The sequence below is a fragment of the Simochromis diagramma genome, unplaced genomic scaffold (assembly GCF_900408965.1).
Source record: "Simochromis diagramma unplaced genomic scaffold, fSimDia1.1 OVJJ01000208.1, whole genome shotgun sequence".
NCBI lineage: Eukaryota > Metazoa > Chordata > Actinopteri > Cichliformes > Cichlidae > Simochromis > Simochromis diagramma.
In genome coordinates this window covers 3,964,246-4,035,716 of record NW_024386789.1, presented here as the reverse complement: position 1 = coordinate 4,035,716, position 71,471 = coordinate 3,964,246, and the positions used below count along the sequence as shown (strand labels likewise).

General features: G+C 39.0%; 4 protein-coding genes across 8 annotated transcripts in view; 1 reads left to right on the top strand and 3 right to left on the bottom strand.

Annotated features, from left to right (window-relative positions):
- LOC120728537 (tenascin-X-like) overlaps positions 1-3,168 on the bottom strand; it is a 13,087-nt gene extending 9,919 nt beyond the window's left edge. The window contains exons 1-6 of the mRNA XM_040023524.1: positions 2,819-3,168; positions 1,794-1,968; positions 1,301-1,555; positions 946-1,191; positions 550-813; positions 6-257 (exon numbers count right to left, since the gene is read on the bottom strand). Coding sequence (XP_039879458.1) covers positions 6-257; positions 550-813; positions 946-1,191; positions 1,301-1,555; positions 1,794-1,968; positions 2,819-2,881 — 1,255 coding nt within the window. The 5' untranslated portion in view covers positions 2,882-3,168. The remainder of the gene's footprint in view (positions 1-5; positions 258-549; positions 814-945; positions 1,192-1,300; positions 1,556-1,793; positions 1,969-2,818) is intronic.
- Positions 3,169-16,952: 13,784 nt separating this feature from the next.
- Positions 16,953-42,954, top strand: mybpc2b (myosin binding protein Cb). 4 transcript variants are annotated; one of them, XM_040023516.1, is made up of 30 exons: positions 17,009-17,066; positions 22,271-22,285; positions 24,070-24,090; positions 25,285-25,308; positions 31,783-31,851; positions 31,959-32,107; positions 32,208-32,325; positions 32,437-32,485; positions 32,676-32,732; positions 32,845-33,017; positions 33,198-33,330; positions 33,863-33,987; positions 34,129-34,234; positions 36,041-36,207; positions 36,553-36,718; positions 36,831-36,937; positions 37,034-37,063; positions 37,169-37,311; positions 38,558-38,717; positions 38,854-38,958; positions 39,044-39,232; positions 39,344-39,478; positions 39,596-39,763; positions 39,918-40,006; positions 40,300-40,495; positions 40,602-40,741; positions 41,640-41,799; positions 42,196-42,332; positions 42,420-42,606; positions 42,801-42,954. In XM_040023516.1, the coding sequence occupies exons 1-30, from the start codon at positions 17,045-17,047 to the stop codon at positions 42,821-42,823; spliced, it is 3,363 nt and encodes a 1,120-aa protein (XP_039879450.1). In that variant the 5' UTR covers positions 17,009-17,044; the 3' UTR covers positions 42,824-42,954. The 4 variants fall into 4 exon arrangements, with proteins under 4 accessions (XP_039879453.1, XP_039879452.1, XP_039879450.1 ...); XM_040023517.1 differs by having other exon boundaries at positions 17,027-17,066; positions 25,288-25,308; XM_040023518.1 differs by lacking the exon at positions 25,285-25,308 and having other exon boundaries at positions 16,971-17,066.
- On the bottom strand, positions 39,844-50,413 carry LOC120728535 (testicular acid phosphatase homolog). Of its 2 annotated transcripts, XM_040023522.1 has the most exons (13): positions 50,271-50,413; positions 49,664-49,797; positions 48,512-48,607; positions 47,478-47,564; positions 46,370-46,516; positions 46,033-46,131; positions 45,021-45,116; positions 44,447-44,579; positions 44,132-44,214; positions 43,911-44,017; positions 43,465-43,646; positions 43,145-43,259; positions 39,844-39,946 (listed from the first exon to the last, which is right to left on the bottom strand). In XM_040023522.1, the coding sequence occupies exons 2-12, from the start codon at positions 49,751-49,753 to the stop codon at positions 43,150-43,152; spliced, it is 1,230 nt and encodes a 409-aa protein (XP_039879456.1). In that variant the 5' UTR covers positions 49,754-49,797; positions 50,271-50,413; the 3' UTR covers positions 39,844-39,946; positions 43,145-43,149. The 2 variants fall into 2 exon arrangements, with proteins under 2 accessions (XP_039879456.1, XP_039879455.1); XM_040023521.1 differs by lacking the exon at positions 39,844-39,946 and having other exon boundaries at positions 42,166-43,259.
- An 11,047-nt stretch (positions 50,414-61,460) lies between these two features.
- lrrc4bb (leucine rich repeat containing 4Bb) overlaps positions 61,461-71,471 on the bottom strand; it is an 11,311-nt gene continuing 1,300 nt past the window's right edge. The window contains exons 2-3 of the mRNA XM_040023520.1: positions 67,573-68,173; positions 61,461-67,455 (exon numbers count right to left, since the gene is read on the bottom strand). Coding sequence (XP_039879454.1) covers positions 65,479-67,455; positions 67,573-67,815 — 2,220 coding nt within the window. The 5' untranslated portion in view covers positions 67,816-68,173 and the 3' untranslated portion in view covers positions 61,461-65,478. The remainder of the gene's footprint in view (positions 67,456-67,572; positions 68,174-71,471) is intronic.

Here is a 71,471-nt window from a genome sequence, read left to right as displayed (position 1 = left end):
CTAACCTGTCACAGCACTGAATCTGTATCCACTGCTGTTGAGTCCATCAGGTGCGGTGAAGAGAGTGAATGTGTAGTTTGTTCCAGCAATCAGAGAATTGACCACATGTACTATGGGTCCTTCTTCAGTTTTATTAATACCTTCTGTTATATTACCATATTGCAGGATGTATGTTGGGATGTTGTTAACCTTGTTCCAGGTCAGAGTTATACTACTCTCATTTTGTGTCACATTCACTCTGTCAACATTATCTGGAGCTGGAAAAGAAAAGACACACAGTGGTTGTAGTTAAAAAACAAAAAAAGAACAAGAACTGAAGCACTGACTATACTGCTTTCACTCCTTTGTACCACTGTGCCTTTTGTTACATCATCAGGAGCTGTGATGACTTGAGAGTAGCGTTCACCTTTTACCACAATAAAAACCCAGAATGACATTCACTTCAGTTTCACCAACAAAAGTCGAAGTATAGTGTTTCATTCTTACGGGCTTTTGTTGTTGTAGATGAGTAAAACATCCAGTAACACACAAGTCTTCATGATCACCCACCTGTCACAGCAGCAAAAGAGTATCCAGTGCTGCTGACTCCCTCAAACACAGTGATGAGAGTGAAGTTGTACTTTGTCATAGCAGTCAGAGGAGACACCTCATATATAATGGGTCCCTTTTCAGAAACACTGATATTCTTCTCCATGTCAGTGCTGTTATTATACTGTAGGATGTATTCTGGGATGTTTTTAACCTTTTCCCACTGCAGTGTTATGCTGGTCTCATTTTGATGCACCACAGTCACATTATTAACACGTTGTGGAGCTAAAGATAACAAAGTGTCTTTGATTAAAAACACACAAAAAAAACAACAACTCTCCATCAGCTAAAGTTTCAAGTACTAATGAGCCGGTCCATCCTGGTTTATCTATCTATGTTAGAGAAAATATATCTTACCAGTGACTGCGATGCAGTTTACTCCACTGCTTCTGACATTTCCAAACACAGTGAAGAGAGTGAAATTGTATCTGGTTCCACTGGTCAAATCTGACACTCTGTATTCTTCTGTAGAATTACTAATGTTGATCTCTCTTTCATTAAATAAAAGAATATAACTGTCACTGTTGGAGACTGTTTTCCATTGCAGCTTTATACTGGTCTCATTTTGACCAACGGCCTTAAATTCATCAGCATTACGAGGAGCTAGAATAGAAAAACACACAAAGAAGAAACTGTAACAGTGTTCCCAACAACATCTTGTATTTTGTTTATGTTTTAATTAGACTGAACATTTTGTTCAGTGCTCACTAACCTGTCACAGCACTGAATCTGTATCCACTGCTGTTGAGTCCATCAGATATGGTGAAGAGAGTGAATGTGTAGTTTGTCCCAGCAATCAGAGACCTGACCACATGTACTATGGGTCCTTCTTCAGTTTTATTAATACCTTCTGTTATATTACCATATTGCAGGATGTATGTTGGGATGTTGTTAACCTTGTTCCAGGTCAGAGTTATACTGTTCTCATTTTGTGTGGTCACATCCACTCTGGCAACATTATCTGGAGCTGAAAAAGAAAAGAGGACACACAGTGGTTGTAGTCACAAAAAAAGTTTAAAAAAGAACAAGAACTGAAGCACTGACTATACTGCTTCCACTCCTTTGTACCACTGTGCCTTTTGTTACATCGTCAGGAGCTGTGATGAGTTGAGAGTGGTGTTCACCTTTTACCACAATAAAAACCCCAGAATGACATTCACTTCAGTTTCACCAACAAAAGTCGAAGTATAGTGTTTCATTCTTACGGGCTTTTGCTGTTGTAGATGTAGATGTAGTTGTTTGTTCTGTTGAAGTCTGTGGAGTGGGATTTGTTTGAGCCAGTGGAGTAAATGTTTGTGTTGTTTTTGCTGTACTTCGCTGTCCTGCTGTCACTGTCGTCGTCACTGTTGATGTGATTGTTGTAGTGGAGTCAGTTGTGCCCTAAAAGCAGAAAAAGAGTGAAAACTATAGAATTTAAAATCTGTGAAAAAAAATCACCATTGAATACCCAGTTAACACGAGGCTGTGGCAGTCTCACAGAGCGATGTTTGCTGCTTTTAATTTCACATCTACATTATATCATAAACATTATGTGAACAGTAATACTTCGAGATATTCTCTGAGCATTCTGCTTTATAAGAACAAAATCTTTCACTAAAAATAAAAAAAATGATGTGCAGGAAACAATTAAGTCAGTGTCAAATTATTTTAGCATTTTGTGTGTCAGCTTCTACAACTAGCAACATCTACTGTATAACATAAAAATCACAGAGCTGGCAAAAAATCTATTAATTAAGTGTTTGCTTTTACTAAAAATGCAAATCATATGTATTATTATATTGTATATTATAGCTACAGTTAATCATTGTTCTATAAAATATCTAACACATTTCTCCTCGGACACACTCTTTAAAATTCCACATCTGATTTGATTAAATCATGAACACTGCACCATGTAAGTGTTTAAGATATTGTTGAATTTTCTTCTTTCGTGCTCTTTTTGTTCTCAGAGGAAACAGATCGGTGTCGCAAAGAAGGAATAAATTCATGTTTCAAAATCTGGAAAAGTCCAGAATTTTCATGCCGTTTAACAAGATTTTGTTGTTCCTGTATTTCTGTACAAACCAGTATTTCACAAAACATAACTATAGTGTTTCAAATACATAATGAAACATGTCGTGCATTTAGGCTTCACTGTGGTTTTGACTGCACTGTTTCCTTTTGTCGAGGGTAACCTACACTGAGCTTCACTATCTTATCCCCATCAAAGTGAATGGTAAAAAACACTTACCCAAAGTAGACTCAGGAAGACACAGAGCAACAAGTGGTCTGAGATAAGAGATAAAAGCTTCATCGTCTTCAGGACTCCTAACTGGCACACATACTACACATTCACCTCTGTTGGTATTTTGACAAAAACACAAATGATTTCTCAGCACCTGGGTGGTTACTGTCCAACACAGACTGTAATTCTTAACTATGCTCCTCTTGTAACCATATTAGCAAGTGGTGAAGTAAATAGCTGCTTCTCCTTTAGGGCCTTGCATAAATACAGAGACCTTTGCCCCGCCCATTTCTTCATTATTAACTGTCTGCTGCTTGTCAAGGGTACATTAATCAAGTTGTCTGTTTTATGTGTTTATTAAAGGTAATCACTTTACATTTTCTGTAACTGCTAGTTCATGCTGATTGTGTATTTAGATATAAATAAAAATGGGTTTTTATTGGGTGTTATTTTACATATTCTTTGATTTAGTGTTATTCATGTCATAGTCTTGTTCCTCAGTTATTCTTTGTAGTTTCTAGAATTTAGGTTGTGTTTCTGTGCCTCTCCCCTGTGTTCTTTCTTTCATACCTAGTCGTCCTCGGTCCCAGTGTCAAGTCCACATTTCAGTCTGTGTCTCATGTTTTCTGTTTTATTTTGATAGTTCCTTGTCTGGTGTTTAGCATGTTCAGTTCTGAACATGAACATGTTACACACCAGCAGTATATGTTTGTTGTCATGAGCAGTGTTGGGTAAGTTACTTTAAATTAGTAACTCAGTTACATTACTAGTTACTTCTATCAAAAGTAACTCAGTTACTTCAAGTTACTCGTTACTTTCAGAGTAACTAGTTACTAGGGAAAGTAACTTTGGTTTTACTCAGAATTCTCTTGTTAATGTGTTGCTTCCGTAACTGGATACCCAGCAAGATTGCCAGTCTTCTAGCTTGCTTACTTGCCACAAGTGCACTGTGCCACCTACCAATAGAAAGGAAAAAATAATGTGCATATTTCCACGAGAGAAATCCCACGCCTGATTCTATCCTAGCCTGCTTTTTACATCCAACACAAAAACTGCAGTCGTGGTGCTTTCGATTGTACTCAGAACTCGGAAATTCTGCCTTCTGAATAGGAAGATGTAGGTAACACCAGACTGCAGATGAGCTGCATACAGGGCTGGACTGGGACAAAAAAATCGTCCCGGGCATTTTGACTAGAGACTGGCCCACCATTATAGGAAAAATCATAAAGCCTTTGAATGAAAATAAACACTGTTGTGACAGTGATGTACACAGTTTTGATGGTATATATGTATCAATCTATCAATTGTTTGTTGTAAGACTCAGATAATTATTTTTTTTTAAAAGTGAGACATTTTAAATGAGAATAAGAAAGTATTTCCTTGTGCCCCCCTTTCCCTTTTAATTCCCTACATGGACCCCTGGCAACACTTTGCTAGATCCGCCCCTGCCGCCCCTGCACAGTTACCAGCTGTCAGCTGCTTAGAAAAGGATCCTGGTGTTATTTGTCTCTCAGAAATAGTTCATAACTTCCCTTCAACTCATTCATGTCACCTAAAAGGTAAACCCGTTCCTCCATCACAGCTCTGATGATTCAGTAAGGACATCTCCTGGTTTCATCTTCATGTTTCCCTCTCACCACATATTCAAACCGATATTATGACCAGCAGCTTTACAGCTGTGACTCCAGCCAACATCAGCTGATACTAGAAATTAATATTAAATAAATTCTAACAACAGCTGATCAAGCTTAAAAGTGCTGCTGTTGTTTATCGCGACATCCGCTGGTTTCCTCTTTCTGGCGCAAAGTGGGTGATAAATAAACAAGAGAGAAAAGCCGATCAGCTGATCATTGATCAGTTTCATGATTGAAGTAGAAACAGGAGAGGGGGGAGAGAATGAAAGGAGAAGAGGCAGCTGACAGCGTAAAGACGCAGAAAAACTCCAGCTTTGTGTCTTTTTCCATTGTAGCTGAAGTCCAGGACAAAATGTTCCTTTTCACCTCAATAAGAAACGCGTAATATTTTCTCTGAATACGAGACGATTCCATTTTTTACGGGACGGTTGGCAACTCTAATAATTAACCGTATGAACAAAATAAAGTTCAACATCAGTAACATAGCACCCACCCAGCTGTAAACTCCGTCATGCTAGCTAGCACGCAGTACCAAAAAGTCAGCACAACGAAAATAAACTCCACCTAAACTTGGTTCATATCTGACCCAGATGGACTGCAGGTTATAACTTCTTACCTGAAGTTCAGTTCACCTGACACTCGGACCAGCGCCGCTTCGGGTCTCTCCTCTTGCCTCCCTTTTCCTTCATCCACCTGCTGGCCTCCACCACTTGCTAATGTTATTGAATCTGTGGAAGCTCCGCGATAGCCACCACACGAAGTAACGAATAACGAGCCTATCTAAATCCCAGTAACGAGTAACGCGTTCCTGGTTTTGGCATAATAACTAGTTACCGTGCTCGTTACCACAATAATAACGTAGTTACTGTAACACGTTACTTAATAACGCGTTAGTCCCAACACTGCTCATGAGTTTGTTTTGGAGTTTGTTTCTACAGCAGTGAAGCTGCCTCCTTTGTTGCGTTTGGGTCCCCATCCTGCCTGCTACAGCACTGGACATGACACAAACAGACATTATGCATTATTTTGATGCCATTGCCATTATATTATATATTTGGATCACATTTGTTATGCAGAGAGGTGTGGAATGGAAAACAGCAGACATCACTCTGACTTGATGGAACAGAGTTTATTGGCCAGTCTTTTACACCCACACACAGAAACTTCCAAAATGGCAACCTATCCATTTCTTCTTCTTCTTTTAAATTTTATTGGCAGTTGGCAAACAACAAAATGGTGTATTACCACCACCAACTGGAGTGTGGACTAAAAGAGGTGTTGACTCCCAAACAATTTTCTCTCTTTTCTCTAAGTCCACCTTTATACCCTTTCAGACCACGCCTTCTCAGTTCAAAACGCCCCATGACATAATCCTTCCAGAGAGGGACAAACAAAGAAGATTAGTTTTCACAAATAATCCTAACATTATCAATCACTTGTCAAAAATGAAAGCAGACGTGTCATGTATGAAAATACATATTTTAAAGGTCATTTTACACTTCTCTAATGACTTTAAATTTCTGCAAATGGTTGACCAACCAAACTCCTACTCTTGCCAGCCCATTTCCTATAAAAGAGCTGCATTTGAGGCGGTTTTCCTCTTTACCACCAAGACAAGATGGCCTCCAAGGACAAACAAGGTCTTAAATAATCAGGCCCAATCTTATCTTAATGACCTTGTAGTACCATATCACCCTATTAGAGCACTTCGCTCTGGCACTGCAGGCCTACTTGTTCCTATATTATTTAAAAGTAGAATGGGAGGCAGAGCCCTCAGTTTTCAGGCCCCTCTTCTGTGGAACCAGCTTCCAGTTTGGATTCGGGAGACAGACACTATCTCTATTTTCAAGATTAGGCTTAAAACTGCACGGTGGCACAGTGGTTAGCACTGTTGCCGCACAGCAAGAGGGTCCTGAGTTCAATTCCACCATCAGGCCGGGGTCTTTCTGTGTGGAGTTTGCATGTTCTCCCCGTGTCTGCGTGGGTTCCCTCTGGGTACTCTGGCTTCCTCCCACCGTCCAAAGACATGCAGCTTGTGGGGATAGGTTAATTGGATAATCCAAATTGTCACTAGGTGTGAATGTGCGAATGAATGTGAGTGTGAATGGTTGTCTGTCCCTGTGTGTTGGCCCTGCAACAGACTGGCGACCTGTCCAGGGTGTACCCCGCCTCTCGCCCTATGACAGCTGGGATAGGCTCCAGCGCCCCCCGCGACCCTGAAAAGGATAAGCGAATGGATGGATGGCTTAAAACTTTCCTTTTTGCTAAAGCATATAGTTATGGCTGGACCCAGTGACCCTGAATCCTCCCTTAGTTATGCTGCAATAGACGTAGGCTGCCGGGGGATTCCTGTCATGCATTGAGTTTTTCCTTTCCAGTCACCTTTCTCACTCACTATGTGTTAATAGACCTCTTTGCATTGAATCATATCTGTTATTAATCTCTGGCTCTCTTCCACAGCATGTCTTTTATCCTGTCTTTCTTCTCTCACCCCAACCAGTCGCAGCAGATGGCCGCCCCTCCCTGAGCCCCTTCCTGTTTTTCCTTCCTACTGTCGCCAAAGTGCTTGCTCATAGGGGGTCATGTGATTGTTCTGTTTTTCTCTGTAGCTACTTTACAATATAAAGCACCTTGAGGCAACTTTTGTTGTGATTTGGCGCTATATAAATAAAATTGAATTGAATTGACCTGAATTTATTGAGCTGAGTAACTTACAAACATTTTGCTTTTATCTTGGTGCACAGAGGTGTGTTTAAACATTTAAAACAAAAGCCACCATAGGTGAGATGGGGCAGGACTTGGTGCCTCCTAGCAATGTTATCCTGAGAGTTATGCTACTAAAAACGAGAAAAAAAAAGTCAACACCACATTTGAAGCATTGATTATGCTGCTTTCATTGTTTGTTTCGCTGATCACTTTCTTACATTACAAAGTCCAGTAGATTTCACTATTGGTGTATTTGCTGCAGTGGGGTCAGAGGCACCCTAAGAGCAGAAAAGGGGTGACATATGTATACGTTTTCCTGTAATATCCAAATTAAAACTCCATGCTGATTAATTCTGCATAGACTACAACATGTAAGTAGTCTTTAAGCTATCGCTGCATTTAGATTTGACATCATTTCCATGTTCATGCTCTTTTTCTTCTCAGAAGAAAGGATAGTAGATTAGTGACACTGAGACAAATTTTTTGCACTGTGTAACACTTCTTTGTAAATTGTTGATGCATTTTAAACACCAACTAATATTTAAGAGATCATCATTTTGACTGCATAAGTTCCTCTTAGCAGGGTAACTGACAGTGAGCTTTATCTGATCATCACGATGTGTAAAAACAAAGTAGATTCAGGAAGTTACACAGCATCAATTGGTCACAACTGAAAGATAAAAGCTTCATATGAATCTCAAATGACACCACATATTTTGAACTGTACAAATTCCTTTGTTTTCCTAAGATAACCTTGAACAAGCTACATGATATTCTAACAATAATAATTTCTCTGATCCTGGGATATTACAGCTCAATTGTTAACTTTATAACTTTTGGTCTCTTTTATTGGCAAGTGACTAACTAAATAGTTACTTCTCCTTCCGCACCTTGAGATCTTTCACCTCCATCTGCTCATTTCATGTTTATTAGTGCTAGTTAAATTTGGTGCCAATATTAACTTATTTTCATATTACATATCTTTCATATTTTTAAACAATTTTAAAAATGATTTGGGTCTAATGGCTTCTTAGGAAAGTAGAATGTGGTGGAAACTAAACTGTCTGGTTTACTCTCTGTGGCTGGTTTCTCTGACGCTACGGTGAAACGTGTTAACTTTTTTTTTGTACAGTCTCAGCAAGCAGCAATATTTATAGCACCCTTATCTTGACATCGGTAAGCTTTTTTTCAGTTCCTCCTTTTTGTTTATGCCATGCATAATAGCCAGCTCACTACCATCTTGTAAACTTTTCCTTTTACTCTTTCTAATCCCTTTCTGTCACAAATCACTCCACCTTGCCTGTACCTGTCATCTGTACTGTCCATTGCTTTGAATGATCACCCCCAGATATTTTAACGTATCTTAGATCAAACATATGGGTAATGTTTGAGGTCTTCCAACAGTGATATGGACTAACTTTGGAGAAGACTGAATGCAATATAAAGGACAGGCAGTGTGTTCTGAAATGTAGCTGTGTGGCTGACCACGTGGTAGTGTTATTGTGAGAGAAGCTGAGCTGACTGAGCCTTTTAAAAGTGGTTTCTAGGAGATGTTTCAAGAGTCAAACTTGTTTGGAACAGGATAGAGCATTTCAAAAGTTTTTTAGTTAACCATAGGAAAATAATACAAAATATCAACAAATCACACAAACGTGCAAATTGGGACAAGAAAACAGGGTATCTGTTGATATGCTTTGTCAGCATTGGATGGAATATGTTAAATGGAGAGTCAAAAGTATGTTTTGTCCAAAAGGTTACACTGTTAAAAGTGGGAACCCCACTTTTTCTCTTGTATTGGAGTAAATGTTTTCTTGTCTTAATGAATCGAAGTGATGCTAAACAAGACTAGAAAAAGTTCCTGTGAAAATGCAGCGTGAATGCAGTGTAGCGGAAATTATCTGCCGAAAAAAGCTGAAAAAGGAGAAATATCTGCTGAGAAGAGGTGTAGAAGCTGAACTGTTTGCTGAAGACAGCTTTATTTGAAAGGGTAAAGTGAAGAGTGTCAAGAATGCAGAACGAGCACTAGCAAGGAAGCTGTGCAGCAACTGCCACGAGCAGTGGCGGTCCTAGCCTGTTTGGCGTCCTAGGCGAACACTCCCTCTGGTGCCCCGATACCCTCCACCCCACCCCCCAACCACACATAAAACATATTAAGGATTGTACATTAACATATTTTATTGTAAAAAACTGTTGTCAGAACCATACTGAATTTAACCAGAGAAACACACACACACACACACATATGTATGAAGAGAGAGAGAGTATGCATAGTATGCAAACGGCTAACAAACAGCCGTCATAATTCGTTATACAATGAGAATAGGACAAATCAACAACTGACAATCACTAATTAATATTGTGCTGAACACAGTCCGAAAGATTCAGTAAGCTACATCAGTGTCTACTGTTTACTTTCATAGCCAAGTGGCTAACAAATGTAAACAGAAGTTTTCACTATCCCTACTATTTAATGTTCTATCTCGGTTGTGGTCAGTGCTATCCTCTATGCTGTTACCTGCTGGGTCAGCAGGTTGAGGGTCACAGATGCCAACAAACTAAATAAACTGATCCGAAAGCCCAGTAATGTTGTGGGGATGGAGCTGGACTCTGTTAGGGTGGTGTCTGAGAGGTAGATGTTGTCCAAGATAAGGACAATCATGGATAATACCTCCCACCCACTCCATGACATGCTGGCTACTCACAGGAACATGCTCATGAGAGACTGAGATTACCAAAAAGCACCACGGAACAACACAGGAAATCATTCCTGCCTGTGGCCATCTCCCTGTACAACTCCTCCATCTAATACACTGTAAACACTGCAGTAGTTACACCCTTTTTACACACGCTCTTTTCTACTCTGTAATATTCTTGGCAATTTTCTTGATATTTATTTATAATCACAGCTGTCAATCCTGGATTTTTATAATTGAGTAATCTGTATATATTATTGATATTTCTTAAATGTCTAAGACCTGTAACATAATGTATTGTTTGGAGTTTTATCTGTTACTGTTACTATTTTTACCATTTCTTCTTGGAGCAACTGTGACCCACATAATTTCCTTAGGGATTAATAAAGTATTCTGATTGTGATTCTGATTGTTTTGGGATACATAACTGGAGCCTCATCGTCTCGTCTCTCTATGTACTGTACTATATGTAGCGGACATGACAATACAGTTTACTTTGACTTCAGCAGCAAGCAGGCGCACCGAAGGCTCTCGCGCTCACTTTTCGCTTATAGAATTTCGAAAAAAACATCAATTCAAATTATAAATCTGTATCATTATGTCTCGTGTTTGTTGGGTTTTATTTTATTTTGTTTTATTTTGCGGGTAGGCTATTAGATGCTGCGAATCCCCCGGCGCCCCGCCCTCTCCTCTCTGTGCCGCAAGCAGCAGGCGCACGTCGCAAACGGAGGGCGCCCTTACTCCCCGCAAATGGGTGATAGAAAACTGATCCGTGCCTATGCCATCCCCAAAATTCGCTGGCATGATTTCAGGGCAGCATGAATACGAGCAACTTTTTTTGCCCATGCCCTTGATGCCACCCCCACCACGATGCTGCCCTGGGCAACCGCCAATATCAAAAACCGCTACTGACCACGGGTAGGACTCGAACCTGTGTCGACCAGAATCAGGGCAGCTGCTCATCTCAGTGAGCCAAATCAGTTCACATTTCAAAAAGAGATATGATGACACAAAAAATGTGCAGGGTGCAGAACAACCTGAACTGTCTGCTGAAAACAGTTGAAGAAGCTGAAATCATAAAAACTTTGCAGAATTTTAATAAAATAGCAGAAATATTAAACAACCAAAACAGTCCGCTAAAACAAGCTGAACAAGCTGAAGTTCCATTCAAAGTAGTAGCTGCTGAAAGGTGAAAAATTGGCACAACATGAAGAAGCTGAACTGTCTGCTGAAGACAGGTGTAGAAGCTGAAGTCCATATTAGAAAAGTTGCTGAAATCATAAAAACTTTGCAAATTGCAAAATCCTTACCAAGCAAAACAATTCGCTGAAACAAACTGCACGGGTTGAAGTTCCGTCAGCTTGAAGAGTCCGCTGAAAACATGCTGCCATGGGCAAGATTTGAACCCAGGCCTCACGCTCTTAGAAGGGCTGCTCAAGTCTAGGTAACATTGATGAGACCTCATCCACACCCTTCTTCCTGGGCAACTCTAACTGTAGGCTGCCTCCATGGGTGCCGGATAGGTTTAGATATTTAGCATCTAATGTCGGAAATATTGTATTAAAGCCTTTTGTGGGTGTGACTTCAACAAAACACTATTTTAACCCTATGTAATAGTACTTGCATTTTCATCTTGGATTTTAAACATCTTTTCTTCCCTGGCAGCTCCAGGACCATTGCATTTCATGTATTAAATCATTTTTAATAAACTGTGCTTCATCAGCATGAATGTCCCATATTTGTCAATCTGTAATAAAACTGGTTTGTTACTGCAGATGAGTAATTCCCCAGAGAGCTGCAGATCATTCTTACTATCTTACTATTTTAATAAGATAGATAAGATAAGATAAGATGCCTTTATTAGTCCCACAAGGGGAAATTTCATGTTAAGGCTGCCGACCTATTGCACGCAATGGCGGCACCATTTTACCCTCCGACCATACATGCATTACACAAAAACATCACATGGGGAAGACAGGTCAGAGAGGTATAACAATGGAAAATGCACCACATGAGGAAAGATAAGGAGAAAAAATAACTCCCCCAGACTGAGCTCCAACAGGGGGTTCAGTTTGAGAACAGAAAAAAACCCACCTCTGCACATAGCACATGAAAAAACTCTTAATACACCAAAGAAACACATGACAAGCAACAGGGGTGGGTAAAGGGTGAGAGACAGCCAGTGTAGACAGTGCATCCGGGCCTGCAGCATAAGCGCTGGTCTCCTTGATCCACCGTCAGCATCGGAGGGGATTTCTCTCTCTTCACCGTGTGTCAGATTCGGTAACTTTCTGAGATCTCTGGCTCTGCTGTACGACTCTTTTCAGGTATTTGGGTTTAAACATCAAAATAATATTGGGATAGTATATTCTTTAAAAAATAATCCAAATTGTTTTTTGCTACTGTTGGAAGGCTTCAGGACCTTTGGTGCTCATGCATTGAGTGAAGACACTCTATAGCAGCTTGCAGGTGCTGTGGAGGCACCTGTCTGTGATATACAACATGTGACAACTCTACAGCTATAACCATCCATCCAAGGAGGCTATCCCAGCACTGCGACAGACTGGCGACCTGTCAAGAGTGTACCCACCTTTCGCCCTATGGTGCTCTAATGACAACTAAATGGACTAAATTAAGTGATGCAGATTCAAATGTATATATTGCGAGACATGATTTTTGATAAGTGCTTTATGACTTCACAAAACATGAAAAATGCATCAGAACAACAACAAATAAAAATTATAATTTAGCCCTGTGCTTTTAGAAAGGGAAGTGGGCAAAATTGAAAATTTGGTTACTAATATTTGTAGCATCAGATTTTTATTTTGGAGTTTCACTTGATGTGCAATCTTACTGCAGGCCCACAATTATTTTATTGCAAGAAAATGCTTACATTTGTTTAGTCAAATGCACAAAATGTACTTAAGTTCAGGCTGTGAATGTTATGTATTTGTATGTATGTGCTTTACCATAATAAAGTTAAATGTAAAACGAAAGTAAAGTCTAAAGTATTTGTTTGTGCTTGTGTTTTCAACTGAGCACCATCATGCAAAATATCTTGAAATTTGAATCTTGATAGGATGAAGCCCTTGTAATTGAGCTGTCCGATGGACATTTAAATTCACTCAAATTACTCAATCTTTCATAACTATCACTGATGTACTGTCAGTACTTTCAGTCACCTGAGTTGAGTTCTTCCTAGTTGTATTTGACATTTCCTAATATTACCACAAGATGGAGCCATCATGTCATACATTAGCCGGAGGTTAACACAATGAAGCCTTTAACCAATAATTTTGCAATCATTTGCTGGGATTGCTTCAATGTTATGTAAAAATAGTGGGATTAAAAAAAGACACTTTGAACTGGAAGATACAAACTCAGACATTTTAAATGCCCCAAACTGTTGACATATTTTCCAGATGACTGACTAATGACTCTGCTAATGAAAAAATATTGATATCAATTACATTTAATTTAATTACAAAACATTTCAGGCAGAAAATGCCATTAGACTTATTGAATGTAGATGACAGAGTGTTCATTATGTGAATACTTGTAACATAAACCTTCATTTGTCTTAAAGGTACAGAAAATATGGGTTGCTCAGATTGAATCGAGTATTAAGACACCCCGTGAAAATAAATAGATTTTAAAAAATATATATTTATATGCACTTAAAGTAGGGAGTTACCATAACAAAATAAAATAAAACAAACCTAATATATTTATATTGCCCACCAGGCAGTGAAGTAATTGGTCAGTCTTTAGCGTAAATTACCAAGCTGCTGCAGTGCAGGGAAGTACTGCTACTGAATTTTATGTTTAAATTAAGCCATCTAATTACAGACGGTATAAAAAAGATTCTGTTCCTGTTGCTTTGAAATTAATTCAATGTGTAGAAGGAGTTAGAAAAAAAAATTCATCTTTAGGCAAATCTTTTGGCACGACAGCCATAGATTACAGTTATTTGTGTCTTCAGCAGTAACCACGGGGCTCCTCATAAAAGCTTATCAACAACTGCAAGTCAGACAGCTAAAGCAATAAAATCTGGTAAATCAGAGTGATAATATATTAGCAGATGTTGAAAGATGTGCTTTTCTTTCAGGAGAACGAAATGCAAATTACAAATTACATCTGCGACTGTCGATCAGTAAAAGCCCTTAGATAGTTCAAGTTTCCCTCCGTTTCATTCTCTTATCAGATTGTTGAGAGTATTTGAAGAAAGCTTGTATAAGTTTAAAAATTATTGCCGTAACACAAAGTCACGAACGTCAGAATCATCTGCAAACTTCTGTGGCTCTAGATTAATAAAAGGGGTAATATTAAGTATGTCAATATCTGCAATACAGTTTACACTGTTTAGATAAAAACAGTGAAGCATGCAATTCAACATGTAAGAAGGTGAAAAAAACCTAACAGGAATAACACAAAGCCATATAAGAGAGCATCCCCGGCCTCCTGAGGGTTTTGTCAGTTTAACAGCTGTTGAATGCTAGAGGCATGAAGTGGTAATTTCAGCATTTCTTCTTAAATGCTGCATCAGCTAGAATGCTTTCAATTCAAAATTTAAATTTCTGCTTGCAGACACTGCCTCAAAAACTCTATCACATATTCCTGAATAATCACTGACTAATAACATTAGCTACACTGGGTGCTGAGTAGGAAGGGTTATTTTCATGTTGCCAATTAATCATCTCATCACTATTTAAAATGCTTTTTGCAGCGCTAAACTGCGCAAAGTGTTCTCTGAGAAACTTAATATATATGCTGGACTTATCTGTCTCTTACTGCGCATGCACACAGTCATTCTAGCTGCCAAGCGCAAACTTCTTTGTAATTTTATTTCTTGCATCAGGGTTATTTTAAACAGCACAGTCTACTTTCCATGCATGAGCTTTACTGTTCACCACTTACATGCTGTTATCATAGTGCAAGGAACTGTACTCAGTTATATCAGCTTTTGACATTATAAAGAGTTTAAAAAAACAATTGCTTCAATATTTTGTAAAATAGGTATCAGCATAAAGATGCCCTGTCCAAAGCCAAATAACCATACATCAGATAAATTACCTGAGTCCAATGATCTTTTTCCCTTTCTAGAGATATGCCAGCCTCTTCAACTGCAGAGTAGGTACTAAAGTTATATTAGGTTAGGGACCACCTGTCTGACCACTAGGCTATCTAACTTGCAGACAGTTGGGCCCACGGATGACATTCCTGTCCCTTTCAGGGATTCACACTTTGACCCCAGGGGCAGAGGTCTTGTCTCCAAATTGACTCTAGCTGATGCATGCACATTTCTGATAAATGAAGGAGGAGAAGGCATCCATTGATGAAGATGCTGCAGCAAGGCTTTTAACCCACAGCAATAAATTTTCCCATATCACTCCTATACTAAAATCCTTGCATTGGCTTCCGATTGGGTATAGATATAAGTTTAAAATCCTCACCTTTACGTTTATGTCTCTACAAGGTGAGGCCCCCATCTATATCTCGGAGCTTCTCAAACCCTATTCTCCAAAGCGAACTCTTAGATCCACTGATAGTGGTCGTCTATCTATTCCACGGACTCGTCTGAAAACAAAGGGGGATCACGCTTTTCAAACCCTGGCTCCAATACTGTGGAACGGTTTACCCTCTTCACTACGCACCATCGACACGGTGGCCTCTTTTAAAAAACAGCTTAAAACTCATCTGTTTAGACAGGCATTTGGGTAATATGTTGTCTTATTTTATATTTATATTGTACTATTGCTTGTTTGATATGCTTTTATATTTCTTCTAATATTGTTCGTTTGACATGTTTTTATGTGAAGCACTTTGTAACAGCGTTTTTGTCTTAAAAAGTGCTATATAAATAAATTTTACTTACTACTTTTTACTATATATATAGTATTTGAATCTATACAAACAAATGTATGGGAAAAGAAGATGCTGCAAAGGGTAACTCTATAAACCCTATAAAAACATGCTGCAACTGTTCACACCAACATGTAAGCTTCAGGTATTGACCTGTATTTTAAGTGTTGCTTTCAGTTGTCTTGAGGAAAAAGAAAAGCCACGTTTTGGAGCACTGCAATACAAACTAACATTACTTTAGATGACAACATGTTGGTACCTTTGCTTATGTAAGAACTTGAGCGCAATTCTTGAGGGAAATAAAAGGAGATGGCTAATGAAAGGAATGTTAGCAAAGGGTTAGCTTAGCTTAGCAGAAAAAAAAAAGCTTGAGCCTCTCAGTAGGGGAAAACACCAAACACATGCCACTGCTAATAAAGAAACCACGATTTTTTTATGCTTACTTTATATGCAAATTGTCTTGATTTTATGAAATTAAAGACAAATTGTTTTTCCTTTTTGTTCTATCTTCGTGCTAAGGTAAGTAGCTTCTCTCATATTTAAAGGAAAGTAGCTTCTCTCATATTTAATGATTTTGCACTTTCTCTAATTGTCTGCTAGAAAGCAAATGAAGTATATTTTCTAAATATTCTTACGCAATCTTATAAATAGTTGTAATCAGTGTAAAAATTTGCAAATTATTTAGGTTTTACAAGGATGCAAGGCTAGATGATTGCTAACTTGTTAAATTCTGAAAAACTGTAGGCATCTATCAAATATATATAATTTAATGTATGTTAGGTGGGTCAGCCATGTATTACCATATATAGCTACATAGCTTACATCTAAGGGAGTACAGTATATCTAACAAAGTATTAAGTGAGGTAAACTAAACCTAAAGATAATCTTTCAAATGCTTGTTGATCTCAATTTTAATGTGAGCATAAAAGGTGATAAGTGAGAGATTAGTCTGACACTGCAAGGAACTAGATAAAGTGTCAAAAACTTAATCGCCTAGTACTCGTTTCAGTGTATTCTGTATGTGTCCAGCAAAGATTCAAAAGCTCAACAGGTTTAGTAAGCCTATTAATCTCATCATCCTGCAAATGTGACCCTTTTCAACATCACATTATCCTCTTTTGTCTCCACCTTAACAAGGTCTCACTCCGGGTGCGTCTCTTTTTGAACTCCCCAAGGGTGTCATATCTCCAAAACTCTTCGCTCACTGGAGGGCGTGGGTGACTTGAGTGCCAGGAAAGCTTTGAATAGCAGAAAGAGAGAGAGGGGAGAAATAAAAAGGAAAAAAGCCCCACAAGCCCTCAGTCTTCCAGCAGCAAACAGAAGACACAGGAATAACCATGCCTGAGCCAGTCCCTGAAGGTATGCAGATACTTTTTGTAACATCATAATTCATTGTAATTAGTTTAGAGAGTTTCATTATACTGAGGTGTGTTGACTTGAAAAATAGAAATAACAGTAAATTCACACGAATGTTGTAGAAATTAATGGATAATATGAATTGTTCCCTATATTTTGTTTTCATTTTTTCAGTGTTAAATATATAATCATTACATAGTGCACTAAAACTGAGAAATTTTATTTTAAAAAATAATATATGCGTATTTATTTACACTACACATATCCTATAGGTTGTGAAAAACAAACAAGAGTACTATGAAAGATGGTTTTGTAGTATTTTGTGCAGCATGTCTGCTGTTATGGCAGAAAATACAAGCAGATGACCAAACTTAAATGAGGTGAAAGTGGCTTTGGTATTAATGTTCTAGCTACTGGTGAGACTGACCATGAGTTTGAACCCGATATTAATATTACAAAGCGATTCCTACAAAATATGATGGAAAATAGCCATCATTTTTTATTTATAGATGAAATAATTCACTATTGATACTACGCATTTGTCAAGGATATTCCCATTTCACCTGTCTGCTTTCTTGTTATCTGTCCATAAAGAAGATTTGAGACGGAGTAAATAATGACGTAGCCAGTTGTTATTACATCACTAGACTGAATATCTTTATGACATCGGAGCACAGATTGCTTTCTTGTTGACTGAACTGACAAGCTTCCAGCTGCAGCAGCTCCATAAGCAAATACTGCTGGAGCTTTACGTGAGTCCTATATGAAGGTCAGCTTGTGTCACTGTAGCTGACTCACTTCATAGAATATATACACAGTACTTGTTTTCAATGCAGCGTTCAGGGTAAAAAAACTGTTATTGCTATTATATATAATAATCTGCATTTTGGATTATGTAATGCCCAATAGGATATGGATTTGACATTCTTGATTGCATCATGCCTTCTCATATATAATTGCCTGTTGACCTTCACTACTATCTTCCACATTGACCCATTCAGTATCACCTTAAATCAACTGACTAAGCTGATAGCAGGCTCAGGTTGCAGACAGTCTCAGTTGCCCTGATTGATCTCTTGGGATAGCCGAGTTTTGTAGGGCAAGATTGTGCTGACGGGTGTTGAGCCTCCCAATCCCTTTCCCCCAAGGGGTCTCCCGCTGACCACATTGTGATAGTGAAAGTCAGAGGCTTTGCTGGAGTTGTTCACACATTATTCTTAATTCTACAGTGTAATATTTGATTCTGTTTCCCAGCATCTGTCCTTGCCCTAATCCTTTTAAAGATCTAATCATGGCCCTTTTATTTTTATCCCAGAAACCTAACCAGGCACTGCTGTTATTCGCCATATAGAGCCAAAGTGTTATGAATATGATTCCACTTTGCATACTCTGCCTGCACCACCCACTGCTCTGTCATTCCAAGCCAAACTTAACTGCAAAGCTTCAAATACAAAGATCAGATAACCTGGCACTTTTTCGTTTTTAAGCTGTGCTTGGTGCTTCTAGGAAATATTTGACGGAATATATTTTTTAAATACTTTCTCAACTAATACTCTTATTGAAAAGAATTTTGGTGACATTTTGTACCTAGTGTGCAACACCACTGTTTACCCACAAACTGAATTACCTTTCACATTTCCACATTAGTTCAAAGATTTTCTGTGCTACTTCACTTAACAGCACTCAGATCACACCCTCAACTAACAGCTAAAAATACTCTGCAGTAAGCCCTGACCTTTTCTACTTTCATAGAGTTTCACACACCCTGACGTATCGGGTTTTGCCTAACAGTTTTGGAGTCTCGGCTGAGATAAATCATTATGTAATCTGTCATTTTCACCTAAAGAGTTCCTTCTTGGTCTTCAGGTCTGATGCCCTCTTTAATGTGGCACTGCTCCAGAGCAGTCAGTCAAGTGTGTGACAGTTTTCTAGTCAGTGGTTGGAAGCAATGGTATGATCCACGGTCATAATTCCTTTCATCACTGTGTCCTGATGAAACACGAGCGCAAATTGAATCAAAACTGCTCTGTGAAGTTTCTCCAATCCCTCCGTGCTGTTTATCTTCATAAGGGTTCAAAAACCTCAACTTAAAATGATGAAATGATTAATGTCCACTTGGCGAATAAATACATTTGTCTTTAAGTCACTCTTGATGGCAAAATCTGTGATTTCATAATCCATATAGTAAAGTACCACCACTAGAAACCACTGTCACTTCCTCACTGAGTGGCAGAGCTTTCATTAACTGCATATATAACACAATAAGCAGCTTAATCGTCAAGATTTAGCAAGCACATGCAGATATTGTGGCATGAGGCAAGAAAGTTTTTTTTTTATCTTTCCTGGCAGCAGTGCTGAAGCAAGACATCAGAGAACGTGTTTGACTGCCTGGTGCAGGGGAAGGTCCGGGTTATCCATTTATTATCCATAACCATTCACCACAGTCATTTGGACGACTTCTGCATCAGCTGATGGAGGAATCCAAGCAGTGCATTGATCCAAACTGAATTCAAATAGCAGCAGCAGTGACGGGAAAATTCCCTCTGAAAGTAATACAGTGGCATTCCACAGCTAGCTGTTCAATTTCCAGGCCCCAGAAATCAATTCCTTCAAAGTAAGATGTCCGTGAGTATAGTACAGCTAGCGCAGCCCGTGTTATTATTTTAACATGTTATATGTTGTTTTACATTATTTTAGTATTGCAGACATTTGACACTAAACAATCATACTTATATCTAGTTTATGTCAGTCATTAAAAATGACTTTTATCCTCTGAGACTTCTCTGAAACTCTGTGTCAGTGTATCAGTGTAAAATTATACAAAGCTGTTTTTGTCAGTCAGCTACATTACAGTATATGTTCATATGCAAAGTAGTTCAAGCATATCAAAATTTAAAAGGGGTTTTCTGGCATCAAGGTGCTTTATATACATTGGCAACTTATCTCTGTGGCTGAATTGTACCTATAAAAGTATGCAGAGCTGTAGAGTTGGTTAGTCTTGTTCAGATTGATTTATTTTTTGTATTGATTCGCAAAAGATAAACTTAGAAGGCAGAGATGGATGGCAGTACTAAAGAGAAGCGACTTTCAGCCAAGTTTTCTGAAGCTGTCACTTCAAGTTAGAAGATTTTGACAGGAGTGGACAGACAACTTGTTTAAATGGAGTAATCCTGCCAGTTTTTTACATTTTTTGACCATCTGTGTAAAGTTGGTGTTTCTGTTTGACAAGTAATGACAAGCTGTTAGGAATTTTTAATAATGCATGAAGTGTAGTACCTAGTTAAACCTAGTTTTTACTTATCCCCAGGTGTCCAGTGTAGTATAATCACCTAGAAATCACAAACAGCGACTACAGAGATGGAGTTGAAACTTATTACACAAATATTACTTTCACAAAAAGCATTCTAGGTCATCAAAATTGGGTTTTAAAAGTATCCTAAGTATCATAAATACAGGTCTGACTCTTACAGAAGCCAAACTCTTTGAATATAAGTCAACAATTCAAAGAGTTATGATTTTTTATAACACCGGCCCCTTGCCTCTTGACATACGTGCATTAAATAGTGTGACTTCACACTCTTGAGAACAATGTGTCGGCTTCACTGACACATTGTTCAAGTAAACAGTGTCACTTTCTGATCTCTATGCATGTGTGAAAATGCGCCTCTTTCCTGTTACCTCTGCCAGTTAAAAGCAGTCTTTGCCCGGCCAGAATTATTGGTTGATGACATCTCTGTATTATGTTTATACCAATGAAATGTTTTTATATTTTCACACAAAAATATATATTGTTGTTATTGTTTGTGTGTGCGTCTTTCTTAAATTTATAAATTTATTTAAAAAAAAGATTTATAAAACAATCTTTTTTATAATATATATCACTATGGGCTAATTTTATAGTTTTTTTCTTTGTTTTTTATTTTTTGTTTTGCTTTGCAACCACTTTTCCAAAGTGCACAATGTCTGTGGCGCCAGGTTTGCGCCACAGACATTGTGCACCAAAATGTCAATAATTGTGTTTGTCATAAGGATAATGTAAGTCTTGTTCTTTTTTTAATATACTTGTATATTAACATCTATCGGCGCATCTTCAAAAGCCTCCTAATTATATGAGTAGCAGAACTGCATATGAAACCACCGAAAGTCTCTGAGGGGACTATTTTGACTGTGAGAAGCAGCTGTTCAGAAGTTCATTACACTGCTTTATCACAGACTTGTTGAAGATGATCAAGATTCTCGCTCCATGTGGACTTACATAGCAGATGCCGGTGCAGATTTACACTCAATGCAGGTCTTAAATCCTCAAAAAGGATATATGAAGTATTAAAACCAAAAGCTCTTTTTTCTCTGAATACTATTTCAATTTATATCTGTTTCCAGCTTCTTCTACTGAAAAAAAATTATCAAGCTGTCTTATTTTTTCCTTTTGTTAGATATAGCACAATGTCATATGAGATAATGCAGTTGTAGCATTAAATATAATGTTGTTATGAGGCATGCAGGCATGTATTAGTATTGTATTCTACACATTTAAGATCTTTTAAAAAGAGAAACACAATAAATCATGATTATATTTTCTGTCACAACACCTGTTTTATCCAGAAATTTACGACATGTGAACAGTAAACCACACCAGGTCAAGTTGGAGTGGCTATTCAAGGAAACTTTGTGTAGCTAAAAGAATATGGTATGACTTCAGGGAGGTCATAAGACACCATCCCTGGCCTTTAGCAGCTACTCCAGTGATCCCCAGCAAGACACTGTGGAAGTCGGGTGTATTATAAGCCTCTATTTCCATTGACAAGTTGCTTTTACCATATTTAGGCTTTAACAATCACATTGGATGTGATTGTTAAAGCTACTTTTTAAAAAGTGGCTACTTTGTATGTAAAATGTATCTTCTTACTGTAGGCCATATTTAAAATTTACATTCTGGGATTAGTAGCTTCACTAATAAATATGATACATGCTAAACGTCATCATTTTGTAGAAAGCCATTACCCTCAGACAAACAGGACCTTTAACCATCGTCAGACTAGGTGTTATTAAAGATGCAAAACAGTAAGTCTACTAAAGATATCGTTTTCCCTGAGAGGAAGGATCCTTTGAAAACAGATAAAGGATTCTTAAATGTAACAGATCACAGTACATTTCTATAACTTCTGAATATATTTTTCTAACCCTTTTCCCCTTTTTGTGTTTTTCAGAGAAACCAGCGGTGGGTAAGTAAACTGCTCCACAACTGACCTTTTGCGTGTCTTACATTATCACATGGTGACATGATTATAGCTCTCACATTTTCACTTTTCACTCATATATCATGTCAACTGCATGCGTCAGACAGAGGCAGGCTTCAGCTTATAATGGCGTGTAATCAGTGTCCACTGATATTATTTATTCATAAACTTTTTATCAAGCGAGTGAGCATCTTCATTTTATTCCTGCATGCCTACATGCGACTGTGTGGTCTCTATTTTTTTGTTTGAGAATATTTTATGAAATTGTTGTTCAACCAACTGTCTTCAAATTATGTAGCCATACAGAAAGAGCTCTGGCAGAAGTGCTTTGGTTTCCACAAGCCATATTTTAGTGTGGCCATGTGTCTCTAATGTTAGTTTTCCTATGGGACTGTCATGGTTTTATTTTTTATTTTTCTATGTCCAACAAACATCCACTAATTGTAGCCCGAGTGGAGGCCGATGAAGAAGAAGAAGGACAATGACTTTCTTTGCTTCTTTTTTTGAGACTTTTGAGGATTTGCGCATTGTTGATAAGTGACACAGAGTGGGTTTGAGTTGAACTGAGTGTTGAAAAATGCATTTTAACTAATCTGTAAAACTAATTACCTGATGAATACAGAACAAATGGTTTTGCTATTGCTAGATAATGAGTTGAGCAATTACTGAGTCAAGAAGACAGGCCTCAAATTCAATCACATCATGAGACAACAGGAAACTGCTGAATGGAATAATGAAATTGTTGTGCCACTCCCATTTAGTGTGTTTGCGTTTTTTAGCTGGCCTATCACATCTCATCACCAGAGCTAACTACAAGCAGACACTTTAATATTACACTGTGATTATGTAAAATCAAGGAAATTACACCATGTTATCTGCACGTGAATGCAGTGTATGTCAAAGCAACATGCTTGTTTGTTTATATTCATCACCATTCTAATTAGAAATAATCATCATCTTTACTCCTTCTTTTGCTTTTGCTTTTCAGAACAACTGTTCTTTTCTTTGTTAATATGAATAGTTTTGGATTGTACAGAAATGAACTGTGTGTGTGAAGCAGACAGGACAAGCTGTCTGTGAGGATTTTAACATAGTTCATTGACTGACTGCAACTGGATGCATTTTCCACATCTGTAGACTCTGAGTTCTCACTGTGACCTTTGGTTTGCATTTCACTGCAGGCATGCACTGTATGAGTTTTTGTGAGTTTTTGGTTTTGTTACATTTGCAGCGTTTCCAAATGTAACATTTTCCAGGTCTCAACATTTGTTGTTATTAGTTACTTAACCATTATTCATTTTCCCCCTGCCACATCCTGAAGAAGATGTGGTGGTCTATTAGTGTCAGGGAATAATACACTATAAGGACTAAAGTATATCCATTCATCCAGCCGTTCCTTTCCTTCCTTTTATGTAATTCAGGGTCACGACACAAAAGCACATAAATTATATAATAAAGTATAAAATCAAGGACCTAGGAAGGACATTTCTTACCTCCTGGATAAACCATGATCAACTGTAAATAGTATTATTGCAAAGTCGGGTCGAGTAGGGTCACTGAGTTCTGAGATTGTGCATGAAAGTTTCCATGCACCATGCCATGAACATCAGCATAAAAACTGCGCACCAGGAGCTTCCATGCCCTGTAGGTGTAATGTGTAGGTGCCCCAGTGTCTGTCTAATGTACAAAGACATTCTTTTTCACTGCACGTAGTAACTATTTCTAGTGTATATTGGAACTCCAAGTTAATGTCCCTTCATTTTCCTTAGATGCACCCGCTGAAGATGGAGGTAAGGCAGAATCGTGGGAATGAACTGACATGGAGGCACTAAATTTACCTTGAGTGTTATATTTTAATGTATATGCCTGTGGTATCAATTTAATGTCCTCACATATGAGTTCATATGTGACATAATGTGTGAAAATTACAGTATGTGCATGATTCCTTCAGGTTGCAAGTTTGTAGGTTGGTCTCAGGTGATCCTCGTAACTTTTTGTTGTGTATTCTCGAAATGGGCTAAATCTTCTTTTTTTCACAAAGATTTTTCTTCACAGAACTAAGCGATACGTTACCGACTGTAACATATCTGACTGCTGTGCTGTTATGACATGAATAACAGGATTATTCATTTCACATGTTGTGATGATTTTTCTTACCTGACTCTTTTTTTAATACACTTTATATACATATACCTTATAGTATATGTTATGTGTGAAATTAAAGTGGACCTACTATGCTTTACTTTTTGCCTCGGTACAGGGTCATGGTTTCAAATACCGAGGTCACCATATGTACATGTAAGCAGAGCTCTCTAAACTGCTCCGCTATTAGATCTGTATGATGTCATAGGAAGAAAATACACTGCTCTGGTAGTGAGCACACCAGCTCCCACCTGCTTTTCAAATCTTCTTCTTGCAAGGATGAGTTAAGCATTAGAAAGTTTTCTTAAAGGGAGGAAGGTGTTAAAAAGGGAGGAGCTGCTTCAAACAGAGGGTGACCAATGTGGCTGCACCAAGGCCTAGTTTGAAATGAATGAGGGTTGTTTTGAACCATGAAACATGTGGAGCTACTCTAGAAGAGTTTGAAATAAAGCTGGTAATGAGCACAATAGGTCGACTTTAACCTTAAGCTTTATATGCTAAACATGTGAAACACATGTAGCGAGTAAAACTGCACAGTTTTGTTATTTACATCATTTAAAAGTATGTTTCTGTTTCTATTTTTAAAAAATTCCATAGTTAATGTGTTTATCTACCTAGCAACTCTGAATGTGTTAATAGGAAAATATTTGAATTTGCATATTCAAGGTGGATTGGATGTTAGCGATTTTTAATGAAAAATGTGACAGTGCATGGTGCTTGTGTTACAGCCATGTTGTTGTGTTGCTTGGTCTCTGTTGCAGCGATAAGTGGTTTTTCTGCAACAATAAGCATTTTTGCTTCATAGCTGCTTTTTTCAGTTTTGTTTGCTTCCTTGTCTGCAGCAGATACAGAAACTGATGGAGATGGTAAGAAAAGAGCAGCATTTTATATTGATGTGTTTGCTGAAACTATATTTTTCTAAATCATCTGTTTGAGTGTTAAGATTAATGTCAGTGTAATATCGGTATTATGTGCTAGTCAAACTGTCACATAATATATTGTTTAGTGAGCCTGGGTCCAGTTTATTAGATGAAATCATTTGATTACTTCAGTTTGGACTGATTTAATGCTTTTTTAAATTTTTGGAGGTTATTTGTTTTCCTAGCATTTGCATGTGCCTCATTCTGTCTGTAAACGCAATTCTGATAAAACTATGTAGGGTTGTAGAGTTGTGTCATGTTAACAGTCAACAAATGTTTTTCTTACATCCACCAAGGCCTTCAAAATAAACTTTATGATTTCTGGATGAAAATTGACAAAAAGCCTTTTAACTTGGAAAGTACGAATCTTAAAAGTATTGTCGACAAAATATCATGTAAAGATTTCACCTCTGACCTCTCCTTTAACATCAATAGTTTGATCTGAAGATCAGTCATAATTATGCTATACAGAGCTATGCTTTACTTTGACCTCCAACCTCTTCTTTAAGTTCAATTAAGATAAAAAATTTCATAAAATGTCTTTTTTCCTTAAGTTTGTTTAAAATTCTACAGCATAGTTATTATCCAAATATTATGTCATATTTGACCTCTGACCTCATTTTGACATTTCACATCTGCCTTTGTTTTCAAGTTGACTTTAAATGTGTTATATCTTTAAAGAAAGTTAGAAATATACTGTAGTATAATATTTGTTTTTATTCACGTCCAATTATTTACAAATTAATATCTATTAGCCATTATGTGCTCCTCCAAAATATTTATATCAAAATACAATATTCCCCTAAAAGAAAACACTGTCTAGAGAGGGAGCTGCATTGTTGGAGGTTTTGTAGTGCTTTTTATTTTTTCAGTTTTACAACATATATTATTAAAACCAGTTGGTTGCATACAAACCTTCTTTGGATTGAAGTTGTTTGTACACAAGGTTCTTGGTCTGTGATGAGACTGCTGTCTGCCAAGACAAAGTATCACTCACTACAGAGCTCATAAAATGTGCATGAAGCTGTTTGACCAAAATTCTGTGGTATGCCACAGAGCTCCTCTTGGGGATTATAAAAAGAGATTCTACTTCTCTCAGTGCTTATCAGCCATAAGTTTTAAAACAATAACCTAATATTGTACAGTTTCCTCCGACCTGTCATGGGATAGACTTAGCAGGACAGATTCAGTTACCTTCAGAGATCCTGAAGGCACTTGAATACCTTGCTCCTGTCAGGTATAGTAGTAAAGTGTGAGGTAGGGTCTTCATAGTTTTGACTTGTTTTCTGGGTTCATCCCACAGATGTTTAATCAAACTGGGAACTATGGAGTTAACACTCAAAACTCCAATGTTTAATTCATGAACAAATTTGAACGTTCTGCTGTATGCAATGTTTGCCTGAAGGTTTGCCACCTCTGTCAGGTAATAACATTACCATAACTGGTTCTACTTTGTCTGCAACAATGTCGATTGACGGGATATGTGATACGAGTCAAACATGTACACGAATGACACATTTTCTCATCAGAACATTGCCCAGAGCGTCACACTATCGCCACGGGCTTAGCTATTTCCCATGGTGCAGGATTCTAACTTGTCTTCCCGAGAGAAACCCAGACAAACAGATGGTTGCTCGTGGTTTTTTCTGTTTTTCACACACTTTTCACTTTGACTCACTTATTAGGTTTAGGCACTAAATGCCACATATTTATCTTTAGGTAACTATTTGGTTAAGGTTAGGAAAAGTTTAAATTCACCCCATCACACTAGATGGGAGTGACAGGCACAAATATTTGTGCATCATCCATCACCTTAAAGGGCACGTTGTGTCTAACTGCATGGACCAACCTTCACTCTGTAAGTGAACCTTGGGTGCTAGAAGGTTGTCCTTCTCCTGGAGTCATTGGTTACACTTTGTTTGGCAATCCACGACTGGATCCCAGAATGCTGTCATATTGGATATGTTGAAACCCAGTCAGCTTGGCTCCTTTTTATTTTCTCTTTTCTTCTCTGCCAGCAGTATGTCATCCTGATATGTCAGATGATTTGGTGCCTAACATATCTAATCTCTTGATAGGTGGGAGTGTACAGAGATAATCATGTTATTCACTTTTTCTCCCAGTGTTTTTAAAGATGGCTTGTCTGTGTATCTATCTCAGTAGCAGCTTCAGAAAGAGAAAACACTGTAGGCATCCTAGTGTGTGACAGCGTTCTTATGTCATTCATCCATTTCTGTCCCCTACTGGTGGTATCCACTGATGCTACCAGACAACTCACAGACAAATTATTTTGTTTATGTTCTTTCAGCAATTTAGAATTTGTTTCTCCATGTGAAAATTATTGTCTCTCCATCTGTGACCTATGATACCAACCCTCTTGTGCTTCTGTCCCTCAGGCAATTTAAACAATGAGAGTGGAAACACAGCTGTGGTTCGTGTGCGGCACTCATTGGGGCACAATAGCAGCTGTTGCTGTTAACGTGCCAAGTGTCATCTGATGTTATGACACTTTTTATGGTTGCTTCTCAAATTTAACATCATGCTGTATTAGGAAACTGCAAGGAGAGGTCAGGTAGTGAGGTCATCCAAGACATTATCAAACGCAGTTCCTCCAGAGAGCATGTGATCTGCATATAGGCTCATGTCTCGTCAGCTCAAAGGATCTGAGATGTTTGACTAACTAAACTTCGTTAAAGTGTCATAAAGGCTAAATCTAAAAGTGTTGCTGCAGCGGTGCAGCTCAGGTTTTACAAGAAAAATTTAAGAGCTCTTGATACAAAGCTGTCCCCATCTGCCTTAGTGATGCCAGAGTGATCAGTTGAACGTCTGCTCTATTTTGACTAACTAGATGGAGATTGCATGGAATGGTTCTGGAAGGGTGAAGGCCCCAGGGAGCTGAAGGGTGCTAATTTCTTGGTGTACTTTTTCAGACGTGTGCAAAATGTCCAAGACTTGCTGTGCTTAACAGGGAAACACAGCACTTATAAGGGTTTTCCTTTTCCAATTTGAACATCTATGTGTTCTTAGTATGAGGTAAGGTGCAGCATTAGTGGCAACTGAGAAATGTAAACTCTTTCCTGCAGTATATGTTGTCATATGTTAGGAATATGTTTGGAGTTAAGACTGGCAGACTGGACCTTGCGAGCGATGCCAGTATTACCAGGACGATTGCCAAAGTGTTTCTTTTTTGGACTGTTGGAAATACACAGATGATGGACGTGGAGGTATGCAAAGGAAAGATGAGAAGTCACAGACTCTATCAAACGTGTCAAGACTGTTTTGTGTCCTCACAACAAGGCAGCCATGTAGGGAAGGCTGGTTGCTGTGCTGAATCATACCAGAAAGTAGAGGCCTGCCAAGCAAAAAGTGGGCTAGAGAGTCAATATGAGGTCATGAATAATAAATTGGGCACCTCTATAAATTTCCAGTCAAATGTGGCCAGCGGTGGATGTATGACCACAGCTTTTTCCTTTCCTACCATTCATAAGTGTGCATCTCTTCTGATGTCATGAATGCCCATCGCTGAATGTGGAACTCAGCAAGCTACTCCTGCTGTGACAACATTTGCCTAGAGGGAGGAAAGGTACATTGTACTGCAGATGATCCAGACACAGCGCAGCATGGCACATATATAAGAGAAGAAAGGGTAAGCTTAGTGGTAGAGTGTGAGTGGGAAAAACTGGAGCATGAAACAAAGACAAAAAAACCTTGAACATGTGCAAAACCTTCAAAGGGAAACATAAGAACCACTGATCTTAAGCTGTCGGCCATATTTTACCCCAACACTGGGAGTACAGTTTCTCATCATCACCATTGTCCACCACAAATCCACCACGAATCCACCAAGCCACACCATTCTGGTTAGCAATACAGACAAACGCAGCCAGGATGAAGATAGAAACAGAGGGAATCTGAAGAAATGTACCAAAATCAGCCTAATGTAGAAGCTATGATGTCTATATCAAAATCTAGACTAATTTATCTTAATAATTCAACATAATGTCACTAAAAAATATATTTTTTCATCCTCATTAAGTCAGATCTGAGAAGTCTTTTTTTTTTTCAAAGATCAATGTTATTAATATATCAGGCTGAATAACATCATTGACTCAACACTGTGGCATATGGCTGAGTTTGTGCACTGATTTAGTCATGCAGTAATTACTCAGGGCATTTAAATTTAATTTCAAAGAATCATCAGGGGGGTCAAATATCTTTTGTATACAGTCCACATTTTAAATATAGATTTATAGATTTTAAAAATATTTTCAGGTCTGCCGTTTCTTTGATCCCCTGTCCTGGCTACAGAAAGTTTATTCCACTCCTCTGAGTTGAGTTTGCCTTTAATGTATCTCTTAAGAGTCAATTTCTGTGTGGGAAGTGCTTATCATACCAAGGCTGTTTAAAGCCATGCTCACAGGGGTATAATGTGTGGGGGGATTATCATCACTTGGCCAACTGCAGTTTGTTTCGGGGCTCTCATACTAGTAATGGATGTCTGCAAAAAAGTTACTGCCAATTTAAAAAAAAAGTATTGGAATCCAACATTCCCTTAGCTGAATTTATTGCAACAAAATTTATACTAAGTTTATACTACGTATTAGATTTATAACTTATAAGAACAGGATATAAAAATAGATTTTTTAGTTAAATCTAAATCACACTTCAATGATTTATTTGGTGAAGTATGTGAGATTAATGTTGTAGTTTGATTCTATTTAAAAGCAGTATATAAATTATAAATTCAAGTTCTTTTAATTTTTGCATTCAACATTTATTCACATTTAACCAAGCGCATTTGATCAACAACACCTGGTTGCTACTTACCATCTTAATTCCCATAGAAGCACTAAGGTGGCGCTTAACACATTGCTTCTGCTTTTTAACTTACTTTTTACAAAAAAGTAAGTTAAAATGCTTTTTTAAATTATTATTTATTTAATTAACAAATTGTGGGACACTATAATATTTCATTAGTTGTATTTAAATAATTTAAGAACCTGGTATGGACTGTGTTATTTATAATTATTATTATATAATAATGTCCTAATAGATAAAACTTTAGCGTGTGCTTTCTGTGTCACTTGACTGGCAATCACTTCTTCTCAGTTGACCGCAGTAACCCACACCTGGATTCTGATCTACCTTTTTTCCCATAAATACTTGAGGGTTTTGTTTTTTGTTTTTTTGTTTTGTAAATATTAAGCAGTTTGAATGTGAATTAAAGTCAGTGCTGGCTTGGGATTTTTGTGTAATATTTGTGTGTGTGTGTGTGTGTGGGGGGGGGGGGGGGGGGGGGTTGTTATTCAGGCAGCATGGGGTGTTCTGTTGTTGCTCTGTGTGGGGTAAAGTATCTGCTTTGATTGCAGCCTTGGAAATCAGTCCAGCAGAAGTAATCAAGATAATTTCAAATATTAGATTCGATGTTTGATGATTAAACTGATTATTTGAAGCTCAGATCATGACTACTGAGATCATGATCTTATCATTATGAAAGAATTGTTGCATTTTACTGTGTGTTGTTTCGATGCAATGACTCTAAAATAATCATTGTGTAACTGTTGTTTACTTACCTTGAGTTTATACTGACTTATGGTACAGTATAACTTAAAAGTGTTATACTTTCAAATGTGAAAGTGGGATAATTGTTTTTTGTAGCAGACCCTACACTGGAGGGAGAATGAGGACGATGTGAAAGCACAGTGCAGGACTGTGACAATGCAACGCATGAAAACGTGATGAAATTCAGACGTGTGCCAGCTATGTGTTGGTCATGCTCAAAGAGGATATTGTATTCCTGAGTAGCTTCTCATGGCTTCCAAGCCAAGTCTTGGCTGTGATTGTTTAGTAAACTGAATTTATTAGGCACATTTATTTTCCCTGTCAGAAAACAAAGCAGAGAGCTGCACTGTAGAGTAGGACGCAACAAAAGAACCTAATGCCAATTACAAGTGTGCATTGTTTATAGAGTAGCACCTTGAATGCCAAATCTTGGATGATGGTAGAAAAAAGCTGATGCATAAAGGACACCAGGTGCATTTGTTAATAGTTTCAGATTTTTATATAGTTATCGTGTATTTCTGTACGTTTTGCTTGCCTGAACAAGCAGGACACTTCATCTGCTGTTACTGAGCTTGCTCTATCAGCAAGCAAGTGTCCAAAAAGTGCCCCCATCGTGCATGGAAGTATCATTGTTCAGAAACAATGTGACTTATATGTGTTTTATATGTACTTTAGATCCTCAGTATAAGCAAAGATATATCCAAACCATTCACCGTGTCTCTTGCACTTTGGCATTTTGAACATTATTTTTTGTTGTATGTTATTTTGCAGCACATGTCTTAAATGAATCTATAAAAATGGGCTCCAGATTTTAATGATTTACTGATTTAACAAATCTTTTTTACTCCTTCTTTTCAGAGCCTCAGTCTACTGAGCTCACTGGGCTCTTTGTGGAGAAACCGCCGGATAATGTAGTCGCTGTCGCAGGTTAGATACACAAATGAATGCTTGTGTTATTGCTGTCTCCAGTAATCCGTAATATGCAATCTGAGTATATAATGTCATGTGAATTAACTGTTGCTTGTGAATGGCAGGAACGGATGTCACTTTCATAGCCAAGGTCGACTCCACCAACCTGACAAGAAAACCCACCATGAAATGGTTGAAGGGCAAGTGGCTGGACCTTGGCAGCAAGGCTGGAAAACATTTGCAGTTCAAAGAAACTTACGACAGAAATACTAAAGTGTGTGTCAAAGAGAGACATAGATATTTTTTTTGTACCGTGTTGGCCGATCCTCTTCCTTCAGAAATAGCTAAGAAGTAATGAATATTTTCTCCCTAAGATCTATACTTATGAAATGAAGGTCATCAAAGTGGTCCCTGGAGACGCTGGTGGTTACAGGTGCGAAGTGACTTCAAAAGACAAATGTGACAGCTCCACCTTTGAGATCTCTGTTGAGGGTGAGTAAAAACAGACTCTCACCTGCTGAGGCTGCCACGGATTCTATACATACTGATGTTTTGATCTGATCCAGGAATAATGTGCGTTCTCTGCAACTTCTCTTATTACAGCTGCACATCAGGACGAGCAGGCAGATATTTTGTCTGCCTTCAAGAGAGCGTAAGTGCTCTGGGGTTTGTGTTTCATCCTGTGGAAAATGCATGCATAGACTTTTTAAAATGTTTTTTTCTGTGTATATATGTGTGAACATGTCTCACAGCACATTGGTTTGACAGTATAGTACACTTAATGTTGTGCCATGGCAAAATGCATTATGTGTGTTACAGTTAGTCTGATTCTGTACATGCAGTGACGCTGGAGAGGATGAGGGAGATCTGGATTTCAGCGCTCTGCTCAAAGCTGCTAAGTGAGAATCTTGACATTGTTTTGTTTATCGAGGAGACAGTATGATTTCCTCATTGTATTTTGTGCTTCTTCTGCCCTACCTGTTAAGAAACCCCCTTTTATTTCTCTGCCAGGAAGAAGAAGAAACCTGAAAAAGAAGAACCAGAGATAGATGTGTGGGAACTGCTTAAGAGTGCCCACCCAAGCGAGTATGAGAAAATCGCCTTTAAGTATGGCATCACTGACCTGAGGGGCATGCTGAAGCGTCTGAAAAAAATGAAGGCCGAGCCTGTTATACATAGCGAGGGTAAGTCGGGTCAATTAACGGAAGGGAGGGGAAGAAGTGGAGGAGTATTGCAAATATGATTGAGAGGAAAAGGATAGAAAGAAGAAGGCAAGAGGATGGGTGCTATGAGGCTGAGCGGGCATGACATGTGTGAGCTAATGAGTTAATTTGAGGTTTTTCTCTGTGTGTCTTCAACTACAGCTTTCCTGAAGAAGCTTGAATCTTGCTACTCAGTGGATAAGGGCAAGAAAATTACCCTGAGGTGTGAAGTGGTGGATCCCAATGTTCAGGTCAAATGGCTGAAGAATGGTCAGGAGATCAAACCCTCAGCCAAGTATGATTAAAAGCATAAACACACACACACCAGTTATCCACACGCATCTTTTTGTGTGCTTTTCACAGGGTACGGCTTAATTAAACAGTAGTGTGTCATATCATCAGATCATCAAGCTTAGATTGACTTGGTGGGCAGTGCTTAAAAATATCAAGCTAAAATTATCTGTGCGACACAGTCATACTCAGAAACGATGCTGCCATCAACATGTTTTATTTTTAGGCAGTCATAAGAGGCCTCCCAGTGGGTTAAAGCAAGTCATACTGCCAAGACATCTTATGCCCCAAATCCAGAAACTCAAGCAGGACAAAGATCTCTGTTTCCTTAAATGTCCCAATGTGGGAAAAATACTGTATCCTGGCAGAAAACTGTAATATATGTGTTGGCTTTGCTAGACAAAATATGTACCACTGCAACTGTCATAAGATTGATTCAAATCCACATTTTAAAAAGGAAGGATCTGATACTATACAGTAGTGGAAATACTTTCAGAGGTGCTTTCTTTTTGATGAAAAAACACTGTCTTTTTAAGGTATATCATGGAGGCGAGCGGCAATGTCAGAACACTCACAATAAATAAGGCAACCCTGGCAGACGATGCTGCATATGAGTGCGTGGTTGGGGAAGACAAGTGTTTCACAGAGGTGTTTGTCAAAGGTGCACTTTCTCTTCTTCTTGTTTGGTAACAGTAGCGATCTGAGAATACAGTAAAGCAGCACATGTCTTGTCCCAAAGCATGAAAAGTGAAGTTTCAGTGCTTGGTTCATGAATTGTAAAATCTTCCTCTGTTGTGTTCAGAGCCCCCTGTGACTATCACCAAGCTGATGGATGACTATCACGTGGTTGTGGGAGAAAGAGTGGAGTTTGAGATAGAGGTGTCGGAAGAGGGTGCCCACGTCATGTGGTGAGTGAAATTCACATTATCAGCAATAAAGATTCAGGTTATGTACACATGCTGAAAATTTTTTAACTTGTACTTTTTACAAAAGCATTTAAAGCAGGGGTGGGCAACTCCAGGCCTCGAGGGCCAGTGTCCCTGCCGGTTTTAGATGTGTCCTTGAACCAACACAGCTGATTTAAATGGCTAAACTAGCTCCTGCAGTTCTCCAGAGGCCTGGTAACGAACTAATCATGTGATTCAGGTGTGTTGACCCAAGGTGAGATCTAAAACCTGCAGGACACCGGCCCTCGGGGCCTGGAATTGCCCACCCCTGATTTAAAGTCACATGTAGAAAACAATAGTTTTCACAGGACTCCATAAAGTTCTCCAAACAACGTAAGAACACCATTACCGCGTGCATAAGAGGACAATACACTTGATTAGTTATCAATTAGTCATCAATCAGCAAGTGTGAACGCTATAAAAGAAAAGATTTGGCAGTTTGGTGATCTGAAGCATTCAGATGTACATTAACACAATGTCAATCTTCCCAGGAGCAGATGTCTCAGCAAAGTCGCCCCAAAGTTAGTCCATGCAATACTCAAACCTGCAAAAGATGAATCTACAGGCCTCTTTTAGCACCTAAAATGATAAGATTAATGAGAATAAGATTAGAGTAAGATTGAACAAGTGTGGCTTGTTTGGAAGGGTTGCCAGGGGAAAGCCTCTAAAAACAACATGGCAGCACAGCTTAGGTGTAAAAAGTTGCATCTGAATCAGCTACAAGACTTCTGGAACAATGTACACTGTACAAAGGCCAAATTGTAGATGTTTTGCTATAATACACGGGGCCATGTGTGGCAAAAACTAAACACAGCATATCAGCACAAACACCTCAAACCAACTCTCAAGCACGGTAGTGGAGGGTTAATGATCTGGCTGACCATGAACTCATCTGTATATTAAAGTATTCCTAAGTCAAATGTGAGGTGACTTAGCCCAAATTTGGTCATGCAGCAGGACAATGATTCTAAGAACAGCAGGAAGTGTTGTAATGACTCGGTCAAAGTTCAGACTTCAACCTAAAATGCTGCGCTGGAACCTTAAGAGAGATGTGCAAAAGTGAAACCTCAATGTACTGAAGCGACGTTGTAAAGAAGAGAAGATTTCACTATAAAATGTGAGAGACTCAGAAAATTATTATTTGGAGCTTGTCTTGCTAAAGTTTTGAGCCTTGTGATAACTTTCTTTCCCTCTGGACTTCATTCAGTAATATTCCACAGTTATTTTTTGACCTTCTCATCTTCATATCAGATGAAACTATATTGTAGGAAATCTTGGTTCTGGTCAAAATGTGTGGAGGCTATTTGATCTGCTTGATACAGGAGATTTTGTCACAAACTCAACCGAATGTGTAGATTTTGATATGGAAGTTAGATGGCTTTGAACATCGTCAGTCAGCAAAAGCATTTCAAGCTCAAATTCTGAAGTTTATTTCAGTTTGTTTCACTGGAGTTTTTATTTTTGAGATAATTTTGATACAGCGTTGCTAAATTTAATATTGTGTCTTCTTATTTAAAGGTGCATTTTGAAAAACCTAATAAAAAGTACAAAGAGCAAATGAATGAAATTAATTATATTTTTAAAAACGTGGTATACACAGCTAGATTTATATTATTTTGTAATATCTTGATTAATCTAAAATCATACATTTCCAAAGTCATTTTCCAGTGTGACTTGTAAAGTTAGAGCTGGTTTCACCTTACAGTTTGTTTTTAGAGAGTTTTAGTGACAACTTTTAAAAAATTTCTGTTTTATATTAATTTCCAGGTTTTTTGAAGACCAAGAGATTCACAAAGACAAAGATTCAAAATATCGCTTTAAGAAGGATGGAAAGAAGCACACACTTATCATTCAGGAAGCTACACTGGATGACATCGGAATGTACCACGCTTGGACAAATGGGGGTCATACCAAAGGAGAACTGGAGGTGGAAGGTACCACATGAAATCATAATAATCTCACGTCTTTATTTTAGTTTTGAGTGAGAGTAAAACATAAACTTATAGAAAAGCCAAGCTAATAATGATGATATTTTTAGAGCATTCACACATGTGTATCAAAAGGTAATATATATACAGTAGCCAAGGGTTTCTCTCATTTAAACGTTCACTGCAGAAGACTGCTGGCCCAAGGGCTCAGCACCTCTCTTTAAAAACAAAGTAACGACTCATGGCAGTGGGTGTCAAGATGAGTGGATCAGTGGGTGTCCTTATTTCCTCTCCTGCTACACTTACACAGTCTGTCTCCTGCCTGATCTATGCTTTTGTGGCCTTCCTCAGAAAAGGAACTGGAGGTGTTGCAGGACATCGCTGATCTGACAGTCAGGGCAACAGATCAGGCTATGTTCAAGTGTGAAGTGTCTGACGACAAGGTCACAGGAAAGTGGTACAAAGATGGCGTGGAGGTCTTGCCAAGCGAGCGCATCAAAATGACCCACATTGGAAGGTGAAAAGACGATACCAAACAGTTTTGCCTTCATGTGAACAAAGTTGGGGGGTTTTATTGACACAGATGTTTCCATAAAACTACATGATATCTTCTGCGCTGCTTGTCTCAGGTTTCACCGACTGGTTATTGATAATGTGAAGCCAGAGGATGCTGGAGACTACACATTTGTACCTGATGGATATGCCCTGTCACTTTCTGCCAAACTGAACTTCTTGGGTGAGAAAGACCGAACAATTACAAAGGTCCTGCTGTGGAAAAATTAGTCACCAGCAGCCTGGATAATACTGTCACCTCTTTTCTCTTTCATAACAGAAATTAAGATCGACTATGTGCCTAGGCAAGGTAGGTACCTGTAATTTACATCATAATTAAACATCCTGTGTATAGTTCAAACCCAAGACAGCCTACTTGATTGATGACTCTCTTTGAATGCTGTATTTTAACCAGAACCTCCAAAAATCCACCTGGACACCACTGGAAACATGGTCTCCCAAAACACTATCATCGTGGTAGCGGGGAACAAGCTTCGTCTGGATGTGGAGATCACTGGCGAGCCACCTCCAACTGTTGTCTGGTCCAAAGGAGATAAGGTAAGGGCTCCAAAAAATAGCTGCAGTTAACTAAAACTAAACTAGATAGATTTAGATTTAGCAAACTTAAAAATGAGATAAAATTGTAAAGGAAATATTCTTAGTTCACTAGCTGGGCCTCATTTTCAGTTTGACAGCATTTAGGTAGGTAAAGGTGAATGGCTTGGACATGAATTGAGCTGTGGTTTTGGGAAAGCCTCAAAAGGGACTGACAGCGGCTCCTGGGCCTTGCAAGTCCCCATGTACTAAATAGAAGTGAAGAAGTTAAAGAATTGAAAAGGTGAGAGAGGGTGGGGCACGTAAACGAGGCGAACAGCTTGAAGAAAGCGTGGTCCTGCTCCTAATAACTACAACTAAGCATGAATTATTTTAGTTTGCATAACTTAACAACTTAAATAATAGGACATATGTGGAAATGAAAACTTTTTAGAATATAATTTAATGATCACATGTGGAGTTATGAGCAGACCTTAGGTGCCATCAGTGTCATACTAAGGCAGCTCCCTTCTTCTTATTTTACACTCAACCTAAGGTCAGTCCAAGTGGTCCATTCATGCCCTTCTGGTTTGCACAAGTGCCACCAGCTAACACTCGTTTTAGTTCATGTGCCACCATTTCATCACTAGCAGACTGAAGTGGCAGAACAAGTGGACAGTAAAAAGTGAATAAAAAAGATAAATCTCCCTGCAGTATAAACAATACATTCTTGTAATGGTCACACTTTATGAACTATCCATCCACAAAAAAGATGATGAAAAGTCTGAGATGTCTTCAGAAAAAGAAGTGCAGCTTCATAAATACGCCATGCCTCAGTTTTTTCCTACTCTGTCTTCTGTCTTATTACAAAGAAACACTACTGCTGTAACTTTATGAAAAGCACTGGCACAGCTCTTTGGCTTAACCGCCTCACTTCAGTGTGGTACTGCAGGCCCTGAGTAATGTCTTTGGCTGTAAAACCGAAGATGATTCAGACCTCTGGCTTGGATAAAATTAACAGTTCACAGACAGCCCCTTCCCATGATGTGATCCACTCTCAAAGACTTGCGACACAATATTTCCTCGTGCAAAAAACAATGAACAGTCAGAAGATTTTGCCTTCAGCTGGTTTGGATATGTGAGTGGGTTTATTCTGGCCCCGAAGCCTTATGTTTGATACCCCTACTCCAATCTCTGTTAGCCCAACTTTAAGTTACAAGTAAACCCTAATTGTTAGGCATGTTTTAACTGCTTTAATATCGTGTGTTAGCCAATCACAGACACTGAAGGACGTGTAAGGGTGGAGTCCAGGAAAGACCTCAGCTGCTTTGTCATAGAGGGGGCGGAGAGAGACGATGAGGGCAACTACTCCATCACTGTCACCAACCCTGCCGGAGAGGACAAGGCTGTGCTGTTTCTGAAGATTGTGGGTAAGTGAAGGTTTTACAGGATGACATCAGCTGGTTTCCCCTCGTAGTGGGCAGCAGACCAGGGATGTTTTTTTGCAAATACCAGTTTGACCTGTCTTCTCTGTTGTATTTAAATAAACTGCAATCTTTTTATCAGATGTGCCCGACCCCCCTGAGAATATCAAGTGCACAGGAGTGGGAGAGGACTGCGCCTCCATTATTTGGGACCCTCCTAAATTTGATGGCGGTGCACCAGTTAAAGGTGGAGCATGCATTACATTAATTTGTTTAAGGAAAACAAAATTATTATTCAACCTGTTCATGTAACTGCATTATTACTCCACCAGGTTATCTCATGGAGAGGAAGAAGAAAGGCTCTTCCAGATGGACAAAGCTCAACTTTGACGTGTACGAATCAACCACATACGAGGCTAAGAGGATGATTGAAGGTGTTCTGTATGAGATGAGGGTGTTCGCTGTCAACAGCATTGGCATGTCTCAGCCAAGTCTCAGCTCCAAACCGTTCATGCCTATTGGTACGTTTCACAGTCGTCCTTACGTCCTCTTTCTCAGCAACTCCCTGTCCCTCCTTTGTTCAGTGAAGCCAGTCACTGATTCTCTTGAGTCTCCTTTCCTGTCATCCTCAGCCCCAACAAGCGAGCCAACGCGTCTGACAGTCCACGATGTGACAGACAGCACTTGCAGCTTGAAGTGGCTCGCCCCAGAGAAGATTGGAGCTGGGGGCCTCGACGGCTACGTTATTGAATACTGCAAAGAAGGAGGTGATAATGCCGTATATTTACGTGTAATAAATGAAAACAGCTGAATGAATGAAAAAAAGAAAGAGACACAGATCACACTTAGTTTAATTTAATACATGAAGTTTTCTTTTAACGTAGACACTGAGTGGGTGGTGGCAAACCAGGAGCTGTGCGAGAGACAGGGATTTGTGGTGCGCGGCCTCCCGGTGGGAGAGAAGATCAACTTTAGGGTGGTGGCAGTAAACATTGCCGGGCGCAGTCCTCCTGCTATAATGTCACAGCCCGTCACCATCCGTGAGATCGTCGGTGAGTGAGTCAGATTCACAGCCAAATAAAGTGAGCAAGTATAAATGTAAATAGCACATTTGGATGTAGCATAGTTTTTCTTTGTGTTGACCACAGAGACTCATACGGCATGTTATGATAAGAAGTTTAAACAGGATGTCTGTTTCTTCTTCAGAACATCCAAAGATCCGCCTTCCTCGTGACCTGAGAACAAAGTACATCAGGAAAGTGGGAGAGAAGATCAACCTGACTATCCCCTTCCAGGTTAGAAAGGATGAGTTTCTGTGCACTAATCAGTATAACAATCAGTAACAGTGATATCTTAGTGAGAGCAGCCGCTGAAACCAAATTTAGTTTTTTTCTTATGTTCTAAAAAGCATTAGAATAATAAATTAGGAGCTTACTTTAGAAAACAAAACCTAGTTTTTTAGTTTGTTTGTTTTTTTTGTTTTGTGCATCGTTTTAATAATTTGAGTATTGAAAGTATGAAGAAAAAAAAAAAACCTGAAGCTACATTTTTTTAAGTCATAAAACTTGATTATGTTTTTGCACCACAGGGCAAGCCACGCCCCATCGCAAACTGGTTCAAGGATGGCAAACCGCTTGACGAGAAGATGGTCAACGTGCGTAACTCAAACGTGGACAGCATCCTGTTCATTCGCTCAGCAGAGAGAGAGCACTCTGGAACATATGAGCTGGTTCTGAAGATTGAGAACATGGAGGACAGGGCCAGCATTAACATCAGGATTGTTGGTATGACTCCCAGGACTCTAGACGACTTAGCCCAACGACACGCGAGATGATGCAATATTCATCAGAGTTTAGAAGCTTACACTAATAAAAGTTTAACCCCAAACAGACAAGCCTGGGCCACCTTTGAATGTGAAGGTGACTGACGTCTGGGGCTTTAATGCTGCACTTGAGTGGGACCCCCCCAAGGATGATGGCAACTGTGATATTTCTGGATACACTATCCAGAAGGCAGACATGAAGACCAAGGTGAGAAAGGGAAATGGGGGTGTTTTCAGTCTTCGTCAGCGCCACAGTCACCTGCCAAGATGTCCAGCGAGGACCTGTATACTACGCAGGACGTTATCTCTCTGAATCATCGCTCATGACTCACTTTACCTGCAGGGACACTGCTTTCTTACTTTATTCACGTTTTTATTTAACTTTGTTGTATCTACTGTGGTTTCAGATTCGTTTCTTTTGGCATGGTCTATTCTATTTTATTGTGCTACATATCATTCTGCTTATTTAAGCTATTTGTTATATACTGTTTAACTTAATTTTTAACTTTTGCAATCAAGGATTATTCCTAACTCCAAGTTAAAATAAAACCTTTTAACAAATGCGGCCTTTCTTTTGTTCTCCACATAGACCGTTTTATCGGCATGCTGCCAAAGCCTGCTCAAGCGTGATTGGTCAACAGAACGTGATATACAAGCAAACCAGAAATCTTGGCCCCTGCCTACAGATTATGTAGACATCTGTTTATATAAACAGTTTATAGCTTAGTGGATTTATGAAGAGCTGCAGGTCTTGCGAGTCTGTTTGACCAACCTGCTTCATGCATTCAAAGCAGAGAGATCACAGCTGACAGGATGAAGTGTGTGCTTTGGCTGCATTCGCACAAAAGCATATTTATTTGTGCTTTATGGAGAATTACAGAATAACATGCTATTTATCTGATTCACTGATTTGTTCTGGCCAATCCTGCTTACTCTTGTCGTCTTTGCATCAGAGAAGGAGCCAAATCTGAATCTTGGGTTTGCTAACATTAGCTACCAAATGCTGCTTCTTTTACATTTAGCAACACTTGGTTTGTTCTCCCTGCTAGATTTGTGGGGGATTTTTGTGGTTTAATATAATATTATCACTTCTTTTCTCTTTCTAGGAATGGTTCACTGTTTATGAGCACAATAGACGAACAAACTGCACAGTTTCGGATCTGGTCATGGGTAACGAATACATGTTCCGCATCTACAGCGAAAATCTCTGTGGCCTGAGCGAGGAGCCGCGCATGAGCAAGAACACGGCTGTGATTGGCAAAACAGGTATGACAGTGTTTCCAATATTTACATGCAGTTGAACACATATTTAGGCCTAAAATGCTGATTTTAAGTCATCTAAATACATCTGAGTTAGCCAAGTTATAAGTACAGTGTGAGCCATTTATTCCAATGGTGTTTGGTCTTTAGTTGATTGGTGTATATTCAGTTTATACCAACCATATTATCCTTAATGATTTACTATTTAATAAATAAGTAAACTTTTGATTTCATATATCCATGCTGCATTTTATTCAAAGAAGTACTTTATATTTGTAGCGGCAAAGTTGTATTTTTGTTGTTCTTTTTAAACATGTGAGCTGCATGTTTAAGTTCATACAGTTCATTTCTGATTTTTGCAACCTTTTTTTCCCCTGATTTACCTCCCACCCTCTTCTGAAGGCTTGGAACTCAAATCAAAGCCCTACAAGGAGAAAGACATGTGCTGCTCTCCCAAGTTTACTCAGCCGCTGGTGGATAGAAGTGTTGTGGCTGGTTACAGCACTGCTATCAGCTGTGCTGTCAAAGGCTTTCCTAAGGTAAAAGCACATGTTAAAAATTGAGTCCACTAATTAGCCAAGAAGTTTTAGCTTTAGCTTTCTTAACTCAGCTTGTTCAAATCTTAGCCTAAGATTGTCTGGATGAAGAACAAGATGATTATTGGGGAGGATCCCAAGTACTTGATGCAGAACAATCAAGGAGTTCTGACCCTCAACATTCGAAAGCCCAGCACCTTTGATGGAGGGAAATACTCTTGCATGGCTGTCAATGAACTGGGCAAGGATGAAGTGGAGTGCACACTTAATGTCCGAGGTAAGAACACTGGGCAACCGTCTGAGCGGGTAGAGGAGGACAGATGAAAGAACAGGAGGAACTTTGGTTATTTTAGGACAGGATGAGTCTCGATGGTTCTGCTAAACACTTTACAACAAAACAATGATTGCCATCACACTTGGACTCCAATCTAACAAAAGCTGACAACCACTATCTCTCTTGTTCTTTCACAGTTTACAAAGAGCCAGAGAAGTGAGAAACTGGACAGCAACGAATATGAAATTCAAATTATGAGCCAAACAGTGAATGTAAGCAGTGGACGTCACAATGAGGAGAGCACACTGTCAAGATTGAATCAAATAAAATATAGTGATCCTTGCTGTAAAAGTTGTTTATTCTGATTACATTTTATGTCTGTTAAAAAATTATTTCATGATTATTTATGTATATTGTGTATTCTTTATGAAGGCTCAAATCTGCTCAAGCACAAAATAACTATCACGATCATATTACAGTGAACATTAGTTGGGAAGCATTTTTATATTTATATATTTCATGGTACAAGTGTGTCAATCACCTCTGCTACACTTCCCTGGAGTACTGTCCTCTCCGCCTGAGGATTATCACCCCTATACTGAATAACAGCGCCACCGCCAGGAGTCCCACAGCCACTGCAAGAGCTGTTATGGTACCTGTGGGAGACAACAACTGTTTAGCTATACATGGCAAATATCCAAAAGCCTTGATATGTTTAAATGAGGCAGTGTGTTCTGAATAATCCCAGACAAGCCCCCCCTCCAAAAAAACCCCCCAATAATAATAAACATGTTGCAGAGAAACCTGGTGGCAACACCAAATGCAGACATAGACACAGATTATAAACCTTATCTTGTTCACCTGTGCTTGACCATTTTGTCTTAAACCCACACTCGGCCTGCCAGTCATCTGCCAGTACGTCCTTCACCAGCTCATTAAACAAGGATAAAGGACAAGGGCTCAACCCGTTGCATCCTGGCACAGGGTTGGGGTAGGGGTTGTTCCGAGAGTCATTGTGGTAGTGCAGCTCCACAGAATAGGATCTGGGTAATTATTAGGACGAATCCAATGAGAGGACACACATCTGTAAGTGTTATGCAAATGTATTTGTATTATGTGATGCTTTCACAACTGCAGCCCTGGGCGGCTGCCAAATTTCCTCAGATCGCAAAGGAAAGGTATTTGCTCGGTGCATCCAAACAGAAAACCGCGATACCTCAAAATGTGGTGGGCATCTGACCTACATAGTGTGCTTGAATATGCAAAAGAGAATAGTGCAGGAAATAAAACTGGAAGGAAGTCATTACCCATCATGCTCCTGGTAGAACTCAAAGAGTTGACAGGCAGCGTAAGGAGGAAGAAGCCCGTTATACACGTCCAGAGCTGCCTGGAGGGTGATGAGTGTAGAGTCATGCTGGAACGAGGAACAAGCACCACAGCAATAAGAAGGCGAGGAGATACAGTACATCAAGCAGCAGTTTACACAGCAGATTATAAATGTGTGCTCGTACACAAGCAATGCACTTACAGCTGAGTACATAATGAATTTGAGAGTGCTCCCTTGCTCTACAGCCTTAGAGAAATTCCTCAGGATGGCATTCAGCAGGACCCCTGGAGAATTACCACAATGTCAACAGTGCAAATTAATTTTTCTCACATACCAAGACAATCCTTTTGACCTTATTGAGCATCCTGTCTTGGCCCTGTAATCATCTTTGTCCCATTAGCTCATATGTGCTAATAAACAAAGCTTCGGCCAGCAGTCACATGAGATAAACAGAGCTTCTTCTTTTTTTTTCCTCTTGAGTGCTCTAAATTAATTGCCTCTAATGTGAATTCCCACCTCCCGAGAGCCTGGCCTTCTCTTTTCGCTTGTGACTGAGGATGCTGTACATGACCTCAAAGGAAGCTATTCTCTTCAGGGTGTCCAAGACCTCTTGGGTGGCCCAGCGTGGCAGAGTCAAGTTATGAATCCTCTGCAAAAGAGAAGAATGTTCATTACGGCACTGCCTTACGCTAATAATCACATTATACAACATGGCAGCAAACGAGGTTTAAATGGCCGTACTTTATAGTTTCTATTATCCCGTCTATTTTTAGCACCAGTCTGAAGATAACAGATGCTCATTTTGCAAGTTTGAATGAACATATTCAACCTGGCCTAGAATCCACCCATCTCATTATGCTTTAATTATCATTTCAATATGTTGCCCCATTCATCTTTTACTGTATGTATAAAGTGATTTCCCCGCACTCCTACCCTCGCTCTATTTCTCTGGAGATACTTTGACGAAAGCACATTATTGTTCCTTTTTTGTGTTTTTTTCTGTCACTTCTCTGCATCTGGTTTTTGTAGCAGCTTGTAATGTGCACAATACAGGTAGCAGAAATATTTGTGGGCTTGCTTTAAAGTATACCTCGCAGTTAAGAGTGTCGTGGACCCTCCATATTTTTTTACCAACCAGCTTGGACACAGGGTAGCCAGTGTGGTTAGAGAGAGCCTCCACAAAATACTGCACAGGGAAGAAAAGAATAAGGACATCAGTTTAAACTCTTTAAATAATAAGGCTCAATAATAAGGCTCAAGGGAACACAACAGTTTAATTACCATTTTTATGAGTAACATTCCATTTATTTATGGATATTTGTCCAGGCACACTGATTAGATATCTATTTTAGGGGTTTATAATCAAAAATTGCATAAATTAGCATTAGTAGTTCATTAATGTGGCGATGACTGTAAGTTTAACCTTTGGTCAGATAACACGGTGATACGTGGCACCAGTTTGGTTAGTGTATATACCTTGCAGGTACTCTGCCTCCAGCAGAGGGTGTTAAAATTCAATGCAGGATGCCCTGGCCTGATCTCAAACATCACCCTAATAGGCCACACGTGGGACTCCATTTAATTAAAACCATTTTATTGTAATTCTTAATCTAATTCAATCTAACCGTTAATTAGTGTCTCTGAGAATGTGAGAGAAATTGCACTGTGCAGCTTTTCGTAGGCACTGGAGTCACCGTGCCTGAGAAAATCACTGAGAAGACATGATGTCTTCAGCATAACAAACACGTCTACTAGAGGTGCTGATTACGTTGACATCAACAACTGTGAAGTATATACTTACTGAAATAGGCATTTCAGCATGTGAGTTAATTTACAAATTAGGGCTGGGATAAGCAGACCAGGAGAGGCTGAGGTAAGGAAACGATTTTGTTTGCAGCAATTTTGATTGTGTAAGCCTGATGATATTAAACAACGGGGTTACAAACAAGTTTTCACTGGTTAGCAGGCACATGACTCACGGAAAAGATATGCTGAACACAAACTAGGCTGTGAGCATTCACGTCACTGAACAGATGCTGATGGGCTACAGAACAGTGTATTTAGAGGTATGTCTGGCTGTGTGGAGACGGCCTTTGTCTTACCTGGTGAGCTTTAAGGAACTTCTGGTAGGGATGACTCTCGAAGGTCTCCGTCATCATAGCGCTGAACCTTGGACAGTCTTTACCTGGAGACCTCAGCAACTTTAAAACAGCAGTTAAACATCAGTGGAAATAATGAACGTTAACTCGAGGTACTTCTTGTGGGCACAAATGTATGCTCATTTCACACTTTAACACTGTGGGGAATCACAGCTGGGATGCACACAGATGGCCGCATGGAGCTACAGAGAAAAGCCCAAAATAATTTACACAATTTTGTAATCAGCTTTGCGTGGCTGCTGCTGTGAAAAGAAAATATTTATGTGGCTCAGCAGCCCACCTTGTCGAGGGCTCTGGGGATGGTGTGCACTGGAATAGGCCGCCACAGTAACTGGGGCATGATGGGTCTGGTTTGGGGGAACATCCCAGCAAGGCAAGCCTGGGCACTCATCAGAGTGCGGTCGTAGTCAGTACTCCGCACATATATCTGTTGTAATCACAGAGAGTACATGGCATTAAAAAGCATTCATATGCTGGTACTGGAGTGGTTTCACTGATCCGACTATGTGCTGTGTTCTGGGGTAAATGAGGCTTACGTTTCTTTTCTACATTTAGAAATCTCATTAAAGTTTTTCCCTTTATTTTTGCAAGCAGTAGTCATCCCAAGTCAACTGAGGCACTTCCTTAACCCAAAGAGTCATAGAAGAGTCAAATGAATGAGAAGGAAAGGGGAGGGGGGGACAATCTGTCTTGCTGTGATCTCTTCTGACATCAGTCTTCCCGCTTCTATAGCTCTCTGTCACTCTCTATCAGGTTTTTACACATCGTAAATCAAGCAGATAAGGTTGGATGTTCTTGTGATACCAGGAGTGCTTCTGTTTTGCCCCCCTTTTGTGAACGTAAAACAGACATGGCAACACGCGAAAAGGTATGGCACAAGTTCACTGAGATTTAGGCAAGAGATTGTCAGTGATAAGTTCTGAGAACAGCTGTCATTAGTTGTGGTAATTGTGTTTTGTTTAAGAGAGAAAGACGAGCACTTAAAGCAAGAGAAAAAGGAAGGTAACGAGTATAACAAAGCAGAGGCAAAAAAGAAATTAAAAATCTCTTATAATGTCAGTGTGTTTAGGATCCAGCACACAGAAGCTGCATGTTTGCTGACAGCTGTACTTTACATGAAGCCCACGGGCTACATTACCCTCCCATGTTTAGCACACTGCACGGTCATGACAGTGAGTTCACCAAAATGAGTCAGGCTCATTAACTTATTGTATGTTTTTACAGACGTGACAGATGGTGACTGCTCGTACGCGCACTTGATTTTACAGGGCACGCATGACAAGAGGCTTAGGAAGCTCACAACAGAGTTCACCTAAACAAAGATGGGGAAGGAAACAGCAATTAACACGCAGATACACATATGTGTTTGCATACACAGATACACCTACCTCTTTGCTGTTATAGTCTTCACTGAGGAAATTTCCGTAACGCCTCCTTAGAAACCGGCCCAGTTCAAACTGCTGTTTCATGCCCAGCTGGAAGGAAAATTGCCAGCATTTTACATTTTTAGCAGAATTTGACCTTTTGACTGAAAACGCTGCAGATTTATGGTCCTAATCAACCTTTTTACATAGATAAGCAACTTTTACCCTGTTACCAGTGTTTCTCAAAGACAAAATAATGAGTTTATACACTGTAAAGCAGCTAATTGCCCGACAACAGAGCAAAGTCACAGGAGGAAGGAATTTAATTAAAGCCCGAAGTCTGTTAAAAGTGTATTTTGTAGTGAACGATTTTAAGTAAATGAATTCAGCAGTTTTTGAAGTACAGTGATGCATTCATTGTGTTAAGCCTGTGATCCTCCTGTTTATGAATTTCTTGTCAAATTATAAGCATAAAGTCTCTATTATTATTTTTCTTTTGTTTGACTTTTTCACCTATATTTTAGTGAACTGTGTGTCACCCCAGTTCAAGTATGGTGGCCTTAAAGCGCAAAACAAAATAACATTAAAGAGAAAACTAGAAACATTTAGAAAGGACATACTTTGTAAACTACTGAAATGTAATTTTCTGTTTTGTTATTAATTTTAAATGTCAGTGTTTTTTTGTTTTGTTTTTGTTTTTATAAAAAGGTTTATGTAATATTCTTGTGTTCTGTTGTTTAACTTAATTTTTTTTCTTCTTGGTGTTATTTTCTAATTTGTTTGTTAAGATAAATAACAGCTTTGACTGTTTTGTTGTTTGTTTCTTGCTATGCTGTTATTATGTATTTTGTTTTATTCTTCTCTTTTCTAAAATGCTGTATTGCAATTTCTACAATTTTTGTTTCTTCTGCACTGTAGGGCCTCCGTACCACAGCCCAAATGATTTTGTGTAAAACAAGAGCTAGAGTAAAACTATTAGACAATTCAGTTTATACAACCAAAATCTCTTCACGTTTTTTGTTAACAACAAAACAAAATGTCAATGACAAATCAAGTACCTCAGTCAACTGTCCGAAACCCTGAGCCCACACTTCCTCCCCATATGGATCCCTGGGATATGACTCAATAGGTGATCGATCTCCGTGCCGGAACACCTGAGCAGCAAAACAGATATTGTCACATGATGCCGTGCTGCTGTGTTAGCATTACACTGCACACTTAAACAAGATTATCACCCTGAGACAGAGGTAATAAATAGAGATCTGTGACTGTGGACCGCGTGGGCAGGATCTGAGGCACAAGTGTCATTCTGATGATGTCATCAAGGCACAATCGTTAGAACTGTTGCATTAGTGTTATTACCTGACAGCTCACTTTCTGAGCCGTGACATAACAGAAAGGTTGAATTAACGGGATTGTGCACACATCTGATTCACTCTTGTTGATCCCACAGTAATTTTACAAACCACTCGAGTGAAACACGTCATAAAAATAACACAATAACACAAGCACAAGTCAGCAAAGATCCAAAGGCTTTTGAATATAATTGCTGCACAATAACATGAGATTTTTTTTATGTATGTAAAGTAATTAAATCAATAACTAAAAATAATAGTTTTCAAAAAAAAAAAAAAAAACCCAAAGATTTGTGAATCTAAACTCAATGAAATTCAGTGGAGCTGTATACGAGGTTGCTGTAGACTAGCAGGAATTTAGTGGATTTAGCTGATAACACACTTTTACTGTCAAGCAGTTGGTTAAGCCGTAATAGTTATGTAGCAGATATATAATTTTATAGTATGCTGTCCCAAGGTAAGTGGTTAAAGCACTTAAGCAACATACACATACAACTTTTTTTTTAAAGGATGCAAAAAAATAAAAAATATGAAACGCCAAATCATAAGAATAGTGTGATTTCTTTTTCTTAAATCATTCAGTTGGGTAATAAGGTGTTATGTAAAGAGGTTTATGTATAAAGCTGCAGTGTGTGGGAGAGATATGCTAGACACTGTTGGAGTTTAGGCTCAAAGTAATCCTTTGTTACACAAAAAAGTGCAAAAACAATAATACTGATCGGGCAGGAAAACTACAATGCAATCAGTAACCATGCACAGCAAAGTGTCTTCCAGATTATATAATAATCACAGGATTCAACAAAGAAATGCTGTCAAACATCTTGTGGGGGGGAGGCGACAAATGGGGGAACTTACAGCTACAACAAACTTCAGCACCCGGCACTCAGTCAAACAGATGCAGCAGAGAAGGAACAAACAGCCCAAACTCTTCTGCAACTTCTGCATCTTTTCAGCTAGTCGAGCGTCACCTGCTTTACAAAATTCTTTCACTGAAAGAGGAAAAGTATCAAGAAAGTTAATCTATAAAATCACAATTTCACATTAAATAAGGGAACAAAAAGAAACAGAAACAGTGCAGTGATGGAGATAAAGTGGGCTGTGTGTACCAGTCATGATCTTAGCATATGGTTTATATTATTATTATAATATTTTACTCTAAGTACATGTTGACTATGATAAGAGGAATCAACTAAGCATGTAACATAATCATTGAAATATATATTTTTTTAATTTGGGTTACTTTGTTCTTAAAAGTTGAAGTTACTTTCAGTAAATTTCCATAATCTTTTAACAAGCTGAGCCACTGATCTGTTGATAATAGTGTTCTTTCTTTCCAGTTAAGAGAAATTATTATTATGTTGTGATTCAAACATTAATTAAAACTTTAAAGCGCAATATGCAGCGTGCGCATGCATGCAACAAAATGCTTTTTTTTAAAATATAAATGAAGATTTGCACTTACCTCAGCTGCTTGTTCACATATTTTGGTGTTGTAGTACAAATGATTCGCAGACATATAGATATATATGTGTGTGTGTGTGTGTTTGTGTGGGTGGGTGTGTCAAATCCTCACTCACACCCAGGCTGACACTAAGTGCATGTTTCAGTAAATTTAGGCATTGCTTTTATAGCCTCCCTACCTGGCCTTGCGTGGGTGTCGCTCTCTCTCTCTCCCTCTTCCTCTTTCTCTCCACCTCTCCTCTGGGATTATTGGTCCCAGTCTATCTCCATTGTCAACTGGAGTCCAAGTCACTGTCTCCTTCTATTCCCCGCTGCGCACATGACATGACAGCCCGCCACGGCAGGCATTTTTGTGTCAGCTTCTGATCTTATGAAAACGTGTGACCCTTGTGTGGATAATTTCACTTTAAAAGCACCCCCACATTTAGATGCTTTACAATAGCACCATGACAAAGTGTAGATGCACCCACCTGGCTTCTAAAATTGCACTCCTGCATGCGTAAACACACATGTCCTCACTTAAGCACTGGCCCAGAGCCACAAACACTCATTATAACTTGCTATGTCATCCACTGTTGGTTTTGCCCTAAAATTACAGGGCCTGGAGTGTTTTCCCTTACATGGCACACATGTAAGTATCTGTTAGTATCAAAGTAGCTTTATGAGATACAATGGGATTAGTAAGTGTAAAGATTTAGAGCTATGCAGCGTTGCCATCATGTTTGATAAGTGTAAGATAGCATCTTTTGTAACAAGCAATTTAAAGTATTCACTGAGGTGGCGTGTCAGAGTAACATTTTAGATACTAAATTAGGTTTTATAGATAATGATCTGCAAAGAAAAAAAGAGCATAACTGGCAGCTTGTATACTGAGCGAGAATCCCGCGTACTTAGTTAAAACAACAACAAGATTAAATGTGTCCAGTTCTGCTTTTAGTTTGGTGATAATTTATATCTTTATTATTCTGTTTGTATAGTTCACTAAAGTGTTTTCTAAAGGCTTGTAGATTTTATCACAATGCCACTTCAGTTGTATATGTATGCAATGCTAATTATGTGTACTTTATGCAAAGACTAAAATGCTGTTAGTTTTTGTCCTTTTAATACAGACTGGGATTTATTTTCAAGAAGACAAAAAAATCAGGTATTATTATCTCTTTGCCTTATAGTAATTTTTACAGTGTTACACAGTATTAACAGAAACACACTGGATTTAAAGTATTTTTAGTTGCCACAGTTTAGCTTGTAACCTTAGTGTAATTGGTTTTGCCCTCATGTTTCAAGTATTTTACTTTTTTTCTCTGCTTTCCATGTTTCGCCTCTCTTTGTCTTCTTGTTTCTCTGCGACTTTATTCTTTTCTGTTTTTTCTTAATTTAAAGGTTAGTCCTTCACATGCTTCTGTGCTATTACTTCCTCTCTTTGTTCTCTTCACACCCACTTTAGCGTCTGATTCAGTTCACCTGAGCCTTATTAACATTCTCCATAGTGTGTAATCTGCGTGTTTTCCGTCAATCTTTTCCATATCATCATGTGATCTACCTGTTTATTCCTGGTTATTTGCTTTCCTGGTTTCCTTGTTCCCTTTCTGGAAACTCTGCGAGACACTTGAGAGTTCTGCATGTTCCTGCAGAGCCTTTTGTTCTGTATTTTTCTCTAAGTCATTAAAGAACATTTTATTTGACTGCCTGCTTGTTGGTCCTTTTTAATGTTCTGCATGGGGACCATTAAAGAACTTTACCTTAAAGAACTTGTGATAAAGTCCATTGTAGCAACTATAATGCCGGCTTTTAAAACGTATATGTGCACTGACGTTCAGCATATGTCGGAACTAATTTAAAACTCTGATACTGTGCAGTGGTCTGTGTGTACATCTGTTTAACCCCTTCAATTCCACACCACAGCACTACACAGTAATCCTCTCACTGGTACACAAACACAGACACACACGCATGGGGGCAACATGTGTGTGATACAGACTTTGGTACAGGTTGGCTTTGAAAAGCACCCCTTTAAAAATGGGTCAGCGAGTCCACCTGCACTCATCTCACAGTAACATATACATATATTTGCATATCCATTTAGGGTTTTTAGTGGAGGATAATAAATGCTTTTTACAATATGGGGCCAAAAGAAACTCATATATAATGTAAAATCACATCACCACATTTGCATATTTGTTTGAAAAATGCTAAAATTCACACACTGGTTCATTGAAGGGTCGCAAAACATGCATGTACACGCACACACTCTCTCCCTCTGTTGCTCTCATAAACATAAAGCACCAACACATACACACAGGCAGACATCTCTCACTCGATCAGTTTCCCTCCCTCTCCCCCCGAGTGGCTATAGTGTGGTTTTTCCCTTTTTTTTTCTTCTTTTCTTTCGTTTTTTTTGTCTTTGTTGAAATAATTGCAGCGATTTTCAAGACCGTCGCCATGCCAACGCAGAGGCTGATGCGTGTTGACAGAATCTGTTGCAGGGCGACCGAGAGACTGAAAATGGGAGATAAGAGGTGGGAGGAGATGTGATGAGTGGCGTGTATGCGTGCGCGTGCATGTGTGTGTGTGTGTATGTGTGCGTGTGTACGCACTTGTGTGTGTGGAGCTGATGATGGTGCTGGCGGTATTAGTGCTTCAGTCCATATGATGAATGGAGACGAGCAGTATGGGACATCTAGAACGAGCCTCAAGATCAGGAGTGAACAGTTATGAGTGTATGAGAGAAGAGCTGGTGGTGGGGGTTGGGGGGAGGAAGGGGGTGCTATTTTAGTCTGGGCGTTGTCATGGAAACTGCAGCCTCACTACAAATGGAGACATCCAGAACACATGGATCGTCAAACAAATGGCGTGCGTAAGGCTCAGCGTGAAGCTACGCCATGGCTGTGCGACACTATGCCATCTGAGTCGAACCCACCCCCACCCACACAGACACCCACACCCCTCTGCAGCCTGATAACAGTGGCATCTTCTTCATCGCAGAGACTGAATATCAATGGGAGGGTGGTGGTAGTGTGTGTGGTGTATGTGTGTGTGTGTGTGTGTGGGGGGGGGGGGGGGGGGGGTTGCTTTTAGGGGCCAGAGGAGATGGACAAACGGTTGGAGTCACTAAGTGAGTCAGGAGTCTCAGTGACAGGCAATGGTGTCCATTCAGTGAGTCGCAGCCCCTCTCTGTCTGTCTTTTAATTAACAGTCTTCCCTCCACTCCTCTGCTCTTGTCTCTTCTTCTGTCTACCGCTTAACTCTCCGTCTCTCTCCCATCCTCTTCCTCTTCGCCTCTATCTCCCCCCTACCCCTCCTCCATCCCCCTCTCTGAAGGACGGAGGTATTCCCACATTTCTCCGTTGCTATAGCAACACTGCAGCGAGAACAGGAAAGAGAGGACGCAGAGGCAGGCAGAGACGAGGGTGGGGGTGGTGGTGCTGGGAGGGTGGAGACACGGTCAGGAGTTGGGGTAGAGAGGATGAGAAGGAGGGGTGTGGAAGCGGCCTAAGATGAGGGGATGTGTGAACAATGCTAATGCTAATGGTAGCAGCAGCAGCAGCAGCAGTAGAGCAGCCAAGTGATGGTGAATTCCCCTCTCGTCATGCTGGGTGCAGACTCACATGCCACAGTCTCATTTGCATAAATGTCACTGAGAATCTATTTTCTCTGTATGTTTCTTATGATCACTGATGTCGTGCACAAAGTGATACTGAAGACTGTGTCCGCTTGGCCATTTGTTTTTTTTTTCTATAGAAGTCGCCTCTAGTTTCAATCATTTCTCAGGCATTGTTAAGAAGAAAAAGGAAACAGACTAGCCTACCTGGTGTATCTAGCTGGCAATGTGCTACATGCTTATTTCACTGTGATTCAATCAGCATAAACTGGTGCAGGTCAAATGACCCATTAGACAAAGATGTATCTGTGTAGATCACGCACAGAAGCCATGTGAAGACCACAGCTATTTCATATCGATGTCATCATCCCCTTCAATCAGAACAGAACACAATCTCATTATCTCTTCATATATATCGTAAGCCAACAGAACAAAGCAGTGTTGCATCAATTTCCCAATATGTAAAGATGTGAAGCAAGCAGCAAAGCTCATGTGGCCTGCAAACAAGCGCCCACATCCTTCCCTTTCCTCTATAAAATTTTGACTGCTTGTGCAAAACTCAGTAGATCAGCCCTGAGTGAAACAAATATATCATATCAAATATGTATCGTCTAACCCACAAACATATATGACTGCTTAGGCTGTTAGGTACCTGGAGTACTCTGCTGCATGTCAACAACCTGGCTGTCTACTCAGTCAGTAACTCTTGTTGTCAATATTCTTAACCCCCTCAGGACAAAAACGTCCATCTTTAGGAAAAACAGAGAATAAGCAAAATGGGTGGGAGGGCATCTAAAATCTGGAGAGGTAAGTTTATTCTATTCTCCATGAATCATCTTTTTAAATACCAAGAAAAAATCTCATGTTTTTGATACAAATAAAAAGACAATCCACCTTTTCTTAGGAACTCTTTTCATACACATTTTCCTCTGAATATATATCAAGTTTAGAAAACACTTTGCTAATATCAGATAGAAAAACATTTTGATAGCACACAATGTCACAATTTTGCTTACATCATTTATCTTGGAGTCAGAGTGAATCTCTTTAGGCATTTTAGAAAATAATAAAAAAAACTGGACAAGCAACTGGTCAGTTTCAAAAATATCTTCAATACAAATTAAATTTAAAAAAAATTTCTGACAAATTAATTTACAAGGAAATTAATATTTATATTATATATTACTATATAAATAATGTATTATATTCATTACTTATATTCACCACCCACTAACTCTCACAAAAGTCAGTATATCTTTCATTAGAGAAATTACAGTCTTGTACATTTTGATCACCGTATCATATTTTTGGTACACATGTAAGTATCTGTTTATATCTGTGGGCATCGATGATATCAATTTTGCCTGTCTATGGAGAAATGTTCTGCTATTAAATTATTGTTTTCATTTTACTATTTGTGTAATCAAATTTCAAATCATAACCCCCTTTTCTGAAAAAATGGGGCTGATGACCAGTTTAAAGGGTTTTCCACACATTCTGACTAAAAAAAAGCTAACCCATCAAAAGGAATCCTTAAAATTGCCAGGCCCAAAGTTGGTACTACTGCAAGACATGAACCAAACTAGAACAGGGGTATGGTATACTACAATGTTCAACACAACTGGCTTGACAATGACCCACACCTCAGTTGGCAATAGTGGTGGCAGTAGTTTTCATCTTTCTCTCTTAGTTCAGGCTTTCTGCTTCAGGCCTCACATAAAAAGGGGGCATTTCACAGGTCACATGATTCTTCATGCACACAAAATGATGCCTATGAGTGTCACCTAATTATGATAACATGTTGATTAAAATCTATAAAGCACATAAAAAATAACTGTAAAAATGTGACACTCTTACAAAAAAGACAAGGTTAACTCTGCAGAAAATTATGACATGCGGATTTAGTTCACACAGTGGTAAAATAAAAGTTTTAAGTTAATTATTTTATCACTGAGTGCGCTCTCAGTGCTACTGTTTATTTCCAAGGCGACCGCAGCAAATTAGAGTTCTGAAACTTTAAAATGGATCCGTTTAGTCATTAAAGGTTACTGTCCCACAGCCTAATAAAGACGACATTGAAATCACTTTAGTTTGTTAGCAGATCAAAGTGAAATAAATCTTAATTTGACTGAATGGATTTAAATGTGTGTCCTGTTTCCTAGCAGCTTCCATCAGTGTAAAACAGATTAAGCAGCAGATTAGAATCAAGAATAAAAACATTTAGACATTTTATGAATAACAAAATGAATACATGCACATTCTAGTGGCAATGTAATTGAAAGAATTCTTTAAACAAAAGAATCTTTGAAAGGTGATCATTCGAACAGAAACTCACGATATAAACTGAGGTTGTGTATTCAGTATAATTTATCACAGTGATTTATTCAGGTAAAAAGAGAGCCGCTTTCATAACACAGAGAATTCTGACTTTAAGCTCGACAAAGGTTCCTAATCTACTGGTTCTTAAGGCAGCTCCCTAACACGAGAAGAAATTCTTGAGCACAAATCTGAGAAAACTGTGTTGTTTGTTGTTCTTCTGCAAGCTTAGCCCACACGTGTGTAATGACTTTGCTGGAATGGCTATGGATAAGCAGACTTGGTCACATGTGTGCTGCTGCACTGTTGTATTGTTGGGCATTTATTATAATTTCTTCCACTGTTTGGGAGATCAAATACTCAGGCCACTTTGTTGCTTAACATTAAGATGGATCTGTTTTGACTGTGCTTGTCAGTTGGGCTTTCTGTCTAGTGTTTGCATTTTCTCCCTCAGCTTGCTTAGATGTTATGTCTTCTTTTATAACTCCAAAGTTACATGTTGTAGGTGATTCAGTGTTGCTAAATTGGCAGTATAGTATTAGTGTAAGCAAGGCAAGGTACAAAGTGTTATCTCAGAGATGACAACCTGTCCAGACATGTCCATTGTCACCTGGGTTGTCACAGTTAACATAATAATTAGGCTATAATTATTAGATAATATACCGTATTTTATGCTAAAAAATAAAACTAGGATTCAAGGACATAGTTACAAGTTTAGCTTTAAACTCAAACTTTAAAAAGGGAAACAATTTACGGTAATTGTATACATCATTTGCCACAAACACTGAATGTTTTTTAAGTGCATAATTGTGCATAACAATTATGTATAAAAATATTTAATGACAAATGAGTGTACATCAAGCATCAGCTGAGCTATTTCTTACTCTTGCTAACTAAGCTAGCTTTGTAGGGCTAACCACTGCTACAGTGTGTAATTTTTCCACTTTTGAAAAAAAAAACAAGTATGAATTCAAAGATTTAGAAGTTATTCACCGAATTCATGAGCAGTGGAGTAGCAGGTGAGCTGATTTTACCTTTGGACAGGAGATTCAAAATACCATTCCCTGGCTCATGTCAAGTTGTTGTGCTAAGCTATCTGCTTGCTAGCTGTGGCTTCATATTTTGCTCCTTCACTGGCTTGAGTGCTAGAGCTGAATATCTGAATACCACTACAGCATCAAAGTAGGCTAAAAGTCTCTACATAATTCATAGTGCTATTAAATGCATAGAGTGCCACAACATTAACAAGGCAAAGTAGAGGCATTGCCCCTACCTGCAGTTATGGCAAATCAATATTCAAGTAAGTGTAATAATCTAATAACAACATTAGCTCCACTGCCTGAAAAATGTGTTAGTATGTGGGAGTGAATGCACTGGGGAACAATTTACTACAGATCTTCCTCCAGTAAATACATAGGATGTGTCAGTTTACGATGTATGCTGGAAAGAGAATATTAATAGGAAAGTAATTACTTTAAACCTCCTCACCCACCATATACCTTCCCTACAGTGTAACAAACACTGGTGAGGTTTCTTTGTGTTATATTGTGGTAGCACATAACATGATTATAAAGCAATATAACAAAGCCTGCTTTGTGTTTTTTCAAAGAGGCTATTTCAGATTGTCATTTGGATTCATCACCAAGAGATATTTTTGTCTCTGACCTAATACAGAAAATTTGACTCTAAAATGGTCTGATGTGTTATTAATAATAGTCAGATTTCCAAAGCACCTTTATATTATTTTTACATTTTGAACAGCCCTACCTCATATACATTATTTTATGTATAAACAGTCGTAAATAATACTAATTTCAATAAAAGTATTTGCGCATGAGTAAAAACAACTTAGAACACAAGCAAACCAGACATAAGTTGCCATCAGCCTAATTCCCCACACACATAAAGCAGCGGCTCTATTTCCAAACCCATTTGGCAATATTCAGTGGAGAGAAAGATATACAGCTTTTTTTTTCCGGGTGACAAGTCTTGTTGGTCAGGTTGAGTGTTTTATCCCCAGTAGAGGGAAAGAACTGTCTGGGGTTACAAGGGCTTCTGAGTGCTTGCAAGTTACACGAGATGGCTATACATGTCTAGCAAAAAGAGTCTCCCTATGGTATGTTTGTTTATCTTCTATGCCTGGATTAATAATTGAGTTCTTTTGGGTGAAAAATGAAACTGTATCACCAAACAAAAAAGATCTGCTCAATGCCTCTTAATAATGCTGAGGGGGTCTAAATATAGACCAAAATAAAAGCAAAGCACTGTATGTTCAGTACAGTATAAAAAAAGCCCTCAAAGTACATCAGTAGTAAGCACATACTTTCATGTAACAGTCAAAAATGAATCTTTAAAGAGCAGACTTTAAATCAAAGGGCCACTGGTTTCCTTTTACCCGTCTTGCATAAACTATACCCAAGTGGGTCAATGTCACATTTTTCTCATATAATTCCATACAGCTTTTCTCATGCTTCTTTAGCCAGAGTTAAGCCCGACAGTAGTTAGTGAATCTTCACATTACAATGAATAAATGGGTCATAGGTTGTACTTTTTCACACATTCATATCGAACACTTTACTCTCGTGTTTTACGCATGCATTTGTCCCTTCAACCTTTAAAGTGTGAAGAAATAAAAAGGCCTTTGCATTTCCATGGCTCCTCGATGCAGCCCACAGACTCTGACACCTCTGCTTCACAGTGGAGTTTATGTTGTGTCAGGTTCCCCACAGATTCTGCAGTCTGTCTGTGGGCCAGGGGAGCTGGGGGAATCCCTGGAGAAACACACAGCTGGGAGGTTATTGAATTTGAAGGGAGAAGGGAAGAGGAGAGGATAGTGCAGGCACAGTGGATTTATAGGAAATGACTGCTCGACAACTGTGCAAAGGAGATGTGATTGCACAGGGAGAATTTTGCAAACAGAAATCAGGTTTTCCTCTTTCCCTTTTAATAGAAAGCACTGTTTAAAATTGCAAGTGGAGATTTTTGTTGATATATAAACCTCCTGTGGACTGTGGTTGTTTCTTGCTGCAAGGGATGAAACCGGTATTTTAAATTCCACCTTTGCTAATTTAAATGTACCCCTCTTGCATTACATTATATGCACGCCAAGATCACAGAATGCTAAAAATGTATTCGCTTTTGAGCATTTCTCTTTCATCTTCGGCACATTTTAATGCATTCTTTTCTGCAGCATACACACTCTTTTCTCGCTCTCACACCCCCCTCGCTCCATGTGAGTATTGCTCTTTTCAAACATGGCAGAAAAAGGACAAATTCAAGTCAAGTCTTGCACATTCTCCGTACCATATGTTTGCTCGCTATTAATACAAGCTGACAAACAGGAAAAATGCTACAGAACAGATAATTATAATATGCTTCAAGATGTGTCACCTCATGGTGTTCTCATGGTGTTACAGAACATTTCTTTTGATGTCTTTACTGGCTTCACAAATACTTCAATAGAGCCTAACCATATTATACTGTATTATACTGAAGCCGTGTTGTCTATTGCTATTTTAGTGTGCAAGCCTTTAACATTATGTGTAAGACATCTCTTGGGGACTGAGGTCTCTGGAGACCAGAGTACAAGCCAAGGACAATTACATTCAAGAAAATGACTTTACATAGTGCCCCCAAAGATATTTCAGATACAATCTCCCCGATGTAAGGTCCAAACATTTTATCTAAACACATTCAGATTCATGGTTATGGCTTATAGCTGATGCAACACTTATTGCAATGCTTATTCCCTTGAACTTGTTTTATAATGCGGCTTGAACTTATAATACATCTTGCAGACAAGACTGTGATTGCGTATACAGTCTCACCTCATTTCACTTAGCTTAAGAACACTTTACAACACACAATCAACCCTTTCAGAAAAAGAAGTAGTGATAATGATGCAGAACAAGAAGAAGCCACAGTGTTAGGCGCATAGTTCTGTTCATGTTGGTGTCATAGCCACTGAGTCGTTTCACAGTTGCCTTGCATGGAAAATATCTAATCACCGGAAAGAAGTGATTTGTTTGTTTGATTTCCCTTTTTAGCCTGTTTGTAAATTTATACTAGTAATAAAAATTGGCAGAGTGGGTAATTTATAATTACCCTAATATAACACAAAGGACCAGTTGATTTACTAACGTGGTTTCCACGCTATAGTGATTCCAGAGTTGTTAGGTTTTTTTTGTTGAATTTGTTAGATTGTGATTGGCACACCAGCACCTCTTATTCAATTAGTACACCTTAATTATGGACTTAGTGGTACGACCTTTGTGTACCTTCTTTTTTCTGTATAGCTCAGTTAAAGCAAATGCAGCAAGTATGAAGTGTGTGTCAGTTGTACTTTGATGTAGGCCAACTCTAGACTGCAGGTGATGTTGTGGAGCACTTTGTGTTAAATGTTTGTTCTTTAATTGCAATGTTGCTAGAAAGATCATTTCCAAAATAAATGATAAAAATGTATCTGTTTTTATGATTTCAATCAGCAAAGTATAACAGAACATTTTTCACATGGCAGCAACTCAACTCATTTAGGTGTAGACATGGTCAAGTCAACCTGTTGACATTAAAAAACAAATATTGAAATATTAGAGAAAAGTGACTTAAGTAACTCTGAATGTCCTTTTACATGGTTGGTGGTGCCACGTGGCTGGTCTGAGTATTTGAGTATTTCCTGGGGTGTTCTAACATAACCATCTCTATGGTGTACAGACAATGGTCAGAAAAAACAGAAAATCGTTCATTTAGTTCTCAGGACTGAAATACCAGAGGTCAAAGGAGAATGCCCAGACTGCTTTAAGATGACAGTAAGGCTACAGTCACTTAAATATTCACTGATTACAACTGAGGTATGGAGTAGAGTGTATCTGAGTGCACAACGCTATGAAATAAGCTTAAGCAGCAGAAGAAACTGGAAACTGAGGCTACAGTTCACACAGGCTCACCATAATTGGAGAATAGAAAATTGGAAAATCATTGCCTGGTCTGATAAGTGTCCAATTCTGCTGCAACATATGATATATATCAATATAATAGGGTTTGAATTTGGCATAAACGACATTGCTCATGGTGGTATAATGGTGTGGGGGATATTCTTTGTCACACCTTGGGACCCTTAGTACACACTAAGCATTGTTTAAAAACATCACAAGATACCTGAGTATTGCTGCTGATCATGCCCATCATATTATAACCACAGTGTACCCATCTTATAATGCTGCTTTCAACAGGATAACCTGCCATATCAGAAAGTTCAAATCATCTCAAAGCGTTTTTTTGAACATGAAAATGAGTTCACTGTCCCCAAATTTCAAGGTTTTGGAATGTGGTTTCACATCATCATCACCTGTGTGATGTTATCATGTCAATATGGACCCAAACCTCTGAGCAATGCTTTTAGCATCTTGTTGAATCTATGCTATTAAGAATTAAAACAGTTCTGAAGACAAAAGGTGGTCCCAGCCTGTACTAACTCTAATAAAGTGACCAGTAAGTGTATATAGCCATGTTTGCTATAATTCTGTAAGAAATAAAATTACATTTCCGTACTAAAAGATACTTCTAAATGTAATTATTTTATAACATGACTGGGGCAAGCCATAGTGTTGATCCAAAACCTTATTTTGAAAGTATTTCCTCTTTCCTGATTAACCTCCGAAAAAGCAAACATGTGTAGTAAACAAAAAGTAGGTCAGAAAATAAAGTTTAAACACAATTATACTTGACATATTTTTCCTTTTATATTATAAAAGTTCACGCAATAACTTATTTGAAAGGTCATTTGTCATTTTAAACTTGTTAATGCATTTCATATTTAGAATAGTTGTGGTTGTGTTCTGTAGGATGAAATCACAACAAAAAAGGAAAGTGGTATGTTTCTAATAACAGACTATATCCTTACAGGAAGCAGAAAACTGAAATCACACAAATAGTAAACAACGAAATAAAATACCTCTCAGTCACTGCATGACAGTCATTGAAGTGTAAATATTGCACATGTTGATTTTGCTATAACTCAAGAAATACACTCTTCTGTCACACTGTGTACCTGGATGAATTTCTGAGGGGAAAAAAATGACATTTAATGACAATCCATAAAGGCCCAAACTGATAATACCACATACTAAGATACAACCAACAACTGGAAATAAAACACAAAAGAAAAAGAAAAGAAAACACATGACATTTTTATATATAGTTTTTTTGTGTAAAGTAATCTAAAAGTTCTGTTGTTTTGCACATTTCTCTTTCAAATCTTTTAAAGCAGACTATCTTTTTTATATTGTTTTATCAAACAGAACAGCTTACCTTTAAAGAACCAAAAGGTCAGTCCACTTTCTTGTCTCACAATTTGGTGTCTCAGATACCATAATCCATTTCATTAAGGAGTTTTGCCTCCAACAAACCAATAAATGTCACTTGGACAGAAGCATCCATTGTAAGCAATGGGTGATGCAGAGGATACAAACATGTCAGAACTCCATCTGTAGCCAAACTCAATAATACAGTTAGGTACAGATGATCGGTATGTACAGTCTCAAGCTTGTCAACTTCATTAAAAGGGGTCATATAGTTCTGAACATTACGAGAATGAGCTTTCTCTGCAGTAGCATCGAACACAGAGTACAATGGCAGCCACAATACTAAGATGCAACAAAAGCCATCTGCCTTTCCTTCAAACGTTAATAATAACGATGATAACCTTGCATGTCGTGTTTTACGGATGCTCAGAGATTTGAAAGGAACATTTCCATGCTGATTAGGTGAGTCATCATCATCATAATAAAACATTGCTACAGTAATGTTCAGGTAAAAGATTTGTTCCACGGTTAACGTGGAGAAATGTACCCTCATTCCCGGCACACAAGGAGGTATCTAGTATGCTCTTTGAAATTGACGACGGAGCACCAAATGTAGCACATCAAGGGGGCAGCCATATGTTACGTCTTTAGAATTAATTTATATTCTTTTTGTGTCTCTGTGGGGATACAGTCAAATCCTGCCCTCTAAATCTGTTGGACAGGTTGCAGATTTACATTGACTATGCTTTTTTTTATAAATTATATTTATGACCAGAAATAATAACATAAGGTTGAGAAATAATAGAGAAATGGCTGCAGTTTAGACAATCCAAGTTACAAAAAAATCAATACACATGTTCAAGGCATACTTGAAAAATGCCTTAGCTTGCTAGCATTAGAAGATGTTCCTTTCACAGATATAACAATGTGAGAGCCGATTCTGGATTTTGTCTAGCAGCATCACTCTTATTATCATCACTGTTACTATCAATACTTCATTTTATGCCTTCTTCCAGAACACATGAGCTCATTGCTAATGGCAAAATCCTTCTTTTGAATAGAAAATACCTCATATACAATGTGTAGCTTTGAGGGACACACACACACACACACACATACACATCCCAGCAAAATTAGACCTTCATTACAGTCAACACTGATTTTCCATTGTCTCTGGAATAACTGGTTACTTGTCCAGTTTGCGCTCAATTGCAACAAACATTACTTTTCCTTAATTGTCTGTTCACATTTCAAACTTTGTCAGCACAAGAGCAGAAGAATTACCATGGGCGAAGACTAATTTTTGACAAACCCGCCTTCATTAAAGGATTAGATCATGAAAACATTCATCTTCCAAAACCAGAAGTGTAGCCCATCCACAGGCAAGTCGCTAAAAGCCTGTCTGACCGCGTTAACAGGACAGACAGTACGTGTCATTACCAGGGTGACTAATGGCTAAACCACTAACCATACATTCAATCCAGGTTTTAGCACAGAGAACTGCACAATGTCTCACTCTTAACCTGCGTGGTTGCCATATTGACCCGATACAACCCAATATATGATTGATTTATTTCACACGTAATGATACATGGCTAGACAACTGTACACATTATATCAAACTAACAAAAATAAAGAAATACATAGTTGAAACGCAAGAAGCGTAAATGGCATTTAACATATGAAAGTTACACTTTAAAAATGTGGATCTTACAATTGTCATACAACCAGACATTATTATTATTAATATACTGTACATTTCCTTTCATTCCAATCTTCTTAAGATGGATGTTCACTCCCTTCTTGAAAGCTGCTGCAGATAGATGTCGACTCATCCTTATGACAGCATTTCATGGCATGATTATGGTAACCACGAGCAAGGAGATCATATCAAATTCCAGTCTAAAAGCAAATATCTGGCTACTGATCTGATTCAAATAACACATTGTCAACACTTTAATTTACCCTTACAGGTCATTGCATTGGATTACCTGTTCGTGTTTGTTTTTACCATTAATTGATGCTGGCATTTAAGTATCAGAATTGTCAATTCAAATACCAAGAAGCTGGCTTTTACAAAATACATAATACACTTTCAGAACACAAAAGTTTGTAATGATTATTACTGAAACAACAGACAAAAGTTTGTCAAACAGAGATCTGCATTTACTGTAATACAACCTAAATGGACTTTATGCCACAAAGCCAATTCAAAGATTCACAATGAGTGTTGCAATTGAGCCCTTATGTTTCTGAGAAGTAGCCAAACTTAAAACATATCATAACAAACCTCAACTATCGCCGCCCCTGATTATTCACAAAGAAACAAACTATACCAGCTTATACATCCACCCCAAAATATGTCTGCATCAGAGTCTGCAATGATACATATTTAGATGAAAATATATTTATATAATTTGTGGATTTTTCACAGTAGTTTGCACTGTACCCTTTTGTCCATCTATTTATGCCTACATAATTTTCACCTTGAGGGAGTCTTTTGAGTCACTAGAGAGAGAATGTGGCTCGTGGTTTTTTGAGGAAGAAAAATGTCTCTTGGATTTTATTCTGCAATATCTCTGGTCTTCAGTGTGGCAAGTGCTGTGCGTGTCTTTCAACTCTGCTGGCCAACAACGGTTTGGGGACTGATTACTCTGAAAGGCTATTTTTTTTTCCTATGAGGACACAGCTTGTAGAAACTGCAAAAAACATTTGCTTTGGCACAGATTTACATTGTAGCAATGTCCATTCCTTGATCTCCATGGCCATGATCGTTACTACAAACACAAGTGGGCCATTGTGGTAATCCTTGGCTCAGTACACTGTCACAGATAAGTCTATGTGTTTGTGTATTGCCGTTTCAGTCTATCCTCTTTCTTAGTGTAATGTCAGTGCACTCTAGTGTCTAATCATTCTGCGCATAAACCCAAGATCAATCCCCTGTCTGTCGTCAACTCTCTCTCACTCACTCTCACTCGATACTCTCACTTTTGCTGTTAGATTTGAGTCTCTTGTACATTTTCCTTCGAACTCCCCTTGAAAAGAAGAGGTTCCATTTGTGGATTCTGGCTTTGGCCCATGAAACCCTTGATCGATCCATGTAAGCCCATGGTAGGCATGGGCAGAGACATAGGCAGTGGTGGGGACATCGAACTGGGGATGGTGTTGGTGCCGTTGCCTGATGAGGTGAGCAAGTTGGATGTTGAGATCGGGACAGAGGTACAGGAGATAGGGATATCTTGACCTTGCTGGCTCTTGTTACTCAGGATCCCTCCTGGCCCCATCCCTTCAGTGCCAATACTAAGACCCATCACATTGTTGTTAAAATGATGTGTCTTGTAGTAATGGTTTAGCGTATCGGTACGACCAATGTTGGGAAGGTTGACTATTTCTGGATGATGTATCCGTAGGGTTCCTTCTCCACCTGTTCCAGAATTCATTGTCGAACCACCTGAGATGCCACTTCCTGCTCCGGCTCCGATCTCATCCTCTACATTCACAATTTCAATGGCTCTGGCTGGGCCGTGGTGCTTGTGTAGCTGGTGTTGCTTACGGAGTTTATAGAAGACCACCAACATTACTGCTGCCATGAAAGTAATGGCCACAAAGCAACCAATGATGATCTTAGTTGTTTTCATTACATCATCCAGGCCTGGAATGTTAGTTACATGTTCTGGGGGCTCAGTCACTGTATTTTCAGGAGCTCTATTGATTCGTGGAGACAGTGAGGAGAGAGAAGAGAGAGAAGGCGTTATAGTAACACCAGGTTGGTGGACAGTAGGATTAGGAAAATCTATGAAGGTCTCGTTAATATACTGTCTTGCAGACTCCTCCTCGTCTGTTCTTGGCTCTAGTGTTTCCACAGTGACGGTGGTGAAATAGCTGTAGGTGTTGCTGGGGTCTGAAGCAGATACATTGAGAACGGCGGATGCAGTGGTATTTCCAGCAGAGTTGGTTACCATGCAAGTGTACTGTCCTGTGTCTTGCATGGTCACATTTGTGAAGTTCAGTGTTCCGTCATGGAGCACTGAGATCCTAACTCGGTATGATCCGTGGGTCATCAGCGTGCCATTTGGAGTGAACCAGTTCACGGAGGTCATTGACGTTCCAGTACGACATTTCAGCTCAGCAGCCATGCCTTCAGTGACATTGAGGTCAGTGGGTGGCTCAACAATCACTGGGGCATAGCAGGTAAAGTGGCTCTGGTCTAGTTCTCCAATGTACTTGCCCTTTAGACCTGGGGGTGCGTGGCAGCGAGCACAACAAGTGGTGTTGCTGGGAACTGTTTCTTTCAGCCACCAGCTGAGCCAGAGAACATCACAGTTACAAACCCAAGGGTTATGGTTTAGATGTACCCTCTCCAACTGGTGCAGAGGGGTGAAGAGGTCATGAGGCAGGGAATGCAGGGAATTGTGAGAGAGGTTCAGCTCCTCCAAGTTTTTGAGGTCATCAAAGGCATTGCGTTCAATGACTGACACTCTGGAGTGCATTAGCCACAGCTTGCGAAGTGAAACTAGACCCTGGAAGGATCCAGGCCGGACTATCCCGAGCTGGTTCCCTGATAGCTCCAACTCCTCTAGTCGCACTAATGGGGTGAGGTTAGGTATGTCCTTCAAGCCACACATGCCAAGATTCAAGAAGCGCAAGTTTATCAGACCTTCAAAGGCAGCCTCTGAGATGAAATCCAGCTTCCTGAGTTCCCCTAGGTCAAGACGCCGTAAAGAGGGAACACGATGAAAGGCAAACGCCGGCAGCGTCTCGATTGGGTTGTTTCTTAGCCATAGTTCCCTTAGCTTGCTTAGATACTCAAAAGCTTGGGATGGCACCACTGTAAGACGGTTGTCAAAAAGCTCCAGTGTATTGAGGTTAGGAAGACCATTAAAAGCTCCCACCTCAATCTGTCGGATGTGGTTCTTTGAGAGCTGGAGGATTTCCAAATGTCGCAGATGCTTAAATGTATCAGACTTGATCACCTAGTGTGGAAACAAAAAAAGGGAGGCATATTGTAGCAAAATTAAACATAATGCCCTCAAGGTATATATCTTTAAAGTCTTAATGTGTTTTCCATTTGTGGATGAAACCAAATTTACCTGAATTGAGTTCTCTTGTAGATTGAGGTATCTTGTGTTCTCTGAAATACTGTCAGGGATTTGATCTAAACTCCTCCTTGTACAGATGACACGGCTTGCCTGATTGGAGCAGATACAAGGGGAGGGGCACGGGGGTGCTGCCTCTGTCAGCTGAGGTCCATGGTTGTGAAACCACAACAAAAGTTGGACCAACCAGAGGAGGGGGAAAGGGGTACCTGGACTGGTCACCATGACAACACGCATGGCAACTGAGTCATGACCTACCCCTATTGCTAAGAAGTTGATAGGTCACCTCCAATCAAGCGACTTTAGGTGCTTATCTTGATGTTCATATTTAATGCTCTGATTCTCTTTTGCTCCTTCAAGCAGCCACTTAAAAACTGAGGAAAAAGTGCAATGCTATATTAAAGACTTTATCAATAATAGATTCTTACTTTGCTTTTGCTCATAGTTCCTTGGTAATCAAATACTTGGGCTTTCTCAATTTTTCATTTTAGAGAACTCTGCATTTTCTTCCCATGACAATTATTAGAAGAGAAATCAAATTTAGGGGAGGATTTGCTTGTGAAAGTGTTGTCACGATGGAGACTGTTGGTTCTCCCTGTAAGGGAAGAGACAAAAGAAGAGAGAGGAAGGAGGTCAAGTGAGTGCACAGTGCAGAAAGATTTACTTTACAAGCCTAGCACACACATGCGACTATTTGCAGAACTGAACTGAAAATCTCTAAATATCACCAATATCTCCTCTGGAATAATGGTACAATTTTCTATTCTAAAGACATGTCTATCAACCACTGAGTCAGCTGCCATTTAGGTTTAAACCTAACATCAGGGTCATGGTCTGAAATGGACACAAAATTCTAAAACTGCAAGTTGGGTCACAAGTGCTGCAGCATCCACTTTATGATACTGGCATTCTTCAAGCCAAATACGCACTGACAGAGGTAGACTCTCACATTCCCAAAGAATGCAAAGTGGTTGTATGCAGTTACAAGTCCATGTGGCCCTAAGGTTAATGCAGAAATTCATGCAATCCATCATGAATCAGCAGCACGGCATTACAAATGAGGTAACAAATGATGCCTGCATGCAGTAGTTTAGCAATTAAGACATGAAGGAATGATTATTGACTCTTGACATTTTACTGCAATGCACATGCGGTGCCCAATATGCCACGCTAAATCGGACAAGATTCCCCCAACAACTAAAACTGATGAACCAGACATGAATATGACAACTGGATTATACAGAAAGAGGAAAAAATGGTGCAAAATAAGCTTTTCTGTTTGTTTGGGGTTTTTTTTTTTTTTTGGGGGGGGGGGGGGGGGGGGGGTGAATTCCTGAATGTGCATTGTGTTTTTCAAAAGCCTTGTTTTGGTTAATCGAGTGTCACACACACACACATCTTGAAACAGAAATGGCTGCGAGCATCAGCAGACTCACTAAATTTAGAAATGCTTGGGCTGTTCCCCTTATAATGATTAGAAAGAGAAAGTGCTCATTGTTTTCTCAAGCACATAATTCTCGTCACTATGACTCTGGCAGTCACAAGTCTGTCATGTCTGAGAACAAATGATAAAAGATCCTTGTTTCCAGACACTAATATAAACACAATGTCACCTCTATCGATACGGCATTTAAAATAACTCTTGGATGCATTTTAAAAAATAAAAGAATCTCTTATTAATGTAATAAACTGTTTATTCTTTCTTTTTTTATGAAACAGCTCCATGGCAGTCCTTAGCATCTCCTCTCCTATGCAGCGACGATGCATGCGCCTAGAAACACTGTTGCTGTGGCAACCTGCTCACTCACCATCTTGTGTTTTTACTGTCCAGTGCCCTATTCCACATTACTGTGTTTAGCTGAGCTTGATCAACATTTTGTGTCCAAAATGGATAAACAGCGCCTTTGCTGTCTAAATCAAAATGCATTTAACTCAAAGCTTATAGTGTATGCTTGCAGTATTTGCTATTATAACACACTCGGTAAGAAAAGCCAAAGCTGAATTTTGGAATTCTGTTCATAGGAGACAGAACAAGGTTGAACTTTGGCCTTCAGCATAACAACAGCAGGAACAAATCTGCAACGAATCTTAATGGTCAAGGTCTGAGGATCAGGTCAACATTGGTTTTCATCTAAAACATACTTCGAAGAAGTTAAAGCAGCTATTAAGAAAGCTCGTAAGGGAATGTACGCTAAAAATAGACTTTTTTCAGATGCTTTGCACATCCCACTGACTCTCTCGCCCTGTCTCTTTCTCTCTCTTCGACACATGCCCACATCCAGATCTACAACCATCGTAACTGTAACTGACACAAAGAAATGACAGCACATACGTACATCCCAGATAAGCTAATGAATGTAGACGTGTGAATACAAATAAACCTAAATATTACAGTAAGCAGCTCCTTTGCACCAGTCCTCATTATGGTGCTCTTTACACTGTTGTCCTTCCTTGAAGAGTCTCCCACTCATCCCCATCTCACAGCTAATTATGCATTTCAATAATCTGACTGGCTCTCTTAGACATCAGAATTGTATCTGATTCAGAGTAGAGGTCTGATAGTTGCAATGATTCATGAAAGCATCAAAGCAAAACATCATTAATATTCAGCCGGCCAAAGAAGTACCAGTGTTTCATATGCTGCTACTTCATTAAAAACACACAGTGATGGTGGTGCTATGCCTTTCTTTCCTCCCTTTTTTTCCTTTTAAATTGAGCGGTGTTCAAAGTATCATATAAACACAGCTGGATGGAAAGTATTTCCAAATTCCTCCAGCCACTTTCATGACACTTGAAGTCTAGAAAGAAATGTAAGCTAATGGTGAAGTTTTGGCCCCACACACAGCCTTTTGTTAAAACAAACTTGCTTCCTTCATTGCATCACTGAGGGAAAGATGCATTCCCCTTGAATAAAAACCAGCTGGCCCTTGTAATCAATAAGTTGTTTAATGCAGCATTTTTTCCCTTAAGTACAGTTAAGCACTTGAGCTGCATTTGTTCGTTGCATTATATGGGAAATGTCACTAAATGAGGTGGTGCAACCAGTCAGCGGAGAGCACCACATTGTATTGTAAAGAGCTGTATTGTGGGAGAGACCTTGAACCTGCAAACATGCCTGTTGACTTCACCTGCCATCTTTAAGTTCTTGACAAAAGGAGAGCTCGAGAGCTACAAAATACACTGCGATGGTCTTTATTTCTAGAATCTTGGCCCATCTGATCCTGTCGCAGTTGGCCTTCTTTCTGATCTTTGTGCAAAATGTGTTTTCTAGGGCTTCTTGACATAGCTGAAACACTGGCCACATTAAATTCTTCAAGCCAATTTCACTTAAATGAATCTCTCTCTCTCTCTTTGTTTTTTTTTGTTTTGTTTTTTTTTATTTTAGCCCTTTGTGTTCGTGTCAAAAGCAGATTGCAACGATGTAGATATTGATTATTCGATCAGGCCTGAGAGATCGCTCACTCGTTAAAAGACAAATTAGCTGAAAGCTGCTGACCAACTGCTACAAACCAATCACATCATCGCGAGTGCCTGATTGTATCAATGTCTTCCACTCCACAACTGTCATTAAGGTTTATGAAGAGGCCAAAAAACAGAAAAATGGAAAAAAAAATTGTGGTGCTGTTGTTTTCAATAAAAACTGAGGCTGTGGGTTGCTTTTTTGAATACAAGCCCCAATTAGACCTCATGTATTTACAGATGCTCAAGATGAACACAAAGCGACACAGGTGCAGCAGGGCCAAGATCATCTACTGTAACTATGACAACACCAGATTGATTCAGGACGTGGGAATTGGGGTAGGATGGATGGGACGCATTTCACCAGTATGGATACATCAACCACTGTTAGAGAGAGGGAGAGAGAGGAAAAAAGACAAGCTCGTGGCAAACGT

Bases quoted from the DNA above. Each gene is read 5' to 3' on its own strand.
- LOC120728535 (XM_040023522.1), bottom strand. From the start codon at position 49,753: ATGCAGAAGTTGCAGAAGAGTTTGGGCTGTTTGTTCCTTCTCTGCTGC. The intron at 44,215-44,446 runs GTGGGAATTCAC...GTAATTCTCCAG, and splicing joins GAAGGCCAGGCTCTCGGGAG to GGGTCCTGCTGAATGCCATC. The intron at 44,018-44,131 runs GTAAGTGCATTG...TCCTCGTTCCAG, and splicing joins AATTCATTATGTACTCAGCT to CATGACTCTACACTCATCAC.
- mybpc2b (XM_040023516.1), top strand. From the start codon at position 17,045: ATGCCTGAGCCAGTCCCTGAAG. The intron at 40,742-41,639 runs GTGAGAAAGGGA...TTCTCTTTCTAG, and splicing joins AGGCAGACATGAAGACCAAG to GAATGGTTCACTGTTTATGA. The intron at 42,333-42,419 runs GTAAAAGCACAT...TTCAAATCTTAG, and splicing joins CTGTCAAAGGCTTTCCTAAG to CCTAAGATTGTCTGGATGAA.